Below are 70,745 nucleotides of genomic sequence, written 5' to 3'. Positions count from 1 at the left end.
GGATCTCATACTAAAAAAACCATGGTTACAAGAATTGCGAAATTGGCGTTCGCACAAAAAAAATCCGGAGATGCACATATGAGTAGGATTTATATTCACCACACACAGGAGGACAGAGAAGAAAGAGAGGAGGAGAGAGAAGCCCAGTGCATCATGGGAGATCCCAGCAGTCTGAGCCTATAGCAGCAGATCTAAGGGCCAGCCTAAGCAGTCCTGACTGTAAGCCTGATCAGCAAGGAGGTCTTAAGTCTGCTGTTAAACCTAGAGAGGGGGTCTGGGTCCTGGACTGGAACTGGGAGACGGTTCCACAGGAGGGGAGCCTGATAGCTGAAGGCTCTGGCTCCCATTCTACTGTTAGAACTCCAGGAACCAGCAGGAATCCTGCATCCTGGGAGTGAAGGGTTCTAGCTGGATCATAGGGGACTAGGAGCTCTGTCAGGGATGAAGGAGCCTGACTGTTGAGGACTTTAATGTTTGAAGGAGAATTTTAAATTCTGTTCTGAATTTGACAGGGAGCCATGCAGAGGAGTCAGTCCAGGAGAGACCTGGTCTCTGCTACCAGTTCTAGTCAGGGGGGCAGCAGTGTTCTGGACCAGCTGGAGAGTCTTAAGGGACTTATTAGTCCAGCCTGGTAGGAGGGAGGTGCAGTAATCCAGCCTGGAAGTGACAAAAGCAGGGACTAGTTTTTCTGCATCTTCTTGAGCCAGGATGTGTCTGATCTTAGCGATGTTACGTAGATGGAAGAAGGCGTCCTGGAGATTTGTTGAATGTGGGAGTTAAAGGGTCCTGGTCAAAAAGAACTGCTAGGTTCCTACAGTGGTGCTGGGGGCCAGGGTGGTGCCATCCAGGGTACCTGTCTCATCAGATCAGGTGGTCCTCAGGTGTTTGGGCCCAGCACAAGAACTTCAGTTTATCAGAGTTTAATAAAGGAAATGATGGTCCTCCATGTTTGCTGTCCTTCAGACAGGCCTCCAGTTCAGTCAGCTGGTTTGTTCCATGTGGATCATTGATGAGTTCAGCTGAGTGTCGTCTGCATAGCAGTGAACATTAATGGAGTGTTTCCTGATCATGTGACCTAGAGGAAGCAGGTACAGGGTGAAGAGGACTGGTCCAAGCACAGACCCTTGAGGAACACCAGAACTGACTGTAGTGTTTCAGAGGAACCATCATTAACTCGTACCAACTGAGATGACCTAGTAAATATGACCTGAACCAGTTTATTGCGAGAAAGTTTACAAGCTGTTTAGCAACTGCTTTCTCCAGAACCTTGGAGAGAAAATGAGGATTTAATGTTGGTAGAAGGTATGTGCCATGTATATGAATGTAGGTGTAGTTGGTGGAACTTCTGGATCCAGGCTTGTTTTTTTGAGGAGGGTTTAATTCCTGCTAGTTTAAAGGACTGAGGGACGGAATCAGATACCAGCGCCACATTGATCATATTTAAGAGGGAGGGGCTAACGAGGGGAGAGGGTCTTGGAGCAGCTTGGTTGGGATGGGGTCTAGGAGACAGGAGGAGGTTTCGAGGAGGACATTACAAATTCCAAAGTGATTGATTGGTGGTCTGATAAAAGCGTTCTGTGGAAATACAACTAGATGTTCAGCTTCAGTTTCACATATTCGGAGGAGGTGGAGGGTGTGGTTGTGACAGTGAGGGGGTTCATGGACGGACTGATGAAAACCAATTGAGTCTAAAAGAGATATGCAGTTCAAAGACTGTCGTTATCAACATCCACATGAATACTGAGGTCACCTACAATCATGACTTTATCTGATTTGAGAATTAAACTGGATATAAACTCTGAGAGTTCAGAAGAACAATAAATACAAGTATATATGGATGTGTGTGTGTGTGTGTGTGTGTGTGTGTGTGTGTGTGTGTGTGTGTGTGTATATATACATACAGTACATGTGAATACACACACACACACACTGATAATGTCATAATTATATAAGTATGTGGGCGGAGTCTCTGCTAACAGTTCTCCCCTGATGGAAAAATACGTGACATCAGCAGACAGTGGGAACCAGAAAAGTGTCTTCCTGACAATGTCCCATCATTCGTGAAGCATGTAGACAGAGGCGAAACCCATCTGACTTGGCAGGTTAATGATCTCTTACGCTGTCATCATGGAGACAAGACAAAGTAACATTCATTCTCCACAGCAGCAACATTAAAGAAGACACAAAAATGCAGCTCTTCTGGAACATTTTCATATCCGTCTACCTCAGTTGCCAGTGGCAGAGAAACTGTTCATAGCCCTGCCAGAAGCTGCCTTCCCTTGATGTTACATGTTCTATTTGCTTCTGTCCAATGTTGTTCTTCAAGTTGAACTTTGTGTCTGAGCTTCGGCTTCTTCTGTCTCCTTATTCCATTGAATGTTATGGATCTTAAGCAGTGTCTGTTTGACTGTATTTACTGTATATCACACTGGAAATTCTTGTTTCCAAATGTAATCATATGTGTATAAATAACTGCATTTCATTTCCTGTGTGTTTGATGATGAAGAACATGTGCGCTCTGACAAAAGTCTGACGGACAAAAATGAAGTGAAACCTGCTAAGAAATGCAGAAGTCTTTTTCACTTCAGAGTTTTCCAGCACCTTGCAAAGACATGATTGGGCGGAGGTCATCCTGCACAGTCTGATTTTTGTAAAGAGGATTAATGCGCTGACAAACGCCTCCGCAAGACGCTGTTAACCTGAAGCATCCATCCATCCATCCACTGTTTTCTGCTTATTCCTATTAAGGGTCAGGGGGGTGGAGCCTATCCCAGTGGCCATGGCCAAGAGGCGGGGTTCACCCCGGACAGGTCGCCAGTCCATCGCAGGGCCAACATAGAGAGACAAACAACCATTCACACTCACATTCATACCTACGGTCAATTTAGAGAATCAATCAGCCTCATCCCCAATTGCATGTCTTTGGACGATGGGAAGAAGCCAGAGTTCTGGAGAGAACCCACGCAGGCACAGAGAGAACGTGCAGACTCACACAGAAAGACCCCGTGCCCTAACCGTGACTCGAACCTGAATCTTCTTGCTGTGAGGCCACAGTGCTGACCACTGCACCACCGTGCTGCTCCCTGAAGCATCCAGCTTGAATGAAAATGGTGTGCTTGACTCATTTCTTGAAATGTGCCAGGAATTTTGAGACTTCCAACAAAGACAATAAAAGACAACAGGAGAAATTCTTTTGGAATGTTCTGGTAACATTTCCACCTGCCTCAGCAGAACCAGCCACAACACACTTTTACTTGAATTTATCTTCTGTCCCACTTTTTTGATTTGTACATCATCCATCCATCCATCGGCTCTCCCAGCCACGCCTTTGGTCACCGTGGGCTCCACCCACAACCTTCTTGCTGGGGGGCCACGGTGAGGACCACTGCTCCATAGATGCAATATAGCAACTGCAGGACCAAATCAGATATTTGGGATTCTGTTCCCCTTCCATGTCACCCCAGTGAGCACATTACTCCTCTCCTTTTTTATGGATACAACCAAAGTGAAAAAGTCAGCAGCCACCACCTGGATATAAACAGGAGTGCCAATGTCTACATTGTCCTGAGGAGAACCTGACCAAGCTCTCTGGGTGAACTGAAGCTTGAGCAACCTTTGTGTGACAGAGAAAGGGTGAACAGTTGGTCTCTACATGCATGGTTCACACTGTGACGCATTGTGGAGGAGGTGTGACGGGGTGTGTGTGTGTGTGTATACATGTATGTAAATTAAGCCAATATGTCAAGTCAGGTTTATTTGTGTGGCACCAGACCCCAACCAAAGTTCTGTCCTGACTCTGTCCAAGTAGAGCAGGTCCAGCACCTCCCTCCTTCAATGAACCTCCACCCAACAATTCTCCATCAGCAGCACATCCTGAAACAGCAGTGACTAAAACCTTTCTTTTACCAGGCAGGAAGGTGGAGCTGATCCAGGATCAGTAGGGACGGAGAGAGAGCAGGAGCACAGGACAGAGACAAAGACAGAGAATGGAGGAAGACAGAGACACAAAAGGAAAGAGAGGGACAGAGATGAAGAGAGAGAGAAAGGAGGAGAGACTGATGGACCGACAGGGACGTGAGCAGGTGGAGCTACGGGTGACAGCTGGAGCCTCTTCAGGGGCCTCATGTATCAATACTCACATGGATCTCATACTAAAAAAACCATGGTTACAAGAATTGCGAAATTGGCGTTTGCACAAAAAAAATCCGGAGATGCACATATGAGTAGGATTTATATTCACCACACACAGGAGGACAGAGAAGAAAGAGAGGAGGAGAGAGAAGCCCAGTGCATCATGGGAGATCCCAGCAGTCTGAGCCTATAGCAGCAGATCTAAGGGCCAGCCTAAGCAGTCCTGACTGTAAGCCTGATCAGCAAGGAGGTCTTAAGTCTGCTGTTAAACCTAGAGAGGGGGTCTGGGTCCTGGACTGGAACTGGGAGACGGTTCCACAGGAGGGGAGCCTGATAGCTGAAGGCTCTGGCTCCCATTCTACTGTTAGAACTCCAGGAACCAGCAGGAATCCTGCATCCTGGGAGTGAAGGGTTCTAGCTGGATCATAGGGGACTAGGAGCTCTGTCAGGGATGAAGGAGCCTGACTGTTGAGGACTTTAATGTTTGAAGGAGAATTTTAAATTCTGTTCTGAATTTGACAGGGAGCCATGCAGAGAAGCAGTCCAGGAGAGACCTGGTCTCTGCTACCAGTTCTAGTCAGGGGGGCAGCAGTGTTCTGGACCAGCTGGAGAGTCTTAAGGGACTTATTAGTCCAGCCTGGTAGGAGGGAGGTGCAGTAATCCAGCCTGGAAGTGACAAAAGCAGGGACTAGTTTTTCTGCATCTTCTTGAGCCAGGATGTGTCTGATCTTAGCGATGTTACGTAGATGGAAGAAGGCGTCCTGGAGATTTGTTGAATGTGGGAGTTAAAGGGTCCTGGTCAAAAAGAACTGCTAGGTTCCTACAGTGGTGCTGGGGGCCAGGGTGGTGCCATCCAGGGTACCTGTCTCATCAGATCAGGTGGTCCTCAGGTGTTTGGGCCCAGCACAAGAACTTCAGTTTATCAGAGTTTAATAAAGGAAATGATGGTCCTCCATGTTTGCTGTCCTTCAGACAGGCCTCCAGTTCAGTCAGCTGGTTTGTTCCATGTGGATCATTGATGAGTTCAGCTGAGTGTCGTCTGCATAGCAGTGAACATTAATGGAGTGTTTCCTGATCATGTGACCTAGAGGAAGCAGGTACAGGGTGAAGAGGACTGGTCCAAGCACAGACCCTTGAGGAACACCAGAACTGACTGTAGTGTTTCAGAGGAACCATCATTAACTCGTACCAACTGAGATGACCTAGTAAATATGACCTGAACCAGTTTATTGCGAGAAAGTTTACAAGCTGTTTAGCAACTGCTTTCTCCAGAACCTTGGAGAGAAAATGAGGATTTAATGTTGGTAGAAGGTATGTGCCATGTATATGAATGTAGGTGTAGTTGGTGGAACTTCTGGATCCAGGCTTGTTTTTTTGAGGAGGGTTTAATTCCTGCTAGTTTAAAGGACTGAGGGACGGAATCAGATACCAGCGCCACATTGATCATATTTAAGAGGGAGGGGCTAACGAGGGGAGAGGGTCTTGGAGCAGCTTGGTTGGGATGGGGTCTAGGAGACAGGAGGAGGTTTCGAGGAGGACATTACAAATTCCAAAGTGATTGATTGGTGGTCTGATAAAAGCGTTCTGTGGAAATACAACTAGATGTTCAGCTTCAGTTTCACATATTCGGAGGAGGTGGAGGGTGTGGTTGTGACAGTGAGGGGGTTCATGGACGGACTGATGAAAACCAATTGAGTCTAAAAGAGATATGCAGTTCAAAGACTGTCGTTATCAACATCCACATGAATACTGAGGTCACCTACAATCATGACTTTCTCTGATTTGAGAATTAAACTGGATATAAACTCTGAGAGTTCAGAAGAACAATAAATACAAGTATATATGTATGTGTGTGTGTGTGTGTGTGTGTGTGTGTATATATACATACAGTACATGTGAATACACACACACACACACTGATAATGTCATAATTATATAAGTATGTGGGCGGAGTCTCTGCTAACAGTTCTCCCCTGATGGAAAAATACGTGACATCAGCAGACAGTGGGAACCAGAAAAGTGTCTTCCTGACAATGTCCCATCATTCGTGAAGCATGTAGACAGAGGCGAAACCCATCTGACTTGGCAGGTTAATGATCTCTTACGCTGTCATCATGGAGACAAGACAAAGTAACATTCATTCTCCACAGCAGCAACATTAAAGAAGACACAAAAATGCAGCTCTTCTGGAACATTTTCATATCCGTCTACCTCAGTTGCCAGTGGCAGAGAAACTGTTCATAGCCCTGCCAGAAGCTGCCTTCCCTTGATGTTACATGTTCTATTTGCTTCTGTCCAATGTTGTTCTTCAAGTTGAACTTTGTGTCTGAGCTTCGGCTTCTTCTGTCTCCTTATTCCATTGAATGTTATGGATCTTAAGCAGTGTCTGTTTGACTGTATTTACTGTATATCACACTGGAAATTCTTGTTTCCAAATGTAATCATATGTGTATAAATAACTGCATTTCATTTCCTGTGTGTTTGATGATGAAGAACATGTGCGCTCTGACAAAAGTCTGACGGACAAAAATGAAGTGAAACCTGCTAAGAAATGCAGAAGTCTTTTTCACTTCAGAGTTTTCCAGCACCTTGCAAAGACATGATTGGGCGGAGGTCATCCTGCACAGTCTGATTTTTGTAAAGAGGATTAATGCGCTGACAAACGCCTCCGCAAGACGCTGTTAACCTGAAGCATCCATCCATCCATCCACTGTTTTCTGCTTATTCCTATTAAGGGTCAGGGGGGTGGAGCCTATCCCAGTGGCCATGGCCAAGAGGCGGGGTTCACCCCGGACAGGTCGCCAGTCCATCGCAGGGCCAACATAGAGAGACAAACAACCATTCACACTCACATTCATACCTACGGTCAATTTAGAGAATCAATCAGCCTCATCCCCAATTGCATGTCTTTGGACGATGGGAAGAAGCCAGAGTTCTGGAGAGAACCCACGCAGGCACAGAGAGAACGTGCAGACTCACACAGAAAGACCCCGTGCCCTAACCGTGACTCGAACCTGAATCTTCTTGCTGTGAGGCCACAGTGCTGACCACTGCACCACCGTGCTGCTCCCTGAAGCATCCAGCTTGAATGAAAATGGTGTGCTTGACTCATTTCTTGAAATGTGCCAGGAATTTTGAGACTTCCAACAAAGACAATAAAAGACAACAGGAGAAATTCTTTTGGAATGTTCTGGTAACATTTCCACCTGCCTCAGCAGAACCAGCCACAACACACTTTTACTTGAATTTATCTTCTGTCCCACTTTTTTGATTTGTACATCATCCATCCATCCATCGGCTCTCCCAGCCACGCCTTTGGTCACCGTGGGCTCCACCCACAACCTTCTTGCTGGGGGGCCACGGTGAGGACCACTGCTCCATAGATGCAATATAGCAACTGCAGGACCAAATCAGATATTTGGGATTCTGTTCCCCTTCCATGTCACCCCAGTGAGCACATTACTCCTCTCCTTTTTTATGGATACAACCAAAGTGAAAAAGTAAGCAGCCACCACCTGGATATAAACAGGAGTGCCAATGTCTACATTGTCCTGAGGAGAACCTGACCAAGCTCTCTGGGTGAACTGAAGCTTGAGCAACCTTTGTGTGACAGAGAAAGGGTGAACAGTTGGTCTCTACATGCATGGTTCACACTGTGACGCATTGTGGAGGAGGTGTGATGGGGTGTGTGTGTGTGTGTATACATGTATGTAAATTAAGCCAATATGTCAAGTCAGGTTTATTTGTGTGGCACCAGACCCCAACCAAAGTTCTGTCCTGACTCTGTCCAAGTAGAGCAGGTCCAGCACCTCCCTCCTTCAATGAACCTCCACCCAACAATTCTCCATCAGCAGCACATCCTGAAACAGCAGTGACTAAAACCTTTCTTTTACCAGGCAGGAAGGTGGAGCTGATCCAGGATCAGTAGGGACGGAGAGAGAGCAGGAGCACAGGACAGAGACAAAGACAGAGAATGGAGGAAGACAGAGACACAAAAGGAAAGAGAGGGACAGAGATGAAGAGAGAGAGAAAGGAGGAGAGACTGATGGACCGACAGGGACGTGAGCAGGTGGAGCTACGGGTGACAGCTGGAGCCTCTTCAGGGGCCTCATGTATCAATACTCACATGGATCTCATACTAAAAAAACCATGGTTACAAGAATTGCGAAATTGGCGTTTGCACAAAAAAAATCCGGAGATGCACATATGAGTAGGATTTATATTCACCACACACAGGAGGACAGAGAAGAAAGAGAGGAGGAGAGAGAAGCCCAGTGCATCATGGGAGATCCCAGCAGTCTGAGCCTATAGCAGCAGATCTAAGGGCCAGCCTAAGCAGTCCTGACTGTAAGCCTGATCAGCAAGGAGGTCTTAAGTCTGCTGTTAAACCTAGAGAGGGGGTCTGGGTCCTGGACTGGAACTGGGAGACGGTTCCACAGGAGGGGAGCCTGATAGCTGAAGGCTCTGGCTCCCATTCTACTGTTAGAACTCCAGGAACCAGCAGGAATCCTGCATCCTGGGAGTGAAGGGTTCTAGCTGGATCATAGGGGACTAGGAGCTCTGTCAGGGATGAAGGAGCCTGACTGTTGAGGACTTTAATGTTTGAAGGAGAATTTTAAATTCTGTTCTGAATTTGACAGGGAGCCATGCAGAGAAGCAGTCCAGGAGAGACCTGGTCTCTGCTACCAGTTCTAGTCAGGGGGGCAGCAGTGTTCTGGACCAGCTGGAGAGTCTTAAGGGACTTATTAGTCCAGCCTGGTAGGAGGGAGGTGCAGTAATCCAGCCTGGAAGTGACAAAAGCAGGGACTAGTTTTTCTGCATCTTCTTGAGCCAGGATGTGTCTGATCTTAGCGATGTTACGTAGATGGAAGAAGGCGTCCTGGAGATTTGTTGAATGTGGGAGTTAAAGGGTCCTGGTCAAAAAGAACTGCTAGGTTCCTACAGTGGTGCTGGGGGCCAGGGTGGTGCCATCCAGGGTACCTGTCTCATCAGATCAGGTGGTCCTCAGGTGTTTGGGCCCAGCACAAGAACTTCAGTTTATCAGAGTTTAATAAAGGAAATGATGGTCCTCCATGTTTGCTGTCCTTCAGACAGGCCTCCAGTTCAGTCAGCTGGTTTGTTCCATGTGGATCATTGATGAGTTCAGCTGTGTGTCGTCTGCATAGCAGTGAACATTAATGGAGTGTTTCCTGATCATGTGACCTAGAGGAAGCAGGTACAGGGTGAAGAGGACTGGTCCAAGCACAGACCCTTGAGGAACACCAGAACTGACTGTAGTGTTTCAGAGGAACCATCATTAACTCGTACCAACTGAGATGACCTAGTAAATATGACCTGAACCAGTTTATTGCGAGAAAGTTTACAAGCTGTTTAGCAACTGCTTTCTCCAGAACCTTGGAGAGAAAATGAGGATTTAATGTTGGTAGAAGGTATGTGCCATGTATATGAATGTAGGTGTAGTTGGTGGAACTTCTGGATCCAGGCTTGTTTTTTTGAGGAGGGTTTAATTCCTGCTAGTTTAAAGGACTGAGGGACGGAATCAGATACCAGCGCCACATTGATCATATTTAAGAGGGAGGGGCTAACGAGGGGAGAGGGTCTTGGAGCAGCTTGGTTGGGATGGGGTCTAGGAGACAGGAGGAGGTTTCGAGGAGGACATTACAAATTCCAAAGTGATTGATTGGTGGTCTGATAAAAGCGTTCTGTGGAAATACAACTAGATGTTCAGCTTCAGTTTCACATATTCGGAGGAGGTGGAGGGTGTGGTTGTGACAGTGAGGGGGTTCATGGACGGACTGATGAAAACCAATTGAGTCTAAAAGAGATATGCAGTTCAAAGACTGTCGTTATCAACATCCACATGAATACTGAGGTCACCTACAATCATGACTTTATCTGATTTGAGAATTAAACTGGATATAAACTCTGAGAGTTCAGAAGAACAATAAATACAAGTATATATGGATGTGTGTGTGTGTGTGTGTGTGTGTGTGTGTGTGTGTGTGTGTGTGTATATACATACAGTACATGTGAATACACACACACACACACTGATAATGTCATAATTATATAAGTATGTGGGCGGAGTCTCTGCTAACAGTTCTCCCCTGATGGAAAAATACGTGACATCAGCAGACAGTGGGAACCAGAAAAGTGTCTTCCTGACAATGTCCCATCATTCGTGAAGCATGTAGACAGAGGCGAAACCCATCTGACTTGGCAGGTTAATGATCTCTTACGCTGTCATCATGGAGACAAGACAAAGTAACATTCATTCTCCACAGCAGCAACATTAAAGAAGACACAAAAATGCAGCTCTTCTGGAACATTTTCATATCCGTCTACCTCAGTTGCCAGTGGCAGAGAAACTGTTCATAGCCCTGCCAGAAGCTGCCTTCCCTTGATGTTACATGTTCTATTTGCTTCTGTCCAATGTTGTTCTTCAAGTTGAACTTTGTGTCTGAGCTTCGGCTTCTTCTGTCTCCTTATTCCATTGAATGTTATGGATCTTAAGCAGTGTCTGTTTGATTGTATTTACTGTATATCACACTGGAAATTCTTGTTTCCAAACGTAATCATATGTGTATAAATAACTGCATTTCATTTCCTGTGTGTTTGATGATGAAGAACATGTGCGCTCTGACAAAAGTCTGACGGACAAAAATGAAGTGAAACCTGCTAAGAAATGCAGAAGTCTTTTTCACTTCAGAGTTTTCCAGCACCTTGCAAAGACATGATTGGGCGGAGGTCATCCTGCACAGTCTGATTTTTGTAAAGAGGATTAATGCGCTGACAAACGCCTCCGCAAGACGCTGTTAACCTGAAGCATCCATCCATCCATCCACTGTTTTCTGCTTATTCCTATTAAGGGTCAGGGGGGTGGAGCCTATCCCAGTGGCCATGGCCAAGAGGCGGGGTTCACCCCGGACAGGTCGCCAGTCCATCGCAGGGCCAACATAGAGAGACAAACAACCATTCACACTCACATTCATACCTACGGTCAGTTTAGAGAATCAATCAGCCTCATCCCCAATTGCATGTCTTTGGACGATGGGAAGAAGCCAGAGTTCCGGAGAGAACCCACGCAGGCACAGAGAGAACGTGCAGACTCACACAGAAAGACCCCGTGCCCTAACCGTGACTCGAACCTGAATCTTCTTGCTGTGAGGCCACAGTGCTGACCACTGCACCACCGTGCTGCTCCCTGAAGCATCCAGCTTGAATGAAAATGGTGTGCTTGACTCATTTCTTGAAATGTGCCAGGAATTTTGAGACTTCCAACAAAGACAATAAAAGACAACAGGAGAAATTCTTTTGGAATGTTCTGGTAACATTTCCACCTGCCTCAGCAGAACCAGCCACAACACACTTTTACTTGAATTTATCTTCTGTCCCACTTTTTTGATTTGTACATCATCCATCCATCCATCGGCTCTCCCAGCCACGCCTTTGGTCACCGTGGGCTCCACCCACAACCTTCTTGCTGGGGGGCCACGGTGAGGACCACTGCTCCATAGATGCAATATAGCAACTGCAGGACCAAATCAGATATTTGGGATTCTGTTCCCCTTCCATGTCACCCCAGTGAGCACATTACTCCTCTCCTTTTTTATGGATACAACCACAGTGAAAAAGTCAGCAGCCGTCACCTGCATATAAACAGGAGTGCCAATGTCTACATTGTCCTGGGGAGAACCTGACCAAGCTCTCTGGGTGAACTGAAGCTTGAGCTGCACAGTTCCCTGAAACTGTTTCCCTGCACCTGAAGCAACACCAAGGAAGACACTCCAACATCCAAACATCTCAGTAGCACTGCAGCACCTGGGCAGTTTTAGAGGCGTTCTCATGCTGTCATTGTCGACCACAGTAAGTCTCTGCATGTTGCCTTTGTCTATGCAGCCGAGCGTAAGCAGGGAGCAGAATGCTCTCCCCACAGTTACCTTCACGTTAACAGCGTACATGCCAAATTGACAAGCTTGAATATTAGCTTGAGCATATATTTTATTGCAATAAGAGTTTTGCAGTGGGGAATGTACCCATCTTGTTTTTCTGCTCTGAGAGGCAGAAAGGATGTTGACTACCTGACAAAGCTGCTGATATCCATGAACAGAGAGGTGACTACAAACGCTGGCCCCCAACACCATGATTGATGATCAGAGAGAGTTGAAGACAGAAGCCTCAGGGTTTCCAGTGGTACTCAAAGTAAGTCTGGGCGTGACAGCTTCTTTCAAAGTGTTTTGATTTGATACACATTTTATTCTGACACTCCCACATGAGTTTGTGATGAGTCATCTAACAAGCTCATCAACATTTTTTAAAAATGTGGCAGTATATATTTGTGTTGCTGAGACATTTGCAGAAGCTAAGCTTGGCTATGCTAGTGATCTGATGCTGACAGCTCCAAAAAGCCTCCAAGAAACTCACCATCTCTCACCTGGTAAAGGTCAGTGACCAATGATGTCAAGGATGACGTGACAGGGTTTGCCATTAACATTAAGGTGTTTGATCATTTAACCCTGGTTGTTTTGGTATTACTTCCATGAGTAACTTGTAAATTCACATCATATGTTTGGTCACCAACAGGCTTCTGCGCTGCCGGTCTCATCGATTCTGTCCCTCAGAAAGCCACTGCAAGCCAAGTAGACAGACAGGAAAATAATGGTCTCATCTACCTGTAAGTAGTAGTACTTGACATTTATTGAATTTGTATTTCAACCTTAATCAACCCCAAAGAAAGTCTGAATGGATGAAGTTTGATGTAAAATCTCCTGTGTCGTTTCCAGCAACTTTGCATCCCATGATGAAGGTGCTTCAGGGGACGCTGGTGCTCCTGCTGATGCAGTCTGTCACAGGAAGCACAGGTAAAGTGTCGATCATATTTTCTCTCTTTGCAGCCAAAAGAGTCCCAGCCGTGTAGGGACGCCACGCCTGGGGTGGACACATGTGGTCGGTTGAAATGGTTTAATTGTGTGGTTCATTCATCCTTCAAACTGTCATCTGACCAAAACTGACAGCCTGCAATTATCTTTCTTTAAATGGTTTGAGTTATGTCCTGGTTCCCAATGAACAACTTCATGAAGTCAGGTTGGTTGGTGCTGGGACCCAGGGGGACTCAACAATGAAGGGAATGGCCTGAGCTGGTGTACTGAATGTTTTTCATGTTATTGATTTCCGTAATTTCCGGACTATAAGGCGCACCTGACTGGAAGCCGCACCAGCAACATTTAGGTAAAAAACACAAGCCGCACTGGACTATAAGCCGCAGGTGTTTTAATGTTTCATCACCATATGTAAGGGTTCATGCACAAAGGGGATTGTCAGGAAAGAGACGGCTGTTTGGGGAAGCTTCCGATTTGTTAACATTTCCTACAAACAACAAGTTGCATATATGCATAACTTATAACAACAGTATGGAACATGTACCTACTGTGTAAACTGTACTGTATCACATCACACCACGTTTAAGACACACAAACTTTCACAGCATTCGAAACGTATTTACTGAGGAGAAATAAATGGTGCGCTCTCAGCGCACGTACCATAAACAAAGCTTACAGCGCTCGTCGAGGCAATGCTTAAATTAAGTGTTTTTTAAAAGTGCTAAATTAAAAGTGCCTGTAACAGAGCAGTAGGCCTAAAGGTGCAGTAACATCTGTTTGAAATATAACCAGCCTACCAGAAACCGCCAGCTGCACCGTTGTATAAGCCGCAGGGTTCAAAGCAGGGGGAAAAAGTAGCGGCTTATAGTCCGGAAATTACGGTTATTATATCCACCATCTGTACATTTTCTATGCCGCTTCACGGAAAAGCGGCATGGGGGCCACCCCTTTATTTATCAAATGACAATTATTATGATCCTTTTTTCATTTTCTCCAGTGAGGCTGGTCAACTCTGACAACAGCAAATGTATTGGACGAGTGGAGGTCTTGCACAACAACCAGTGGGGGACGGTGTGTGACGACCTCTGGGGACTGAAGGATGCCGAAGTGGTTTGTCAACAGCTGGGTTGTGGCCAAGCTGTGTCCGCACTACGTGAAGCAGTCTTTGGGGGCGGCAGTGGACCAATCTGGTTAGATAATGTGAGGTGTGCCGGAGACGAGTCATCACTATTTGACTGTCAACATAAAGGCTTGGGGAGGACCAACTGTGATCACGATGAAGATGCCAGCGTCGTCTGTGAAGGTACTTGTCTACATACACGTGAACTTGATCTGATGATATCGGAGATCCTGTTTGACAACTAAATTCAAATGAACCAACAGGTGGTTCTTGGTCCCAGTGGGCTCCAAGTGGTTCGCTTTGTGTTTGTGCTGTGTTCAGCTTCATTTTTTTATATTCAGAGGGCATGTAATCAGTGCACAAACCATGGTGCAAAGAGGCAGGGCAGGACCTAATTATTCTTAGGTGTGGATCAGGCATGACATCACTCAAACCAACCAGAGTGCCTCGTATCGTTGCCTTTAGGGTATGCCAGGATTTTACATGTTGCCATATGAGAGACGCACCCATTTCAGCTCAGGAGGAGTAAGCGCTTCTTATCTGGAGAAAGTGACCTCCTTGTGTGCCGGATGAAGGCGGGCATTCAGGTCATGTTTAGAAACAGGAGCAGCAGGAATCCACTGAAGCCATCTGAGGTGCAGCAGGCCTGGGAGGAAGTGGCGGCCGCTATTCCAACTTTGTCCGGCATCAATAGAACTGCATTGCTATGTTGCACATCTGCTCATCTGATTGATGCGCCCTTTAAATAGCGCTTGAACCATAACAGGATTGACCAAAGACCAACCTCTTCTTGTTCTACGGTGCGAATTTATTCTGGTATTCTAAAATGTCAGTGCAGCATGGTTGCACCACACTACACCTCATTAACATACTTAAGCACCTGTTGGCACAGTCGGAGTGCAAGTTCGTTTGTTAGTTCAAGGGCGAGGGCTCTTGACACTAAGACATCATTTTAGCTGGCTCGAAACTATGATGACGCTGACACTTCACCGGGCGCCAGCTTTTAGATCACTTAAATAGGGCCCATAGACTGAAGAACCCTCAGGTACCGTTCTTTCTTTTTTGTAAAACAGCTTCTGCCACTGGATGCCAATATTTAGCCTCTGGTATGCCACAGCTGGCAGGATGAAGGAGTCCGGCGGGTTGGAGGGAGCTGCTGTTGTAAGCTACTCAGTACTCAGTTGATAGCCAGTGGATGTAGCTGATGTAAAAACAATGGATGAATCTCATGGAACTGGCCTTAATCAGGCTGCACTCATTGTTCCTGGTCTACTTGTGATGCTGCAGCAGCAGCTGCTCTCCTATTCCTTCTTGCTCCCCCTCCTCCCAGAACTGATCTCATGCCACCAGCGACTGTTCCCTGTCTCTGCAGATCTGGTCTAATTTCATTGTTCTCCTCGGTCTAAAAACAAATGAAAAATGTCACTGGGTAAGACCTCTAGTTTGCAAACTGACTTACTGCGGTCTGCCATCATTACTTCAATACAGACAAGAAAAGTGTCTGGTCCTTTTCCTGACCACCATTCATAGGAAACTCAATATTCATTCAAACTTACCTTGTTGTATTCATAGTCCATTTCACTTGTGTCTCCCCCTCACCACCCAATGACAGCAGCCGTCTGTGTGCTGTGTTGTGTGGTGTAACACCCTCCTCCAAAGGCGTTCAGTGCAGGCCTTTGGTACATCACATAGCTTGTGCCTTGCATTTTTTGCCTCCAGTATTTTGCATCCTGAGGTAAAAACCCCCATGCTGCATATTGTTGTGTGCTGAAGAGCCAATTGGTCAAAAATAATGATAACTGATAATTATAAATATAATTAATAATATATATTAATAATTCGGGGCACCACCCTGGAAACTATAAGACAACCAAACTTGTAACAGTTACCAGTCTCTAACAGAGTTGATCCACCAACAGTCAATATCCTGTAACATCAACTACCTGGGGACAGCTCTGATGTTGGAGGAGGAGGTCCGAGCACTGCTGTTGCTGAGACACGTGACCACAAGTTGGTACACAAAAGATACTACGACTTCTCTCATGTAATAAAAATATATTTATTAACACAGTGCATCAATCAATCAGCAACACGTTGGTGTAACGGTTATCGAACCAAAAGATACAAGTGATAATATGTGTGTGTGTGTGTGTGTGTGTGTGTGTGTGCAGCTAGGCTAGTTAGCTGAGGCTAGCTAGGCTCAGCTAACTAGCCGCTAGTTAGCACCGTGGAGGTAGAACTTACGGAATGTTCATAACTAAGCAGAGCATTTCGTGATTCAACGAGACTGAGAGAGAGAGAGAGACAGACAGAGAGAGAGAGAGACAGACAGACAGAGAGAGAGAGACAGACAGACAGAGAGAGAGGACAAAGGTAAACCCAAAAATGTGTGTTAACACATAACCGGTAACGCCTTCTTGAGAGGTCACGGTTATTAATAACTAAAATCAATAAATAACGTATAATTCTATGTAATTTCTGCTAATTACAGGACTTCGTCACATCAACAGAGCGTTCATAGACATTATAGAACACACTAAGCTATTTCTCTGCCCAGAAAATGCCTAGTTAAGGGAATCCTTACTTGACCCGGTGGAGCGGTAAGGGATTCAGTTTCCGTGTTCCGGAGCGCGGTTCGGCTCGACTCGGAAGGCAGCAGAGTGGCGGCGGGGCAGCCTGCAGGGTCTGCTGGAGTTACTGGTGGAAAGGATGAAGAAGCTGGGATGGGCTTTCTTTCTCCTGGGACCAGTTCACGCGGGTTGCGTGGCTCGACGGTGGCTTCTCTGGACGAGTGAACAGGAGGGAGAGAGTTGTCCTTGTGGGGGCTCTGTCGTTGCTGCACTGTACTCGAGGTCCGAGGTGGAGAACCGGAGGGTGGGATCTTCTGAAGACGTTGCAAACCACCCAAGGGAAGACAACCACTGAGAGAAGAAACACCGAGAGGCGAAAATCACAGAGAGAGAGAGAGAGTCTTCTTCACGCTGAAGTTTCTATGTGGAGGCCGATGATGTCACTTCCTGTGGGATGATACTGGGTCTCAGCCAATAGCATTTTGACAGGTTCTTGGATGTGGTCAGTGGCCAGGTTCTCAGAGGGGGGCCAGTGGCCAGAGTCATCACACCTCCTTTGTGACCCTTTGTCCAAGAACATGTGGTCACTTGAATTCAGGCTTTGAAAAGAGGTGTTAGGCCTCACAGGCCGAAAGCCTCTTCAGCTGGACTGATTGTCACATCTCTGAATTAATCTCTTGGTCTGGTTGAGTTGGCACAACAATATTCATCAGGGCAAATGTGCTGAGTCAGTGTTTGCTATCGTGCTCATTTGAGAGACAATCCTCAGTGTGCACCCTTAGCCCACCTGTTTGCAGGCGTTTGTGAGTGATGTCAATTCGTAGGTTTTACAAGTGAATGTTTTGCGAATCGGGTGCTTGTTGGTGGACCAAAACAGAGACTGCTGCTGACAGGTCAACGAAGACGGCTGCTAATGGTGAGAATGTAGCAGTGGGTTCAGTAATGACAAACCCCTTTAGAGATATCAGAGGATCAGGAAAAACAGAGAGATAGAAACCAAATTACAAGAGAGTCCAACACTCAAATGTTAAAGGTCAGACAATGTGTCACCACCAGGCTTGGACACAGGCGCAGGGTTCAGGTCTGTCAATGAAGTCTTTATTGAAGGTTTCCAGGTGACTCCAAGTTCTAGGAACAGAAAACAGGCTCCGAACCTGTCTTACAAGATCACCCCTCTCCTGTCGGGGAAGAGGCGTGGCTATGAGAAATATATGAAAGAACACTCCTCTGAAATGGAGGAATAAACGCAATAGGCTACGAAAAGTCAGCAAACAAAGGCTATAAAAATGTTAATTAAAAACTAGACTAAGGTTGACAAATTAACAAAATCTCTTCCTTGGTGGTAGGAAAACACAGAACACTGATTGAGGCTGTGGTCAAAGGACTGGGGTGAACCCACGGAGACGGAACACTGGCACAAGACAGAGGGAGACACTGACAACATAGAAACACAGGGTAACAGGGATCAGATGCCATAAGACCAAGCCACAAGAGGAAGGGCAAGTCAGCTGAAACAAGAGGACAGTTTCTTTTCAAAATAAAACAGAAAACGACAAGACAAAACATGGAGACGGGAGAAAAACCAGACTTGACCTCACAGGTGACACAAGGAGCTGTGACGAGATCATTTTAGTTATTCTACTCACCTGTAAGTTCTCAAGTCATGAAAAACACTGACTTCTTTTAATCCTAGATTTACTGTCTGGCTCACTGGAACCTTGAAGATTCATACAGTGCCTTTTTCCATAATTTCCAAAAATGTGGCAGTAAAACTGGTATTTACGGACTTTATTTTCCATTTTATCAGGCGTTGACAGCACTTCGGCACCAAATCCTCCAGTGAGGCTGGTCAGCCCTGACAACAGCAGATGTTCTGGACGAGTGGAGGTCTTTGTAGGCGACCGGTGGGGAACGGTGTGTGACGATCGCTGGTCAAAGAGGAATGCCAAAGTGGTTTGTCGACAGCTGGGTTGTGGCATAGCTGTGTCCGCACAAGGTGACGCATACTTTGGGCAGGGCAGTGGACCAATCTGGATGGATAATGTGAAGTGTCAAGGAGACGAGTCGTCACTATTTGACTGTCAACATAAAGGCTTTGGGAGGGCCAACTGTGGTCACAATGAAGATGCCAGCGTCGTCTGTGAAGGTACTGGTTTAAATACACATTTCAGATTTCACCAACCGTACAATGAGAGTAGAAGTACATTTTCTCACCATAACATTGACAGTTGTAAATAAACCCAGCCTGCAGCACCAGTCAGTAAAATGTGATACTTGGGTCTGCTTAGGAGGGGAAGATATACAGGTTTGATTGACCAAGGATGGGACACCTTCCACAGTCGGTCCACCTCACCTGCAGCCCCCTTGACAAGCTTGATCCGATGATATTGGAGATCCTGTTTGACAACTAAATTCAAATGAACCAACAGATGGTTCTTGGTCCCAGTATTCCAGTCACTACCACTCAGCAACACAAATGGTGTAATTTGTGAGGGCTAGAAGAAATTTGGATTTTAAAAGTAGAAAAAGAACTCCCCCAACCAACAGTTGTCCTGAGGTAACAGCTTCAGTAGCGTTCCAAAGTCGCTCGTGTACTGCTGACTTTTACTCCTGAAATTGACTTTGCAGATCAGGAAATATCTGCTTTGTGCCTCTGGAAGTGAACGTCAACCATCTCAAAGCTGCACCCAAGCTTTTAGGTCTCCTAACATAATTTAACCAACAGGGACAGAAAGAGCTGAAGTGGAGCATCAAAGCCTTGAGACCAACCAAAGGAATCCTAGTTTTGTTTTCATTCAGCTGCACGTGACTGTTGGTAGCATATGGGTAATATAAGAGGGTGTGTTTAAAACGCCCTTGTTGACGTGGAGGTGCCTGACACCTGCAAGTCCTCAGAATGGTGACTCAGGAGCAGTGATTAAATCTGGTCAGTGGAACAACAAGGTGTCTGTGGGGTTGAATGTCACTGTGAGGAGCGTCACTGGTGATGCAGAGTAGGAGCACCTTTATGATGGTAATTCAGTCCCCTCACAGGTTTGGAACGGATTCATCAGCACTGTGTATTTTCACATCTACAGAAATGCTAGGTGGTATTTCAGGACCAGGAACAGCATTTATAACCATGCTTTCTTTTCATTCTTCTATTTTTAGGGCCTTAGTGACTTGGTGTTGGACCGGCCTGATAAACTCCCTGCAGCGACCCTCCTGATCCAGTCTAGTGTTTCCAATATCAAATGTGGTTGGTTTTTGGTGTCATGACTGTCAAGGTACTTTGTGGGGTATCCTCAAGCTGGCTCTGTGAGGCTCACTTGTAATGGAACTCCTTCATCCTTTCCTGTTTTCACTGGGACAAATTTCTCTGTTCTGTTTTGGTGAAAGTTAAACAAATGGTGTAACTTGATCTCAAGGGTCGTGCTGTTGACATTAGTAGTTAATCAGAGGAGCCAACTAGGCAACATCTAATTTGGGTTCTTCAAATTGGGGGAAGTGTGACAGTCCTGTTCTGACTGCTGATTGTCAGTGAGTTCATTTTAAGAAATTCATCTGTAGTCATGTGGTTTGTTTCAAATTGTCAGCTTTCTTATGTTGTTCTCTGTCCTGGTTAATTCCTGTTTTATTTTGAAATCACAGGTGTCTGTTTTCCCTCCTTTTTTCTGGGGACTGTACCATGAAACAGAGTCAGCATATCCAGGTCATTTTCTCACTGTGGTTTGGCAAATAACATCAGTCAGGGATCAGCGGTAAAACTCAGTACATCAAGCCAGCATCTCGTCTCCTGTTTTTGTGTGTGTGTGTTCACAAGAAAGGGGCGGAGCCAGCACTAGGTGACCGTCCTTCAACATGGAAAGGTGGAGAGCGGTGTGTTTCACTCCAGAGGAACATATTATAATCCCTCAGGCAACATTTCTCCATGTACACATTTTCTGCAGCCAAAACAGGAAGGAGCTGATTAAAATGACCAACTGTGAGAATGATGAACCTGTAACTCTTAATTTCTCTCATTTAATAAATCAGGTGGATGGCATTTTCATTTCAGCGTCAGTGTCATTCTTTCAGCTGCAGCTGGGTTTGGATTCGTCAATGCGCCAGTCATGCAGAAACATGGCGGGAGACCCGGTCGGACTTGGATCCATCCCACTGGCTGTAGAGACATGTTCCACAAGCTGCCAAATAAAAATAGGGGAAAATTCAGTTTGTTCAGAGAGACGTCTGTGACTGAGCTCAGCTGTTCAGGACACGGAAACTCTGAAGATGTGGGTTGAAGGCAACTGGATTGTTTCAGCTTGCTTGAAGAGGTTGGTTCTCCAGGTCTAAGTCACAGGTGAGAAGTTGAAGCTTTAAAGACTGTGAGGGCGTGACCCTCAGCATGTTACTACACTTTAGGAAGCAACCTGGGTGTAACGAAGAGCCCTTCGTTAAGATAGTAATGTATGAAGGTTGCACGGGGGTTGTTTTAACAGTACTTCACAATTAGCACAGCACTTTAATAATGGCACACGCACTTTAAGATCGGCACTTTATTGAGTGTTGCACAGTAAATTACAGAGCGGATTTGCACACGGCTCCCTATCCAGCTTGCGGCATCTTTATTTATTGATTATGTATATTTATTTATCTATATAACCGTGCCTTGGTGGCGGTGGTCCTCAGGCGGGGGTGTCTGCGCCGGTATCGCTCCACCTGTCGGCAGAGAGATGTAACGATGAGGACTGGAGGCGTCGAGCAGTGGAAGGAGGTTTCGGGGTGTCAAAGCTCCACAGGGTAGAGTGCAATAGGGTGCCAGTGTTGGATTGTGCCACTCACCTTTCTGTTGTGTCCGCGTTCAAAAGAGTCCGGGCGGGTACCGTCACCGGATAAATGTTCCGGGAGAGACCACGGTCGGAATGGAGAGGGGGGGGTGTTGCTGCTGGAACTATCTGGGCAAATCTAGTATATTGGGGAGTTTGGCCAATTTTTAAGGACCTATAACCATAAATCATGGGTGAATTTTAGACTGGTAATTTCTGTTTTTTTTGATGTGGTGTTGGGAGCTAAGAGATTCTGGGGATAGAGGGAGATCCCTGCTCTTGGTCGGGGCCAGGGGGGGAAATTCTTCAAGCGGGTATATAAGGCGCCAGTTTCCATCTGCCCGGGGAATGGTTGAACCTCTGTCACATCTGGTCGTACACCTGTTTGCCTGGGAATAAAAAGGTCTTCTTGGAAGGAATTGCTGTACCGGACTCTTTCTGTTCATTCCATGCCACCTCCACCGCAAGGAGGGTCAACTGTTCACACTGGGACTTTTCTGGCCTTTTCTTTTTTTAAAGCTTTGTTTTGATTTGTATTCTTATAGAAGACACATCAACAATATGCAACAGAAGGGAGACACCCATTTTAAAGAAGGAAAAACACTCAGTCACTTCTCCACCCATTCAGATGTTATACTGATGGATTTACACTTCCCATGATGGCTCAGTGAGCATCTCTTCTAGCCATCTATTAATCTATCCATCTATTTGTCCCAGTGCTGCTGATATTTATCAGTCCTTAGATTTAACCAGAAGGTCATCCTTTCCATAGTTTGGATACTGGTCACGATATCAATCCAGTCCCACTCTGTTGGAGGTGTGGCTTGCAACCATCTTGGAGTTCCAGTCTTCTTGCTGCTTGCTAATAATATTTAGAGAAGATCATATTTGTCTCGCCCCAGCATTTGAGGTGCAATGTTTCCCAGGTAAATTGTGGAAACAGAACTGTGAATTTCATGGTCAAATTTTGTTGTATTCCATGCATCATCTAAGCCAGTAGGGCTGAATAACTGAGCAGCTCCAGAATAAATGAAAATGGTCTGCTGGCTGCTCACCACAGCTCCTCCAACACAGCCCCTTGGCCTTCTCCCCTGTCTGCAAATGCTCCCATAGGTGGTCTTTCCTCACTAGGATCAGGGCCCTGCCGTGTTTGTACTGACAGTCAGTGTGTGGTTGTGTGCGTGTGTGTGTGTGTGTGTGTGTGTGGTCATGTGGGTTGGGAAGGCTGGGTTCTTAACATTTATTGTATTGCTTCATTGCTTTATATCGTATTTAATGTTGCCTGTTTTTCTTTCATTTCTGTGAAGCACTTTGTGTTGCAATTTCTGTATGAAAAGTGCTGTATAAATATAAATATAAGTAAAGTAAACATTTCAACTTAGGAGTTATGAAATATCTCACCAGAGTCCACCAACAAAAACCTCTCCAGAGACCAGAACTCCTGGAAGTTGACCGCACAGAGCAAATATTCCACCACCCTTCTTCTGTGACGACCATTCCAGATTCTTTCTCTTTCTCTTTCTCTTTGAATGGAACCTTATCTGTTGACCGTTTGTCATTCGATCCAATCCTGGAGTGCAGTTTAGTTTCTTACTGTCCTTATTTTTGCCCATGTCAAGAAATATGTCAGTCAGGCTGGCCTCACTTTCCATGAGTAGTTTGATCTGAAAATAAGACCCGGTTTGAAGATTTCTAAAACAAAAATCCTCTTGTTCCTAACACATATATGACAGACATTTTTGAAAATGATCAAATTCTCCGTTTGATGTAACTGACCAGTATGAGGTGATTCCCCTTCCTTAGCAATGATTGGACCTCCCGTCGGGCCGTGCAGGCTTGAAATCAGGCTCAAAGGCCATCCATCTCAGTAATTTGGACTGACTTTTGAGCAATGGAGACGACCGTTCCTTAAACCATACAAAGGCACAATGTAGACCATTGGTTCAGGCTTAGGGTTAGACAGATGCAAGAAAGATCAAATTGGCCCCAAAAAGTGTAGAAACATTTCTGTCCATTTAAAATGAGATTATTGTCAAAGAATCTGAAAATATGAAAACCTGACATTTTAAGCTTATGAGGACGGGGCGGGAGGAGGTGTTTCCTAGCACCACAGTGGATTCTGAGGACCCCCATTATTTACTGGGACATTTTCCATACACACACACAATCAGGCCAAAACCCTTAATTATGAGGACCACACTGGTTTAAGTGGTCAATACTAACACACACACACACACACACACACACACACACAATCAGGCCAAAACTCTTACCTATGAGGACAGCACACTGCTCAAACTGTACACTACACACATACATTAGTGTTGTTTGGCAATGCATCAGTGAAAAAGTACCCCACTGGCCCATTACCTGGTATTATCAGAGAGTAATATTACTAAACTGTAAGACTAGTACTCTCTCCACAATACTCTGCTATCTAAATGCAATAAACACTGAAAATTTATTTTATATATCAAATTTGCACTGAATGCTATTTTTAACTAAATTTTGTTCCTTTTATGTACCCTCATGTCCTGAAATGACAATAAATGGTGTTTGAATCAGTTAATAAGTCATGAATAATGTATTCATGTGTTTTCACATCTTTCAATTCAAATCAACTGTTGATTTACGATTTAAATCGACATCAAAAATCTGAAGTGCAGAGTAGTGTATCCCACCATAAAGTGCACAGCAACACCTGAGTAAGGGAATGACTTCATCACAAGTACTGTCCTGAGAGAACTGCAAAATATTGATTTCAAATTTAAACAACAGAAATTGAGCGGAACAGGAAGTCCACTGCACAAGAATCAAGGGGTAAAAACAACCCTCAACCACAGACCCAACACATTCACTGTAACAGCAAAGAGGTCTCTATCAGACCATATTTCTTCAAACATCAGGCCCCTGGTCCTCACAAAATCTCTGATGTTTTGAATGGTCCTGCTCATCAGAACAGGGTGCTCAGGAAGCCTGCACTGCCACACTCCAACTTTGTGTCAAGGTGTCCCTTTGAAATGGGAGTTTTGAAGTGTTTCATGACAGAACTCATTTCATCCTTGGTCCAGGGCCTTTCCACACATCTTCTTGATTTGAACTCTGTCAATCAAAAAAAAAATCTCAATTAAGATAGTGAGGACAGTAGCTGTTATAAATTCAGTTTAATATTTTTTAAATGACCTTTGAGCTGCTGAAATTAAGGTTCATTATGTTCAACACCAGGCTTGTCCAAAGTCCCGGCCAGGGGCCAATCATGGCATGAGGTCAGCTTCTATACGGCTATATAGTTTTGGCCCACCACCACTGTCAAACAGAACTAAGAACGCATGCAGACCCAGAACACAGTTTCTCTTTCCACTTCATGGTGACAGCAGCACTCTGGAACTTCCCCTGACTGTGTGCCCCATAAAGGCCACTTTGTTCCATGGCAACTCTTGATGAAAAGAGGACGACTGATTTTGAGGGCTGATGCTTCCAGGGAAGGTGGAAATTACAATATCTGTTCACGTCAATTGCTTAACACAGCAAATATTTTGCCTTTCATGGTTACAGTACAAGTACATCAGCTCTTGGACATTTGCACATTTTAAAATCTGGCCCTCTTTGAAAAAAGCTTGGACACCCTTATGATATACAAAGGTCACACACAGTAGTATTTCTCTTAGTGATGTACACATGAGATGATGACACCATGTACTACATTGAACTGTGCTTGTAGTATTCTGTCAATATTTATCTATTCACTTCCATGTGCTGATGTACTGATACCACACTCTGGGTCACACACAGTAGTATTTCTCTTAGTGATGTACACATGAGATGATGACACCATGTACTACATTGAACTGTGCTTGTAGTATTCTGTCAAGATTTATCTATTCACTTCCATGTGCTGATGTACTGATACCACACTCTGGGTCACACACAGTAGTATTTCTCTTAGTGATGTACACATGAGATGATGACACCATGTACTACATTGAACTGTGCTTGTAGTATTCTGTCAAGATTTATCTATTCACTTCCATGTGCTGATGTACTGATACCACACTCTGGGTCACACACAGTAGTATTTCTCTTAGTGATGTACACATGAGATGATGACACCATGTACTACATTGAACTGTGCTTGTAGTATTCTGTCAAGATTTATCTATTCACTTCCATGTGCTGATGTACTGATACCACACTCTGGGTCACACACAGTAGTATTTCTCTTAGTGATGTACACATGAGATGATGACACCATGTACTACATTGAACTGTGCTTGTAGTATTCTGTCAAGATTTATCTATTCACTTCCATGTGCTGATGTACTGATACCACACTCTGGGTCACACACGGTAGTATTTCTCTTAGTGATGTACACATGAGATGATGACACCATGTACTACATTGAACTGTGCTTGTAGTATTCTGTCAAGATTTATCTATTCACTTCCATGTGCTGATGTACTGATACCACACTCTGGGTCACACACAGTAGTATTTCTCTTAGTGATGTACACATGAGATGATGACACCATGTACTACATTGAACTGTGCTTGTAGTATTCTGTCAAGATTTATCTATTCACTTCCATGTGCTGATGTACTGATACCACACTCTGGGTCACACACAGTAGTATTTCTCTTAGTGATGTACACATGAGATGATGACACCATGTACTACATTGAACTGTGCTTGTAGTATTCTGTCAAGATTTATCTATTCACTTCCATGTGCTGATGTACTGATACCACACTCTGGGTCACACACAGTAGTATTTCTCTTAGTGATGTACACATGAGATGATGACACCATGTACTACATTGAACTGTGCTTGTAGTATTCTGTCAAGATTCATCTATTCACTTCCATGTGCTGATGTACTGATACCACACTCTGGGTCACACACAGTAGTATTTCTCTTAGTGATGTACACATGAGATGATGACACCATGTACTACATTGAACTGTGCTTGTAGTATTCTGTCAATATTTATCTATTCACTTCCACGTGCTGATGTACTGATACCACACTCTGGGTCACACACAGTTTTGTTTGCCCTGGAGAAGCAAGAAATTATTTTGTTGAATAGCTAGTACAATATCCTATCCATCTATGGAGAAGTTCACTTTCTACACCAAACAATACTACTTACTGAATAGCAGCTTGAACTTCTGGGTTGAACCTTCATTTTTTTTCTCAGTGGGGTAAGTTGGTCAGAGATCTTACTGGCTTAAGTTATTTTTCACTTTCCCTTACCAGGGGTCTGCAGCCTTTTTAGGCAAGGCAAGGCAAGGCAAGGCAATTTTATTTGTAGAGCCCGTTTTCACAAACAGTTTGTCTCAAAGGGCTTCACATGGCATCATAACAACATCCTCTGCCCTCAGAGCCTCACATCGACTGAGGAAAAACTACATAGAAAACCTTTAACAGGGAAAAATCTGAGAAACCTCAGGGTGAGCAACAGAGGAGGATCCCTCACCCAGGACGGACAGACGTGCAGTAGATGTTGGTACAGAGAAGAAAACAGTTTACAATACAAAATGTGGGAAACACGGAAATGTTAATAACAGCTGAAGAAGGAAGCTTCTGGTAGGGGAGGCAGGGAGAGCAAGCCAGCTTGATGGGGGACTGGATGGTAGACTGGTTCATGGAAGGGGAGGCAGGGAGAGCAAGCCAGCTTGATGGGGGACTGGATGGTGGACTGGTTCATGGGAGGGGAGGCAGGGAGAGCAAGCCAGCTTGATGGGGGACTGGATGGTAGACTGGTTCATGGAAGGGGAGGCAGGGAGAGCAAGCCAGCTTGATGGGGGACTGGATGGTAGACTGGTTCATGGAAGGGGAGGCAGGGAGAGCAAGCCAGCTTGATGGGGGACTGGATGGTAGACTGGTTCATGGAAGGGGAGGCAGGGAGAGCAAGCCAGCTTGATGGGGGACTGGATGGTAGACTGGTTCATGGGAGGGGAGGCAGGGAGAGCAAGCCAGCTTGATGGGGGACTGGATGGCAGACTGGTTCATGGAAGGGGAGCGCAGGCCAGTATAACAGTGGGGAATAAGAGGGGAGGGGGGCGATGCAGGCGGCGGTTGGGGCTCTGGTGGATCTGTGGAAACACAGAGAGACTGCAAGACACCAAGGCCAAACTACAAAGTGCAACAAGTAATGGTAATGACAGTTCCAAAAATGTCCAGGGAGGAGAGGAGGAGAGAGGGGGAGAGGAGAGGAGAGGAGAGGAGGGCTCCATGTAACCTGATGTGTCCCCCAGCAGTCTAAGCCTGTAGCAGCATAGCTATCAATGGTTCAGAGCTACCTGAACCTGTCCTAACTGAAGGCTCTGTCATAGAGGAAGGTCTTAAGCCTGGACTTAAACGTAGTTAAAGTGTCTGCCTCTCTGACCCATGGAGAGATGCTGGTTCCACAGTAGAGGAACCGGTACCTGAAGGCTCTACCTCCCAGTCTGTTTTTATTGATACTGGGAATCACTAAAAGACCTGCATTCTGGGAGCGGAGTGCTCTGGTGGGACAGTAGGGACTAATGAGCTCTTTCAAATAGGATGGAGCTTTATCATTGAGAGCCTTATAAGTCAGCAGAAGGATTTTGAAGTGGATTCTAGATCCTACAGGAAGGAGAGAAGCTAAAGTGGGAGAGATGTGTTCTCTCTTCTAAACTCCCGTCAAAACCCTCGCTGCAGCGTTCTGGACCAGCTGGAGACTCTTTAGGGAGTATTTAGGACATCCTGACAAGAGAGAGTTGCAGTAGTCCAGCCAAGAAGTGATAAATGCATGCACCAGTTTTTCAGCACCACTCTGGGAAAGGATGTTCCTAATCTTAGCGATACTTCGCAGATGGAAGAAGGCGGTCCTGGTCACATGCTTTATGTGGGAGCTGAAGGAAAGGTCCTGGTCAAAAATGACCCCAAGGTTCCTTGCAGTTGTACTCGAAGTTAGGGTGATGCCATCTAGAGGAGTGATCCGATTCAAGAGTGTGTCCCTGTGGTGTTTAGGTCCAAACATGATGACCTCAGTTTTATCTGAATTGAGCAGTAAGAAGTTAGAAGACATCCAGGATTTAATGTCTTTCAGGCAGTCTTGCAGATTAGTAAACTGGCTTGTGTCGTTTGGCTCCATCGACAAGTAAAGTTGTGTGTCGTCCTCATAACAGTGGAAGTTGATCGAGTGCTTCCGGATTATGTCACCTAATGGGAGCATGTAAAGAGTGAAGAGAATCGGTCCTAAAACTGAACCCTGTGGTACACCATATGTAACTCTGCTATACTCTGAATGGTCATTATTAACATTAACAAACTGAAACCTGTCAGATAAGTAGGACTTAAACCATTTTAGGGCAGTTCCTTTAATCCCAATGTCATGGTCTAGTCTCTGTAGCAGGATGCTGTGGTCGATGGTGTCAAATGCAGCACTGAGGTCCAAAAGGACAGAGACGAGACCTCTGTCTGAAGCTGTAAGAAGATCATTAGAGACTCTGACCAGTGCTGGTTCAGTGCTATGGTGTTCCCTGAATCCAGACTGGAAGGCTTCAAAGAGCTCGTTGCTGTGCAGATGTTCATGTAACTGCTCCAGGGCAACCTTCTCAAGGATCTTGGAGATGTAGGGGAGGTTGGATATTGGCCTATAGTTGGCTAACACATCTGGGTCAAGAGAAGGTTTTTAAGTAAAGGGTTGATGACAGCCACCTTAAAGGCCTGTGGCTCATAACCTGTGACTAAGGAAAGATTAATTTGGTTCAATATAGAAGTGTTGACTAGAGGGAAGGCATCCTTAAGGAGGCTTGTCGGGATGGGATCCAGCAGACAAGTGGCTGACTTGGAGGAACTGACTGCAGAAGTTAATTCTGACAGGTCGATGGGGGAGAAACTGTCCAAGTGAGCACCAAGTCTGGGAGGTGCTTCTATGGGGACTGTAGTCTGTCCTCCATTACTGGCAATCTTCGTTCTAATATTCACAATCTTTTCAGTAAAGAAAGATAGGAAGTCGTTACTGCTGAGAGTTGGGGGATGCATGGCTCAACAGCACTATGGTTCTTGGTGAGCCTGCCCACGGTGCTGAAGAGGAACCTGGGGTGGTTCTTATTCTTTTCTATCAGGGACAAGTAGTAAGCGCTTCTAGCATCACGGAGTTCTTTTTATATATTAATAAACTCTTCTTCCAGGCTTGGTGGACTTCCTCGTGCTGGCTGGAATGTGTCTTCCTTTCCAGTTGTCTGGTCTTCTGTTTCAAGGCACGCAACAGCTTTTGTCTCTTCAGACGTTTGATTTTCTCTGTCAAACTGGTTTTGGCACCTGAACAGACATGTGAGGACGGCTGTTACAACACGCTTGGTACAAGTCAAGAAGAAACAGCAGGACACCGAACACCAGAGCAAGAGGATCAAGCAGAACCGGGCAGAACAGAACTGCTCTCAAGAAGTCGCTTTCAACGCCGGCGTGCGGGAGCAATGCACGGAACATCCCAGCCGTGCTTTCATCACACCCGTGTCCAGTATCTTTACCTCCAGCTTTAACCAGCGGCAGGAAGTGAGTCAACATGTCTCTGGTGGCGAAGAAGTTCGTCTTGAGCGTGACCTCGGCCTGGACGGCGAATGGAGCCGTGTCCGCCACTGTGGGGGGAGGGGGGATTATTATAACATGTATATTCTATAATATATTATCAACTGATATTTACTGATGTTATTAGCATTAGTTATGATATTCAGACGTCCTACACACTGAAAGAACACAACATTGTGAATTTGAAAAAATATTCAAGAATCTGACTGAATGGAAGTAAATCGATTCAGATCTCAGTATTTAGCCTGAAGGAGCCACTCGTCAGTTCAGGACGTTAAACGCTGCGACTGATCCTCAATCCAGCATTCAAATATGAGATTAACAACAAAATCAGAACAAAACAAACACATTTATTGTAACTAGGAATCATTATGCTGGTTAATCATTCGTCATCTGTCTGAGGTAAAGTGTGAGTCATGCAGGTGAATCTATCCGCCTCCTTCCACCTTTGAAGGCGATCCCGGCGTTGTTGACCAGGACGTCCATGCCGCCATACTTCTCCTTGAAGAAGGCAGCGGCGGTGGCGATGCTGCTTAGGTCGTTGATGTCCAGCTGGTGGAACAGGGGTTTCAGTCCCTCCGAGGCCAGGGACTCCATCGCCTCCTGGCCGCGGCCGCTGCAACACAACCAGACGACACGTTCCTCTCCATTCACAGAACTCGAGCCAAGCACCAGAATCCCTCGTCGGGACAATAAATGATCCCTAACAGCGGCGAGCGTCCCCGTGCTCCCGCAGAGGCACCTGACTGTTACCTACACGTCTCTGGCTGTCAGGTAAACGTCTCCTTGGAACTGTTTGCAGAGCGCCCGGACGATGGCCAGGCCAATGCCCTTGTTACTGCCCGTTACCACGGCAACCTTGGAAGACATGGCTGTCCCCTGACGGACAAACAGAGATGTTTGAATACTGAGTGAACAGAAGAGGCTGTGACGTCACAAGTTACAAGACACAAACGGCTCCCCAGGCTGTTCTGTTCCTGAAATTTGCTGAGTCATGATGACAGGTTCTGAAGTAACAGCCTCAAACCCAAATCTAACTGTGCAGTTACTAACATGTATCAAGTGGAATCATGTCCAGGACCCGGTGTAAGGTGCTCTGAACACTGTTACACAAAGAAGCAGGACAAACGTTACTGCAGGTGTCACCTGGAAGCTGTTGTTCTTTCATTTTGTGCTCAACCTGACGCCCAAAATACATCAAAGGGCTCAATTTAGCTGTTTTGGCAGAACCATTTGCTCCCAACTGTAGGAAAAGTGCCAAGTCATAGCAGCAGCACTGGGATGACCTTTGACCTCCATGCAGCTTTTCATTTGTAATTTGATAGAGCACGGACACAGTTGCTGGCTGCTGCGAACAGCCGTGAAATTAGAGACAGAATCAGCAGTTAGTTCCCGTGTCATGAGGCATTTTGACATTTTAGCTCAAACGGCCACGAGGCCATGCGGGAATCGTCATCATACGGGAACTGAATCAGCTTTGACAAACGTGCCGGCTCGTTAACTTGCTAGCTAGCTAGCGCTCTTTAGCGGTGCTAACTATCAGCTGTGGGTGAGTCGATCTTACTGATGTGGTCTGGCGTCCCGGTGAGGAGCGACGGTCCCGAGCTGGTGACGCTACAGAGGAAAATTGGAGAAAACGAGCGAGTCGAATTGCGAGCTGTGCGCAGCTTGAGTGCGCGGAACCGGAAAAACAAGCTAACCACGTGGTGTTGGAGGCACCGCAGCGGCCGTGCAGCATGAAGACGCGGTATAACTGACGATTATTGAGGTGAAGTGTTGACTTGTTAACTTCATATGAACAATTAAACTCCCTCATTAGACATCTAATAATTTGCTTTTTACCTGCGTTTGTTCTGACGTTTTGGAGAAAATGTCGGTGACGATCTCGCTGAAGTTTATTAGATTCACTGGTACGCAGAAATGTTGGAGGATTCCACTTCAATCGAGCTTAAAACGTCGGTCACTGTGTTTGTAAGAGTTGTAAAGTTAATATACGTTTTTCTTGAGGTTGAAGTGTTTGATTTTATTGTAGTACATTATAAAAAAGCTGTTCTTAATATTTCACCCTTAATTTTTGTGAATGTGAAACGCTTCTGCTGTGGACTATGATTTTGTCAGGGCAAAATTTACGTCTAGATCAAACTAGTGGCGAGTGTTTGGTTTGAGTGGTCCAGTGACGATGGACAAAGTCATGAAAGTGCATGAACCCTGGTTCTGTTTGTCTGTGTGATGAGGTAGAAGTACTAGTAATAGTACATAACATTGTAAAACATTACTGCGTATTTGTCTGTGCAGCTGGAAGCCCCGCCTCTCTCCTTTGTTGGTGCTCTGCATCTTCCTGGTGTGTGAGCGTCACAGAGGAGAGGCTTCTGATTGGTCCGCCTACATAGACGTCCTGCCCACCACCTACACCTGCCCGGCTTACTTCACTGATGATGTCATAGCTCTCCTGCCTGCCAGTGTGCAGAGGCGGGCTCTCGAGCAGAGGGAGGCGTTGCGAGAGATTCACTCGTCCAATCGGGACTTTTTTAAGTGAGCTTACCAGAGACTGTTGCCTGGAAATAGCACAAGCTAACATGGCTAGCACGCTAACACCAATATTCTGTACGACCAGAAAAGAAAGTGACGGTTTATATCAACAACTAGTTTATCATCGTGTGTCGTCATATTTATACTACTATTTATACGTTATATTTATACTTCATATTTCAGCAAAGACACATAAACCTGCTGTCTCAACCTAACTTTTCCTAAATCAAAAATATAACAGGAACTAAAAATACCTGACACAAAAGAGCCATTTCTGCAACTTTTTGCAGTACTTTTCAAAATCGAGGTTGCACAGTTGTGCGGTTGACAGCAGTTTATATTCATACTTAGGACATTCAAATGTACTGTTGATTATACAGTGACTCGCTGATCCTGTAGGTCCCTGCAGCCGATCCTGGATCAGCCGGTGGAGGACGTGTTGAGCTACGAGGCTCTGAGGTACGTTCAGGCGCTGACTCGGGACACAGAAGGGGTTTCATCCTGGTGTCATTCCCAGGACAGCAGGACCTTTCTCGTGTTTCTCTTTTTACCCCCAACAAGAACCTTGTGTTGGTTCTGGGCGGTTCCGGTCCGTCTCTGTGTCAGTGTGCTGACATCTGCCGCTGACGTCATCGTCTCCTGACGTGGCGCTCTGTGCAGCTGTTGTAAACGCTGGTAAAGTTCCTCCCTGGCTTTGTGTTTGTCTTGACTTCTACTTCCCGGGGCCTTCGCTGGGTCGGTGGTCGTGGTGCTGGTGTCTCTGAGCTTCTGTGTTCAGCCAAACATGAAACTGTTTTATTTTGTTGAATCACTGCAGTGACAGAGCACTTTCATTGTTTTACCCGTGAAAAAGCAGCCGACTCTGAGGGGTGATGACGCTGTTCCCCCTGTCCCTCCCCTAGGTGGGCGTGGTGTAGCGTCAACACTCGCTCGGTCTTCATGTCTCACCTGTCCAACAACTTCCTGTGTGGACAGGATGTTTATGCTTTAGCTCCCTTCCTGGATTTGCTCAACCACCGTCCTGATGTGCAGGTAAACGTCGCCCTCTTATCAACACAGAAACTGGCGTTGCCGAGGTCACAGCAAACTTTCTTACATCATTTCCTTTCAGGTGAAAGCAAGTTTCAATGACGCCACCAAATGTTACGAAATCAGGAGCGTCTCCGGGACTCGGCGCTTCCAGCAGACGTTCATCAACTACGGTTCCCATGACAACCAGCGCTTGCTTTTGGAGTATGGCTTTGTTGCCCCCGGCAACCCTCACAGCGTGGTCTATGTGGACACAGGTGAGCTGAAGCTGAGCACTGGTGTAGTTCTGAATGTTTCAACTCAACATTTATGTGAAAACATCACATCTTTATGACGGCTGGGATGAACTCGTGCTGGTAAGAAACGAAACGACCATCAAGCTTCGCCGTCTCCGTCTCTCTGCCGCAGATTTGCTGTGTGAGGTTCTGAGAGGCGATGAGAGTTTGGAGCAGAAGAGAAAGTTTCTCAGAGAGAACAACTTCCACCAGTAGGATTCACCAGCTTGTCATGTCTGAAGACAAAATATAGAAGTACTATTACTCTTTTTGCTCCTGTTGGTAACATGAACGACTGGCACGTCACTGCTGTGGCTTGAGTGTGGTTACGGTGCGATAAAGTCGACGCTCCAATAAAACATCACAGGAGTTCGTAGGTCAGAATGGAACCCTGAACACTCCTCAACAGTTTTTACGGCACAAATTGCCACTCACCTTCACCAGTTAGCGACCTGTGTAACTTCAAGCTTGTTAGCATTTGGGTTTTTTGCAAATCCTTTGGCTGACGAGGGAAAACGCATCACAGCACATTCAGTCTGATAAAAACATCTCATCCGTCTTCCCACACTTTTATTTCACATTGTCATGTAACCCTAAATCAACCTCAGGCTTTAAACAGATGAAAGTACAATGAAAACAGCGCTGCCTGTCTCTCCCTGGCGGTAGTAATCTGACGGTGAGCAGCGACGGTCCTGGCTGGAGGCTGATGACGGCGCTCCGACTGTTGTCTCTGCCACAGACGCTGTAGTAAGACGTAGTAACACACACACTCACACGCAGTCGCACGCTATCTTAAAAGAACCCATCAATCAGTTTGTGTGTCTCGTTAAGTTACAGTCTGGGATGTGTGTGTCTGTTCTTTTAGTCCCCAGTGGAGGGCAGTGTTGCTCGGCCAGATGGGGAGTGAGGAGAGAGAGCGCTGGAGTGTTCAGACAGCAGAGTGTGTGTGTCAACGACTGCTACAAGATACACACCAAGCTCTGGACGAGGTTCGAAAATATACACACACACACACACAACAGCAACTACCAGACCATTTTCAAATGAGTGTGTGTGTGTGTGTGTGTAGATTTCTCGAAGTCTCCTGGGGTGTGACCTGTCAATCAAGGAGCAGCTAGATGTGGTGATGTCACTGCGACAGGAGGAGAGGTGCATCCTGGGAAGTAGTCTGGAGACATTGCAGGACTCCCTGAGACAATCAAATGTCGCCATGGCAACCCGATGATGCTGCAAACAGACATGTGATAGGTGCTCTGGCCATTAGGCTCTAGAGTGAACCAGTTCATCGGCTGGCCTCATCTCTGTCCCGCCTGCTGATGAGGACGTGTGGACATCAGGTACCCAGGAGATCAGGGGTTTGATTCCAGGTGTGCAGTTGGAGCACGTTTGGAAAAGCACCGGCCATGTTAACAGCTGCAGCGTCCTTCAGGCAACACTGAGCTGCTGTAGCGGCTCAAATCAATCTCGTTGGGCCTCGTCGTCAACATGGCGTGCTGGGTGGGAAACATCCGGCTGTGTGTTTAAGAGGGAAACTCATTCATCAGAAAGGAGTGATGATTCTGGAAGAGAGGAGTTCTGATCCATCCGTCATGGCGTGTGATTCATGCTACTCTGAAACGCATAATACTGTTTTGTAGCTTTCACTCTGACGTGTGCATGTCACAGTGGCGTCTGAGCACCAGACTCCTCGGTTCCTCCCCTCCAATTACATCACAAGCCAGCTGAGTAAGACTTCGCCAGAAGAAGAAGAAAGAAAGAATCTTCCTTTTAATTACATGAGTTTTACAGTCGTGCAAAGAAAGATGTGTGGACTCACAAAGGGGGGAAAAAAGAAACAAACTAAACCTGAAGGCTGCAGACCTCAGAGGACTTTGTTGGAGCCGACGCCCCAGAAGGAGCTCAAATCAAATGCGTGACCCGCATCAAACCTGTTTAGGAGCTAAATGTGACATTTGAGAAAACAACACAGTCAAAAAAATGTCCGCATTTGAGCAAGAGACAGTTGAAGAGGTTCCTTAGTAATGAAAGTGCTCTTTAAAGTTTTGAGTTTTAAAGGATCAGGTCCAGGTCTCACCGCCTCAGACATCCAGCAGCAGCAGCATCTCAGCTGAACTACGGCCTTTTTCTTTTTGCGACGCTGCACGCTCTCCATGGCGACCGTAGCTTCATAGAGAGGGACCGCCTCCTCAGGCTGGGGTCTGGAGACGGAGGATCACTTTTGATTATGACAGAACAGGACTTCCTGTAAAAGCCACAATCATGTTTTTGAAGTCAACCTCTTTTCTGGTCAAGTGAAACAGAGCTGGGATAGGATGGGTGGACTTGTGGTTGAGTTTGGGTGACGGGGTTGATCTGTGGCGTGCGGACGCTCCTCGTTCTGTGGATCAGGAGCTACGGGCTGGTTACAAACCACACTCAGATACCAGCTGGAACCACATGGAGCCCGAGGTGGATGTTGCTGGCCTCCTTGTGTGTTCCTCTGGATAGAAGCCACACAGATTTTTGACCCTCAAAACAACGCTGAACAGATCCCCTTTGTACTCCTGAGTTAACCTTGAGCCACACCCCGGTCAGATCAAACCAATTACCCAAGTAGTGTTTTCTTGTTTGAAAATTCAAAGAAGACAATAATATGGAGTGAAATGGAAAAGAAATTTGGCAAAAAGTCTAAAGACACCAACTCCAGTGCTGCTTTTCCCGCATCGACCAGGCACATTCCAGGGAACCAAGAAGGGGAATGCGCGTTTAGAACGCTCTTCTCCTTTCTGTCCCTGCTTGTCTCGGGATGTGTCGATGACAGGAATCTAAATCCTGAGGTATTCCTTTGTCTCCCTGATCTTCCTGCTCTATTGAATTCAACAGCATCTTAAAACTTAGACCTTCTTAACCTTTTGGCAAAATATGAGGTGAATATGAGTTGTTCTCAATGATAAATTCTCAAATAAGTGTTTCCCTTAAGAAAAATCTGGAAGTGACTTCAACTTGAAGCTTAAATGTGTTGCGTTAGCATGAATGTTCACTAAATCTGCCATCAAAACGAAGTCAAAACCAGGGAATTCTTTTGATTTGTGGATTTGAGGACAGAGAAGCGAGTCTGCCGAGGTTGGACGTACTTGAGTATCCCAGCTGACATCTTCTCCACGATGTCCTTCAGAATGTCTGACACACGACTGTTAAAGACGTCATACAACAGATGCAATGATGTCACACCTTCCTCGTTTCATCTGATCGAACCACACTTTGGTGTCTTTTCCTCCATCCGGCTCTTTGTTTATTTGCAGGGGTGAAACCTCAGAGGAGGTGGTCTTCTGAGTCCTTTACAAACTGACTCTGGTACAGTTTGTGGCTCAAAGGTGATCTGAGGTGGCTGTGCACCAGCTGACTGGGTCCTGTGAGAGAAACAAACTGGAGCAACTCGCGCAGTTGATTGCTGCGAGTAGAAACATGAACTTGTCCAACACAGCAGACGCGGCACTACCTGATCTCACCGCACCTGCAGTGGCTGATAGAAAGTGAACCAAGGTTGAACTGATAGGGACCAGAAGCCACGAGCCGTTGCTAAGGGGACGGCCTCAGGTTGCAGTCTGCTGGTGAAGGATACGGAGGTACCGCCCCTGCTGGGCCAACGAAGCTGTCCAGACGTCAGCGTTGAGGAACGAGACCGTGGCTGCTTTTAAATACATTGAACTGCAATCTGGAGGATCCAGCTGGGGAAGCCAGTTGAGGAGCGTCAGTGACAAACTCAGGTAGGACACCAGAGGACACGTTACTGTTTAGTTCATGTTGGGATAAAAATGCTGGAACAGTTGGACAGGACCCTGCTATGAAGCTGCTATCAGGCTGGACATGCACAACTCACCTGCAGGTCCTGGTGGGATGTGACCCAGTGCCCCCCCACTCCCAAAACACTGATGATGTCATGCTTGTGTGGGAGGAGCTTCATGTCCTCTGGCTCTTGTTCTTGAAGACGCACTTAACATGACAAGAAACACAGAGCAAACATTGTAAATAAGAATTCCTGTTGCTGGGAAAGGAACGGCACTCGTGCGCAGCTAAAAGAGCAAACATGATGTGTGGAGGCAGCAAGGCTTCACGTCGATCCTCCATTCGATCATTTCATGGCCACAGTGTACAACTCTCGCGAAAAATATTCACTAACTGAAGTGAGGGAGCAGGCTAATCTGGATGGTCCCTCCAGGGCTCTGAACACGGTCCCGCTTGCACCAGCATTAACAAGGTCGTAGAGGAGGTGTGTTTACCTCCAGAGTCGATGACGATGTCCACTCCCAGTCCTCCGGTCTCCTCCGGGACCGCCGACAGCAGGTCTGACGAGTCTTCGTAGACCACAATGACTCGGGCTTTGTAACAAAGACACTGTCAGTCATTCTGCTGCGTCATGTCAGTGCTTTGTTCAAAATTCTAGTCTGAAGCTGGCAGCAGTTGCACTTCAGATTGCATCCACAAGGTGTCGGCGTGTGTCAGGTCAAAACTTGATTATTTGAAGGAGTCAGACTGGGTGTTCGGAGGTTACATGAGCAAACTTCTGCTTCTCACTCAGAAGAAGCTTCTCATTGACATAGCAGGTCCGATTTGTGTGTACTGGTACGGCTTCAGTGAGATGCTGACCCCAGTCCAGCTGGGTTGTGTAGGACGGAGAAGGAAGGAATATGAGAGAAAGATAGAACAGGTCTCACCAACAAGAGGATCCTGAACACCTGAGGAAAACATGGCAGGAAGAAAGAGAAAAGAAAGGGAAGTGCACATGAAAAGGTTGAAGTGACGCAAAGCTACCAGCAAAAGTCTGTTCTTAAAATAAACCCTGTGATTCAGCAGATTCAGGTTTCAGCTGCTTATTCTTGGCCTGCCACAAATTAAATCAAATATACCAGCAAGAAAACCGCAGTCATGCGTCAGACTGACAGCAGATGATTGAAATGTTCAAAGTCGCGAGTGGCATGGGCGCATCTGTACTACTAGTAAATGTATGGCGTGACTGTTGGAGCTTTACTGTGTCCACAGAAAAGGTTCACAGTCCAAAAATGATGACAGAAAACTATCAAGACGGCAGTCACAGATGTTTTATTGAAAGTAAAATAAATGTGTCGTATTGAGTTTGTGATCCTTGATTTGTGAAAATCCTATTTTGCCTTTCAAATACTCACGAATAACAGACATTTAGTGACTCCAGAACGCAGGAAGAGCCAACCACGTACACTTAATTCAAAGCCGTCTGAACCCACGCAGGCACAGGGAGAACAACAAACTCCACACAGAAAGATCCCGCGCCTGAGCCAGGACTCGAAACCTGAACCTTTTTGTTGTGAGGCCACAGTGCTGACCACTGCACCACCGTGGAGCCCACGCATGGATTGATAGTAAGTTAAAAAAAATTGCAAAATCTTACATGAAACCAAGTTAATATAACATTGATCTCAAATAACGGCCCCCAGGTGTTTAAACAAGCCTGGCGTTTATTTCAGACAGGCGTCTATTTTACAAAATGAGGTCGGACCCTCGGCCATCAAATGAGACCTGGCGGCACTTTGACACCAGGCTGTTAATTGATGATTTACGGTATTTATTTTACTGACTACTTCATTGACAGGTGGTAAAACTTTCTGGTGTTTCCTGAACTTAACTGAGTGCTGCTCAGTAAAGTTGCCATGACTTGAGATTCTCTTCCTGCTGGGTCCATTTCAACATTCTTATCCTTCCTATCACTGGAGATAAAGTATCAGTCAGAGCTGTACTTGATTAGTACTGCATGTAGTACACATCAGTCACTGCCATTACACAGTGGAATGGTAGTTGAAGTACTGTTTACCATCAAGCTGAAAACTGTTGTGGTCGTGTTGACGTTGACGTGTTATCACTTTGTAGATCTGCTATTTTGGCCTCATGAGACTGTCGTGGAAGTGGAAGGATACGGGCCTCAAGTTGTCACGCCCCTTTTCTTACTAATAAAGTGTTCTTGTGTAAAGTGTTCTCTGGACAATCTTGATATTTGCACTACTGTTCTTTAAAGTACTACGGTATATTGTTATACCTTGTATACCTATTGCTAAAAAAATAATAATAATGGCCCAGTGCTGGCCAGTGCCAAAATAAAAGCCTGTTACCAATCGACACCTGGTCTCTTTTCAACACCCGGGGTCCACATCGACTTTGGAAAAATAAACGCCTACCAACTACTAACTGGTCATTTACGGTACGACACTAAACAGTGGTTGAGGGAGAGCAAAGCTGGAAATAAGACATTACTGCAAGGGCAATAAATCTAAAACAAAAAAAGTTTTTTTTGTTTTTAAAGTTTTCTGTCATTTTCTGTCTCAAATACTTGACAAGTTCCAACCTGGTCCAAAACCTGCTCACCTCTCTGGGGTCAAGTGTGTCTGCACCGTCTGACCAAACTGCATCAGTGGCGCTCCCTCCATGACAGTCGAATGTGTGAGTCTTATTTCCTCAAATCAACTCTGGGCAGTGTTGATTGGAAGAAGAAGAAAAGTGGAAAAAAAGTGCTGTTAAGTAACATTAGAACCAGGCTCTGACCAAAGTCTGGTGCTTTTCAAGTTTCAGTCAGTGAGTAATGCTCTATTCATTTATGTCACTCTATCTCACATTGATACAGGGATTGATATTTGGAGAAAGTTCAATCATTCAGCTGCAGGTACAGTGACTTACAACACTGCAACAACAACAAAAAACACCCTCCACAAACACTCTTGTCCAACTTTTGTGCCCAAATTTTCTCCTCCTGAGGCACCAAATCAAGTCAAGTCATTTTTATTTGTTAGAACCAAATCACAACAAAGTTCTCTCATGACTCTTTACTAGTAGAACAGGTCCAGCACCAAACTGCTTCAATGAATCTACACCCAACAATTCTCCACCAGCAGCACATCCTGCAACAGTGGTGATGAACACCTTCCTTTTAACAGGCAGGAAGGTCGAGCAGATCCAGGATCAGTGGGGACGGCCTCCTGCTTTGACCGGTTGTATTTAAAGCTCCATCAGATTGGAACAACCTTTCCTCCTCACTTGGGTCTCTCTCTTCCTTTCTCATCTTCAAATCATCAAGCATTTTCAAACATCTGCTCTCGTTTCTGATGCACCTCCCCTTTTCTCTCCAGGATTCACTCTCTACTTGTTCTTGTTTGTTCTCTGTACTGTAAATATGTGGATATTTGTGTATGAATATGCATTGTGTACTTTAATGGTGCATGGAAGCAGTATTTCTTTAGATGGGTGTTTAAATGTATGAGTATGTGAACACAGGCCCACTCCTTTTCTGCAGTGAGATCTCTGATCATACTTTGTAGAATACTGGATGGTGGGGGGGGGGGGGGGGGGGGGGGACATTGTTGGCCTGTACCTGGGTGTATGATGTGTGTGTCCTTGTGTTGAAAATATAATCTACTTTTATTATTGTTGTATTGTTGGTCATTATTTGTCAGGACCCCCTCCAAAATGAGATGGTGCATCTCAAGGGGCTGCCCTTGAAATCAAGAATCAAGAATGAAGGTGTCTGGTGGTCTTGGTGGACCCTCTGCTTCTCCAGCTGAGTCAACAGATTCCTGTGTATCCTGAGTCATTGTGTATCCTGGCTGCATTCAGCGCTTTCACCGCTGCAGCCTAGCTTGATTGCCAGTCAGGACAGGTGTTATTAAAAATGGTAGAGGGGACAGTTTTGGCAGGACAAGTTGCTCCACATTCAGGAGATGGTGGGAAGTTTAAAGGCTGATGACAAACTCCTTCACTACCTGTGTGGTTCAAAGTCCCTGGTTTGATTGCAGCTTTGACCTGAGCAGGTGTTCATCCACATCTCAGTAACAAGGGACACTTTATCACAGCAGTGGACAAACATCAGCATTCATCACCCAGCAGCTCCTCTGATCAACAGAACAAGCTGAAGTATTCTGAGAAGGAGGGCATGGATCCCTCTACCTCTCACATGCTAAGCTAACACTCCACCATTGGAGCTACGTCCCTGCTAATGAGCACAGCAGATAATGCAGGTTGACCTTCATGCAGGGTTTAATGAGCGTCACCACTTGAAGCTTCTCTGGTTCAACAAACCCTTGGGACCAAGACAGGAATTGGAACCTGTGCAGGTCCAGACCCATACTGAAGTTGGTGGAGACAATTGTTTAAACCAGGGACTGAATGAAAAGACTTGCCCAGACTCCAGCTCGCTCTTCTGAACCGACCCCTCATCTCTGTTGGGAGTAAATATCAGAGGTGGAGGGTGCAGGTTCTGCTTTGACCTCCTGACCTCCTGGGTAAAGCAGTGGAGATGTTGAGCTTGAAGGAGTTGACGGCCTTCTTCATCTTCTCATTGGTTTGCGAAACTCAGCATCATGAAGTGTTGCTGAAATTCAACATGTCAGCTGAGGCCAGAGATTCCTGCGTTCCCTGAGTCCTTGAGTGTCATCTCTGTTGTTTGAAAGCACAAAGCTGTTCCTGATGGTCCAGTGTGTCAGATTCTGGGCTCTCACAGCTGTAACTGGGGTTTGAGCTCCGTTAAGGGACTGGATTTGTGGAGAGAACCAAGCATCAGAATTGACAGTTTCAGCAGGAAAGGTGACCATTGCTCCACAACCTCAGTCCCAGGATTCATTCCTGCTTCACCCAGCATGGCCCTATGATCAACAGAAATGAACTGCCAGTGGAGGTCCTCAGTAATCCAGGTCATGGTTTCTCTAGATTGCTGTGTTGTAGTCAGGACACTTGCAAATATCAGCCTCTTTCCTCCATGATCTCTCTTTCTTTCTGTTCTCTCCATTTCTCCTCTTTGTTTCTACTCCTTGCTGACTGTTGTTCCTCATTTGTGGCAGAGTTCAGTCAGTGGACCGGACATTTTGCCACTACACTGTCCATCATCAGGGCATTTAACATCCAGGACTGGCTCCCAGATCATGGCCATGACCTCATCCCCTGCACCAGTGGACAGTTCATCAAGGATGGCAAACATGTGGGTCTCAATTCCCCTCCATCTTTGTAGGTTGGTTACATTTCCTCCTGGTCTTTAATCCATCTTTAGTTGACATTTTTCTGTTGAGCCCAGTTTGTTGACTGCCAGGCTGTCTTACTTTTCAATGGCACAACAGCAGACAGCAAGAGGGTTGCTATGGTGCAGCTGGTAAAGTCCCTATCTATGGTCTGCAGAAATATGCTGGGAGTTCTTTTTTATTATGAACCAGAATTCAAAGACTGACCAAGGAAACCAAAGCACAGAATTTAGAGATCAAAGAAAGAAATCAAAGACAGAACCTGAAGATCAGGAAATGGCACAGATCAATGAGATCCATGGACTCATCAGTGAAGGTTTTCTTTGGTTCACGGTCACTTGTTGTCGTACTGGTGTGATGATGTCAGACCCTTCTCATTCAGTTCAAACAGACTCCAAAGTGTAGCTGTGATGCAGAGGGCAGCAGCCTTGTGCTTGGTTCCGTCATGGTTCTCTGCATTGTTAGCAAACTCACCAAAGACCTCCCTGAAAGCAGGATCATTTTCCCACAGTGCTTTTTTAACCAAGTACCAATTTGTCCCTCTTTAAAAACAACAAACAAAGATGAGGTCAGACTGAGATGGACGAGATGATATGGATGTGATTTATGGCTTTCAAACACCAAATATTCAATTTTTCTTCAGGGCTTTTGAGAGGTTCTGGGTCATGAATGAAAATTTAAGCTGGACAGAAACGACATGCGGGGTCACTGTGTGTGTTTACACGTGTGTGTATTTCTGGTTTTATTGTGTTGGAGACCATTTCCATCATCAACACTGATCAGGAGTCCTCGTCCTCATGGGGACCAAAGACCGGCCCTGATGCAGCGCAATGCAGTTTGTGAGTTCTTGCATGAATTTCAGAGTCAAGGTCTGGATTGAGTTTAGTTTCAAATAAAGATTAAGATTCAGTTGGTTAAGATTAAGATTAAGATTAAGGTTAGGCTGCACATAGAATGAAGTTGATCGAATGTTCTCATAAGAATAGCTGGGCACACCTGAGTGTGTTTACATGCAGACTTCCTCTTGTGACAACTGATGTCATTGGAAACCATCTTGAGGACATTTGGAGAAAGTTCAATCATTCAGCTGCAGGTACAGTGACTTACAACACTGCAACAACAACAAAAAAACACCCTCCACAAACACTCTTGTTCAACATTTGTGCCCAAATTTTCTCCTCATGAGGCATCAAATCACTACAAAAACAGCCATTAAGTTGATCTGGTTGGCACTGGTATTTTTTCTTGCTGCAGCTCAGGAGTGATTCAGGAGAAGAGTTTCAGAACAGCCAAGGTTGGGGACTGGAATTTTGAACTTTCACCATGAACCAAACAACCTTGGGAGGTAAAACCTCCAATCCTAGCCACTCAGATGCAGCAGCAGAAGAAGCTGTCATCCACCCTGACAGTCAGAGCATCAAGTCAAGAAAACATCACCATCTTGTATGTGGAGTCTGGATTCTTTTCTGGAATGAGACGGCAATGACAGTCCTGCCAAGTGACATCACTGACATGACTGGATGACTTCAGTCACGTGACTGGATGACTTCAGTCACATGACTGGATGACCTGAATGAATAAGAAATCAAATATAAAAATGCTTTATTTTAAGATCTAGAATATCTTGTGAATATCTGGAGCTTCATTCCAGCAGCAGACCTCCTCAGGTGATGACTTCATATTTGACATGTTTACCATTCAATGAGACTCATTGTCAGTCCATTGAAATCTACTGGTGTTCCTGGTGAGTTGATTTAACAACATGAGCTGACAGAATCTACGTTCAGGTAGGAACCACCACATCCAGGGGTCTGGACCTTTGAGCAGGCAGAGCCATCAAAGTAGCAGACTAAGCTAGCAGACATTAGCATTGAGAAGAAACTGATACCTGAGCCTACTTTTGGGTCTGGACCTTTGAGCAGGCAGAGCCATCAAAGTAGCAGACTAAGCTAGCAGACATTAGCATTGAGAGGAAACTGATACCTGAGCCTACTTTTGGGTCTGGTCAAGTGATGACACAATAATATGACATCATTGTCAGACTGACGCCTGCTCAACACTGACCAAACACTGCCCTCTTGCATTGTGGGAAATTTCTGCTTGGCTTGTGTCCATCAATACACACAAAGAAATTTATTTCATGCTGCCGTGACCCGGATTCCAACCTGGGTTGCTGCGGCCACAACACAGAGTACTGACCACTCTAGGATCAGGGCCTCCTCAACAGCAGCTTGAGCTTCTATGTCTTTGTCTCATTGAGTGTTGCGGCGAACAGCTGTTGAACAGCTGAGGCGTGACTGCGGCGGCCCCTGATGCAGGAGACAGGCCAGGCACCGTTCAGAAGGTGGTGGATATTATTCTTGGTGTTTTTAGGGCATGTTTCGGCCTGTCAAATCCTGATCGGGGCCAGTTTGGTTGTGTTGTCTGCAGCGCCTGGCGCGCTCAGCGGGAGCGAGTCCGATCATTATAAAGGTGGGTCAAACAATTTAGGTTGAGACAAAGGACGGCACGGGCAGAGCAGACGCAGGTCTTCATTCCACCCGCAGAGCTGTAGAGCATGGATCATGTCAAGGACTAAATGAGGGGAAAGAGAGCAGGGCAGAGACAAAGACAGAGAATGCTCTCCTAAAACAAGGACTGTTCAGTCAATGGTAGAGCAGAGTGGCGCAGAGGAAGCGTGCTGGGCCCATAACCCAGAGGTCGATGGATTGAAACCATCCTCTGCTAGAAGAAGAAAAATAAAATGAACCAGTGTCTTTAGAAATGTGTGTCTGTTAAAAAGAGGTTCATAAGGATTCTGTCTTCCTCCACAATCACCAACCATTGTGAGAGTTAACAACAGTCCACTTTCTGACTGAAGCAAAAGTAGACTTCAAAAGGTTTTTCTGATTCAACATAGCAGCTAAATTTCCATTTCCATTTCCTGAACAGGACAGGTTAAAAAAAGGGAATGTCATGACTTCCTCTGTATGTTAGAATATGAACGACTAAAAATGTTCATCCACAGTTTAAAGTTAGAATTAAACTGAAAATACAAAAATCTTCCTTCTTCAATCCTGTCACTCAGTGTTTTAAACTGTTTCAAACAAATTCTACTGTTCAACAGTTCAAGTGTTTCTAATGAGATGGTTTCCAAATCAAATCGGTTGTCACAAGGGAAAATCTGCATGGGAACACACACACACACACACACACACACACACACACACACACACACACACACACACACACAGAGTCCTACTGACTAACCCATGTTTTTCTTCACTTAAACCACCACTGGAGTATTGAAAGAGATTGCATGAGACACCATCAACTTACATTAAAAACCCCTGACTGCCTTTTATCCCCTCCTGGCTGCAGGAAATTAGACAGACCAGCCCCCATAGCGGGGCTGCACGGTGGTGCAGTGGTCAGCACTGTGCCCTCACAGCAAGAAGGTCCCGGCTCGGGCGTGGGATCTTTCTGTGTGGAGTTTGCATGTTCTCCCTGTTCCTGCGTTGGTTCTCTCCAGTTACTCCAGCTTCCTCCCACTGTCCAAAGACATGGACATTAGGGGACGAGGCTGATTGATACTCTAAATTGACCGTAGGTGTGAGTGTGAATGGTTGTTCGTCTCTTTATGTTGGCCCTGCGATGGACTGGCGACCTGTCCAGGGTGAACCCCGCCTCTCGCCCGTAGATGCTGGGATAGGCTCCAGTTTATTTGACAGCTGATTGGAACAGCAACATTGAACCAAGTACAGGATTGGAGGGAGACTGATGGTCACTGTTTGGGTTTTTGAAGAACAAGGAGGGTGTGGCTTCAAGGTGGATTCTCAGAGACTATTTCCCCAACCTCTACATTGGCATCTACATTGTCATCCAGTCACGTGACTGAAGTCATCCAGTCACGTGACTGAAGTCATCCAGTCATGTCAGTGATGTCACTCTGCAGGACTGTCATTGCCGTCTCATTCTAGAAAAGAATCCAGACTACACATTTATGGGGCAGTTTTGGTCTTTAAACACTTGACAGTTCCAGGAGATTTAGTCTGGCTCAAGATCTTCAGATCAACCCAGGACAGAAGGCTGTGACTCCATGGGATTGTATAGTTGGAGCATTCAGAGATCTGGTGGATCTCAGTAGGAGCTGTATTTATCCACTGAATGATCCTGGTCAATGTGATCCTGCTCCTCCATCTCTAAGGCTGACAGAGCAGGAGGACCTGACTGAGAAGAAAGCTGCACTTGAGCAGCTTCAGTCTCTGAGTGACAACACACAGGCAGAAAACCAGAATTTGAGGGAACAAGTTTCTACTCTTGAACGTGAGAATAAAAGAGCAATCCAGGAGCTACAGAACCTCACTGCTATGGTGGCCAACCTCAAAACGGTCCAGGACAAGAACCAGACTCAGATAGAAGACCTGAACGCAACAATCCACAGTCTTCAGCGTGAGGGGAGGAAGGTTGATGGGGAGAACAATGAGCTCAGAAAAGAGCTGACCCAGGTTCAGCCTCTGAGGGAGAGAGAACAGGTGGAGATGAAATGTCTTGAGGAAGACCTGACTGAGAAGAAAAGTGCACTTGATCAGCTTCAGTCTCTGTGTGACAAGAGATGGACAAAAAACCAGAATTTGTGGGGACAGGTTTCTAGTCTTGGACAAGAGAAGATTATTGCATATCAGCTGGTAGAGAACATGTCTGCCATGGTGGGCAACCTTGAATCTGTGAGGGAGGAGAACCAGGTTCAGATCAGAGACCTGAACACACAAGTCCACAATCTTCAGCTTGAGGTGAAGATGGTTTACAAGGAGAAGTGTGACCTCAAGTGTGAGCTCAACTCCATCCAGGCAGAGAAGAACAAAATGAGAGAAGAACTCACTGAGAAGAAGACGACTCTTGAACAGCTGAGGTCCCAGAGTGAGGAGAGAGAGGCAGAAAATGGATGTTTGAGGAGACGAGTTTCTACTGCATCTCAGGAGACAGAGACCTTCACTGCTGAGTTGGCCCACCTTGAATCAAGGAAGGACCAGGACCCCACAAAGAGTGACAGTCTGAACGGTGAAGTTCAGAGTCTTCTATGTGCAGTGAGAACACAAAAGAAGAAAAGGAGCAGTGCTCAGTGGGAAATCCTGGGAAATCTTCATGATTTAAAAAGCTGTTTGAAAGAGGAAAATCATGACCTTCAAGTGAAGGTCCAGCAAACTTCTGAAGAGCAAACAGACTCTCCCCTACGTCCAGCCAGAGAAGAGCAAACAGACTCTCCCCTACGTCCAGCCAGAGAAGAGCAAGCAGACTCTCCCCTACGTCCAGCTAGAGAAGAGCAAGCAGACTCTCCCCTACGTCCTGCCAGAGAAGAGCAAGCAGACTCTCCCCTACGTCCAGCCAGAGAAGAGCAAACAGACTCTCCCCTACGTCCAGCCAGAGAAGAGCAAGCAGACTCTCCCCTACGTCCAGCCAGAGAAGAGCAAGCAGACTCTCCCCTACGTCCAGCCAGAGAAGAGCGAGCAGACTCTCCCCTACGTCCAGCTAGAGAAGAGCAAGCAGACTCTCCCCTACGTCCTGCCAGAGAAGAGCAAGCAGACTCTCCCCTACGTCCTGCCAGAGAAGAGCAAGCAGACTCTCCCCTACGTCCAGCCAGAGAAGAGCAAGCAGACTCTCCCCTACGTCCAGCCAGAGAAGAGCAAGCAGACTCTCCCCTGCGTCCAGCCAGAGAAGAGCAAACAGACTCCCCCCTACGTCCAGCCAGAGAAGAGCAAACAGACTCTCCCCTACGTCCAGCCAGAGAAGAGCAAATAGACTCTCCCCTACGTCCAGCCAGAGAAGAGCAAGCAGACTCTCCCCTACGTCCAGCCAGAGAAGAGCAAACAGACTCTCCCCTACGTCCAGCCAGAGAAGAGCAAACAGACTCTCCCCTACGTCCAGCCAGAGAAGAGCAAACAGACTCTCCCCTACGTCCAGCCAGAGAAGAGCAAACAGACTCTCCCCTACGTCCAGCCAGAGAAGAGCAAGCAGACGCTCTCATATGTTCTTCTGCAGAGGAGCGATGGGATTCTGCTGCATGTCCTGCAACTGAAAAGCAGAATGATGGGGGCACCCTGGAGACTGGACCTGCTGCGGGTCAAACCAGAAGTCTACTGAGCCGTGTGACATCTGGTGTAGAAGATGCTCTGTTTATGTTCATCGTTTTTTCTTTGTGTGCTTTTCCTCAACTTTGTTTTCTTTGTTTGTTATATATGATGATACCTTGATCACCACAGCAGTTGATCCCAGCTTGATTAGCTGAGTGCTTTGCAGTCTAAAGCACTTTAGTGATACCTGTGGGGTCCCTTATCCTCACTGACCACAGGGATTCAGCCTCACTGAAGGAGAGTGAACCTTCCAGGTTGCAGCTCCGAGACTCTGGAACGCTCTCCCACTGGACATGAGGACGCTGAGGACGCCTTCAGAAAGAAGCTAAAGACCCATTTGTTTAGTAATATTATTGTTCATGATGGAATCGTCCCTCTGTACCTGCCCACACAGGTCAAGAGGTCAAATGATTCCCTCTTTAAAACAGCTCTTCCATCACATGGATGTGCATCCCAACAGTCAGAGCTCACCGATGCTCCTATTCCCTCCAGTGTGAGGCACTAGGAGTGACTGATGAGGGTCAGGGGGGTCAGGCTAGTCCAGATAGTGGGTCTGTATGAGGTTGTTAGGGAGGGATAAGGTAGTGGCAGAGTTCAGGCTGTAGTTGTGCTCCAACAGTTGAGACAGGGCAGGACAAAAAATGACACCCTGATGGCGTTAGGAGTGATTCTTACAAGAACCAATCCATAAAAGTGGGTGGTGACCTGCTCATGTGACGCTTGTGTTGATGATTACTGGGTCTCCTCCATGCTCATTTATCATGAATGAATCCCTCTGAGTAAAACACCTGATGACTCCTGAGTTGTTTCACAAAATGTGTGTGTGTGTGTGCGTATGTGTGTGTGTGTGTGTGTGTGTGTCTGTGTGTGTGTGTGTGTGGGCAATAACTACAAGTTGTCTATGTATAGATCAAACAATTATTCATCAATTGGATACATTGACAGTGGAAGTTCAGGTTTCCTGTAATTCAGTTTGCAGACAACACAGAAAACTGCCCCTGACCCCTCCCCTCATTCTGGAGGCTTTAACATGAAAATGAAAATGCTGACAGACACAAATGCAAATCAGGGTATCTGACCAGAGGTGACATATTTTTTAATGCTTTTCTTGTTATATTTGTTATATATGTTCTGTATGGTTATATTTGTTATGGTTGTTATGGAGTTTATGGTTATTATCTCTGTTTCTTGTGTCTTTGTCTTTGTTGTCCTGCCATTCGTCCGTCCTGGATTTTAGACCTTGGTTGCAGGAAGCGTGTGACCTCAACTCCTTTTTCTGTGTTGCTGAACGTTCCTGTTCAGGAAATGGAAATGGAAATTTAGCTGCTATGTTGAATCAGAAAAACCTTTTGAAGTCTACTTTTGCTTCAGTCAGAAAGTGGACTGTTGTTAACTCTCACAATGGTTGGTGATTGTGGAGGAAGAAAAAACCCTTATGAACCTCTTTTTAACAGACACACATTTCTAAAGATGCAGGTTAATTTTATTTTGTTCTTTTAGCAGAGGATGGTTTTGATCCATTGACCTCTGGGTTCTGGGCCCAGCACGCTTCCTCTGCGCCACTCTGCTCTACCATTGACCGAACAGTCCTTGTTTTAGGAGAGCATTCTCTGTGTTTGTCTCTGCCCTGCTCTCCTGCTCTCTTTCCCCCCAACCGGTCAAAGCAGAAGGCCGTCCCCACTGATCCTGGATCTGCTCGAAGTTCCTGCCTGTTAAAAGGAAGGTTTTCATCACCACTGTTGCAGGATGTGCTGCTGGTGGAGAATTGTTGGTGTAGATTCATTGAAGCAGTTTGGTGCTGGACCTGCTCTACTCGTAAAGAGTCATGAGAGAACTTTTGTTGTGACTTGACACACACACACACACACACACACACACACACACACACACACATTCATTTCTTCCTGCCATGAACGCAGACTGTGTTTAATGTTAACAAAAATTCTACTTTGTCAGTGAATTAATTCAGTCTGCATCTAAGTTTATGTCAGGATGGCAGAGCGGTCTAAGGCGCTGCGTTCAGGTTGCAGTCTCTCCTGGAGGCGTGGGTTCAAATCCCACTTCTGACAAAGGACATTTTCTCCACATTCCTATGCATCCACAGTGGTACATTCCAAACCCAGTTGAAGCTGCTCTCCACTGATGGGAGTGAGTGGTTGAACTGGCAGCAGAGGAGGCAAAGGAGCTTCCCTGTGACGTCCGAACATCGCCTGGTTTCCTCCAACATGGAGCAGCCACCAAACTCTAACTTCAATGTTGGATCAAAGTCTGCTGAAGGAATGTGTTTGGTTCAAAAACCCATTTGTGTTCATCCTTCAATTCACATTTTGTCCATTAACTTCATCATCAGAGTCTCCATCTCATCACATGACTAAAGTCTGGGTTCTGTGTTGGTGGTAAACATCCTTCCACTCACCCAGGCTCCCCACTGGTCTGCACACAGAAATGCATATTTTACTGGTTTAACCAGTTCCTCAAGTAGTTTAGGAAAAAAGACACTTTGTTAGCTCCTGTAAAGGTCCCACTTTGGGTCGTAACACTTTTTTCCTGACTGCTTGACGTCTCAGTCAGAACAGCTGAGATGAGAACTGAATGTCTGGATTTCTTCCTGACATCATCAGGGTCTGAGGAGTTCATTAAAAAAAGGATTCAGTCAGATGGGAGTTAGAACTTGGAGACCAAAGAAGGAACCTCCAAATTCAGGACCCTGAGATCAAAGTGAGCGCTCTGATCTCAGAGGTCTGGGATATTTCACATCCTGATGGCCCTCCAAAATAAGAGCCCTGTGTCACTGTCTAAAAATCATCATTTGTTTGTGAAAAAATCAGGGTATGTTTGTCAGACTTTGTCAGACCTTTCCCCAAATCATCATTTGTTTGTGGAAATTAGATCCAGAAAACCACTGCAGTCCCTCATACATGATTAGTGCCATAGTTTGTCTCACACCTTTCATCTTTGATGGTTCCATGGTGGAATGGTAAGCACTCTGGACTCTGAATCCAGTGATCCCAGTTCAAACCTCAGTGGGGCCTCCAGCAGGTCTCTGACAGGTGTTGATAGAGGAGTTGTGGCTGCTGACTACAGTGGAAGACACCATCAACAATGATGTTTAGCTCTCAGCTCCTTCAGTCACATGACTGGGCCATCCTGTCATGTCAGTGATGTCACTTGGCAGGACTGCCATTGCATTCTTAATTCTATAACATCTGAGATTAAAATCTATGGAATTACAACCAACAAGCACCCAAACACCTGATCAGATGCTCCTTCATCAGGCTGAGAAGAATCAATCTAAACTGGGATGAAGAAAATTAACTGAGAGGAGAAACCTCCTGATTGGATGACATGGACCCACCTGATCCATGTCAGACTTGTTGGAGCAGAAAGAGGTGGATCAGAGGAATCAGTGGATCAAGACTCAGGTGGCAGATGAAGAATCTCTTTATTCACAATGGAGTCAGAGAAATCTTCCAACGTGAGAGAACCTGACAGACCATTTTATACCAAAGACAGGCTGTGTGTGTGTGTGTGTGTGTGTGTGTGTGTGTGTGTGTGTGTGTGTGTGTGTGTTTGTGTGTGTGTGTGTGTGTGTCCCTACTGACTGGAAACTGAATAATGACCAGACTAACTTTTATCATTGACCAAGTCTGGTTGACTCACTAAATTCATAACTGAAGCGATTATTTAATTAATAAACAGAACATGTGTCTAAAGTCATGATCAAATTCATGTAAAATCTGAGCAACCAGGGTTTGAAAATGTTCCAATGAGCCAAACCAATGGCTGGGAGGTGGGAATCCAACCAGGGACCTTTAGATCCACACCAGTCTTCCCTGACCTCATAGAAACTGGAACATTTCAACAAATAAATTCAAATTCAACTCAGCAGCAACTCTAGAACCGTTGCTAACTTGCTAATTCCTGTTAGCTCCAGATCAGACAATGCAGGCTCACCTTCACGCTTGGTTGTACGACCGCCACCAGTTGAAGCTTCTCTGGTTCAACAAACTCTGGGGACTCAAGACACAAGTCAGCACCGGTGCAGGTCCAGATCCAGATGTTTGCTGAGGGGAACAATGGCTTACGGGAGCTCCAGGGAGCTGGTTTGAACTGGTCCCTCATCTCTGTGAGTAGAAACCATCTGAGGTGGAAGGTCTGCTTTGACCTCCTGACCTCCCAGTAAAGCCAGTATAGATGTTGAGCTTGGAGGAGTTGATGGCCTCCTTCATCTTCTTGTTGGAGGTGTTTGCTAAACTCAGCACCACCACAGATCAGAGGAAAGTCCACTTGTCAGCTGGACACTGGAGTTTCTCGTGACCTGCAGGATCTTAGTTGTGGTGGCAGCAGGCCTGTTCCAAGAGCTTTGCTCACATTCCTGATCAGGCTTCATCATGGTTCTGGACCACTGAGTGATAGAAGCTGATCCTGGGGGTGGACTGTCTTTAGGGGGCTGAGGTGTCTGGTGGTCTTGGTGGACCCTCTGTATCTCAAGCTGAGACCACAGAGTCCTGTGTTCTTGAGTCATTGTCTATAGTCTCTGTTGTTGGACAGCTCGGTGTGGTCCCTGATGGTCTAGTGGCTAGGATTTGGCGCTTTCACCGCCGCGGCCCAGGTTCGATTCCCGGTCAGGGAATGAGTTATTTAGAGGTTGAGGGAGAGGTGATCAGGTGGTCCACATGATGGTGGAGGTGATGAACTGTGAATCCATCATGGCTCCACTCTCACCCCCATTGTAGTGTTCTTGGTTCACTCTGCCATGGCCCCATGTTGAAGGGTGACTGTCTCATTCAGGTTCAACCCTTTGTTAGACCCTATTAAGTCACTGACTCCTGCAAGGACAAACTGTAATCCTCCTTAGTAGCTTTGGTTCCTTGCAGCACAGAAAGTCCATTCACTGATGTAGGAACTGGAAAACTTAGAGCTCCAGTCCTCGGTTCCTTGCACCAAAGAAAGGAGGGAAATGCAATCAATGTTGAATTCATTTACATTTCTTATATTTGATCAAAGCTAGAACTTAATAAGCTGCCATCGACCTTGATGACCAACTCCTTCACTGTGTAGTTCAAAGTCCCTGGTTTGATTTGTGTCAGGACTTCAGAAGCTCCAATCCTCTCTTAGTTCTAGTGAGAGTGGAAGAGATTATAAATGAGAGAAGCAGGGCCCTCCCTCAGAACTGAACCAGCTCAGTTGGGAGAGCCTTAGACTGAAGATCTAAAGGTCCCTGGTCCGATCCCAGGTTTCAGCAGAGGAACAGCATTGACTTTACTTTCCAGTGGAGGAACTGCAGACATGAAGGAAACTAACATCTTGTCCTGTGCATTCTTGTGACATTCAGGACATTTTTGGAGCCTCTTGTTGGATTTTGCCACAGAGAATCAGAGCCAATCAAAAGCATGGAGGACTTTAACATGGAGGACTGAACAAGTCAAGAAAGCATCAGTTTGACCTTCACAGGTGTTTCTTTTCCTGTCTCAATGCTGTAGAAAGAGCCTGAGTAGCTCAGATGGTAGAGCATCAGACTTTTAATGTGAGGGTCCAGGGTTCAAGTCCCTGTTCAGGTGCTGTGGAGGTTCCAGTGTTTGACAACATGGTACTGGATGAAGTTCAGTGTTGAACAAACTGTCATCATCAAAAGTAGAAGTGTTCTTGTCTTGCCACTGTGAGACAGTTGCTAGAAAAGTGACCAACAATAATTTCATGTGGCATGCAATTAACAAAAGACCTACATTGATGGTCGAGGGGGGGGCTGGAGCCTATCCCAGCATCTACGGGCCAGAGGCGGGGTTCACCCTGGACAGGTCGCCAAAACCATTCACACTCACATGTACAGTCAATTTAGAGTGTCCAATCAGCCTCATCCCAAATTACATGTCTTTGGACGGTGGGAAGAAGCCGGAGTACCCAGAGAGAACCCACGCATGCACGGGGAGAACATGCAGATTCTGCACCCGAGCCTGGACTCAAATCCAGAACCTTCTTGCTGTGAGGCCACAGTGCTCACCACTGCACCATCATGCTGCCGTGGTCTCATATACTTTTCTAAATTGTGTTTCTTTCATGTCCTCCTGAGATCAAACACAGAATTCTAGCTACTGTCAAAGCCCTGATGACATCATCAGGAATTCTGACTTTGATCTGGAGACTCTTGCTTTAATCTGAATTTGATCCGACTAATGTTTTAGTTTAGGTTGCATGAAACCGACCACCTCATTTCTCCTGATGGACTGGTGACCTGTCCAGGGTGAACCCTGCCTCTTGAACAATGTCACCTGGGATCGCCCCCCCCCCCCCCATGACCCTTAAAGGATAAGAACAGAAAGTGGATGGAGGGATGGACTCAACACTGAAATCAGCTGATCTGATCCACATTCTAATGTTTCCTGTCCCTCTTTAGGAGTCAATGAGAATAGTAGTGTATATAATAATGTATATCCAACCTTGTAGTATCTTTCCAAAGCTTTTAGTATTTCTTCTTCTTTCTACTTGTAGTTTTAATGTCTGGATCTTTTCTTTTGATGTCCTGCTGTCTGCTCTTTGCTTTTGGAGCTTCCTTCAACAACTACCAGGCCTCCTGGGTACTGTAGGAAACATGGTCAAGTTCTTCTGACTTCTCCAGGAACGTCCTGCTCACATTGGTCTGTCTTCATTTTGACTCCTCCCACTGCCACAATGACCAGCCTTTATACTCTTGGTGACTGGGGCCCTGGTTGCTGCAGGCCTCAACACCAGCCTGTGGTTGTGAGCAGGGCAGAACAGAACTGACAGTATCTCCCATGCAGGACCTGGGTCAGCGCCTGGTGCCAGCTGGGGCACCGCTTTAACCTGGACCCCTAGAAGATCTTCTCCAGGAACTGGCCTTTTTGGTTCCATCAAGGCCTGAGAGGATGGTGAAGAGTGATCCTCCACCAGGCAGCACAGTCAGCAGCAGCCATTTTGTTCCACTAGAATCAAGTATGATAGTGACAGACTGGTGAGTACTTGCTAACTGACACTTCCTGTTTTTACTGCTATTCTTCCATGAATGTGCTCATGTTGGCTGGTCCCCAACCACAGTTTCAAAGCCATGATGACATCTTTCATCAACAATCAGACTTATTTTTTCTCTATTTGGACAAAAAAGGTTCCAACTGACACGGCCGGCCAACGTCCTGGAGTTCATTCAGCCTGGAGAACCAGGTGCTGGTTCCTTCTTTTACCAGGCAGGAACGGGCAGCAGATCCAAGATCAGTAGGTGAAGATGTCTGCTTTGACTGGTAGGAGGAAAGAGAGCAGGAGAGCTGGTCAGAGACTCTCCGACCAGGGTCAGTAGTAAGTGTTGCTAAAAACCTCAAAATAATGCGACAGTAATGTAGTAAAAATTGCTACGAACCTCAAAATATTGCGACAGTGATGTCGGAAGAATTGCTAATGAACTCAAGATGATGCTAACACTAACGTAGTGATAGTTGCTATAAACTCAGTGATGCTTACAGTAATGTAGTAAGTGTTGTGTTTTGAACAACCTCAAAGTGATGCTGACAGTCATGTGGTCAGAGAGAACCTCAAAATAATGCTACAGTGATGTCGTAAGAATTGCTAATCATCTAAAAATGATGCGACAGTGATGTCGTAAGAATTGCTAATGAACTCAAAATGATGCGAACAGTAATGGAGTGAAAGTTGCCAATGAACTCAAAGTGATGCTGACTAATGTAGTAAGAGTTGCTACGAACCTCAAAATAATGCGACACTGATTTTTGGAAGAATTGCAAATGATCTCAAAATGATGCGACAGTGATGTAGTCAGAATTGCTAATGAACTCAAAATGATGCGACAGTGACGTAGTAAGAATTGTAATGAACTCAAAATGATGCTAACGGCGATGTAGTGAAAGTTTCGAATAACCTCAAAGTGATGCTGACAGTCATGTAGGAAGAGTTGCTACGAACCTTAAAATAATGCAACACTAATGTAGTAAGACTTACTACGAACTTCAAAATGATGTGAAAGTGATGGAGCAAGAATTGCTTATGATTTGAAATGATGGGACAGTGATGTAATAATTATTGCAAATGAACTCAAAATGATGCTAACAGTAATGTAGTGAAAGTTTCGAATAACCTCAAAGTGATGCTGACAGTCATGTAGTCAGAGTTGCAACGAACCTCAAAATGATGCGACAGTGATTGAGTAAGAATTGCTAATGAACTCAAAATGATGCGACAGTGATGTAGTGACAGTTGCTAATAAACTCAAAGTGATGCTGACAGTAATGTTGTAAGAGTTGCTACGAACCTTAAAATAATGCAACAATAATGTAGTAAGAGTCGCTACGAACCTCAAAATAATGTTACAGTGATGTCAGAAGAATTGCTAATGATCTCAAAATGATGCGACAGTAATGCAGTAAAAGTTGCTACGAACCTCAAAATAACGTGACAGTAATGTCAGAAGAATTGCTAATGAACTCAAGATGATGCTAACAGTAATGGAGTGAAACTTTCGAATAACCTCAAAGTTATGCTTACAGTCATGTAGTAAGTGTTGCTTCGAACCTCGAAATAATGCGACAGTAATGTAGTAAAAGTTGCAAGGAACCTCAAAATATTGCGACAGTGATGTCGGAAGAATTGCTAATGAACTCAAAATGATGCTAACAGTAATGTAGTGATAGTTGCTAATCAAGTCAGTGATGCTGACAGTCATGTAGTAAGTGTTGCTACAAACCTCAATATAATGCGACAGTAATGTAGTAAAAGTCGCTACGAACCTCAAAATAATGCGACAGTGATGTCAGAAGAATTGCTAAAGATCTCAAAATGATGCGACTGTGATTTTGTAAGAATTGCTCATGAACTCAAAATGATGCTAACAGTAATGGAGTGAACGTTTCGAATAACCTCGAAGTGATGCTGACAGTCTTGTACTAAGAGTTGCTACGAACCTCAAAATAATGTGACAGTGATGTCGGAAGAATTGCTAATTAACTCAAGATTATGCTAACAGTAATGTAGTGACAGTTGCTAAGAAACTCAGTGATGCTTTCAGTAATGTAGTAAGAGTTTCGAACAACCTCAAAGTGATGCTGACAGTCATTTAGTAAGAGTTGCTAATGAACTCAATTTAATGCTACAGTGATGTCGTAAGAATTGCTAAAAAACTCAAAATGATGCGAACAGTAATGTAGTGATAGTTGCTAATAAACTCAAAGTGATGCTCACAGTAATGTAGTAAGAGTTGCTACGAACTTTAACATAATGCAAAAATAATGTAGTAAGAGTTGCTACGAACCTCAAAATATTGCGACAGTGATGTCGGAAGAATTGCTAATGATCTCAAAATGATGCGACAGTGATGTAGTAAGAATTGCTAATGAACTCAACATGATGCTAACAGTAATGTACTGATAATTGCTATTCAACTCAGTGATGCTAACAGTAATGGAGTGAACGTTTCGAATAACCTCAAAGTGATGCTGAAAGTCATGTCGTAAGAGTTGCTACGAACCTCAAAATAATGCGACAGTGATGTCGGAAGAATTGCTAATGATCTCAAAATGATGTGACAGTGATGTAGTAAGAATTGCTAATGAACTCAAAATGATGCTAACAGTAATGGAGTGAAAGTTTCGAAAAACCTCAAAGTGATGCTGACAGTCATGTGGTTTGAGTTGCGAGTAAATTAAAAATGATCCTGACAGTGATGTCGTACGAATTGCTTTTGACCTCAAAACGATGCTAACAGTAACGTAATGATAGTTACTAATAAACTCAGTGATGCTTACAGTAATGTAGTAAGTGTTTTGAACAACCTCAAAGTGATGCTGACAGTCATGTAGTAAGAGTTCCTACTAACCTCAAAATAATGCGACAGTGATGTCGTAAGAATTGCTAAAAAACTCAAAATGATGCTAACAGTAATGTAGTGATAGTTGCTAATAAACTCAAAGTGATGCTGACAGTAATGTAGTAAGAGTTGCTACGAACCTTTAAATAATGCAACAATAATGTAGTAAGAGTTGCTATGAACCTCAAAATAATGCGACAGTAATGTAGTAAAAGTTGCTACGAACCTAAAAATATTGAGACAGTGATGTCAGAAGAATTGCTAAAGATCTCAAAATGATGCGACAGTGATTTAGGAAGAATTGCTAATAAACTCAAAATGATGCTAACAGTAATGTAGTGAGAGTTGCTACGAACCTTTAAATAATGCAAAAATAATGTAGTAAGAGTTGCTACGAACATCAAAATAATGCGAAAGTGATGTCGGAAGAATTGCTAATGATCTCAAAATGATGCGACACTGATGTAGTAAGAATTGCTAATGAACTCAAAATGATGCTAACAACAAAGGAGTGAAAGTTTCGAATAACCTCAAAGTGATGCTGAAAGTCATGTAGTTAGAGTTGCGACAAACCTCAATTTAATGCTGCAGTGATGTGTGAGAGTTGATAGTAATTTCAAAATCACGCTAAAGTGATGTAATAAGAGTTGCTACATACCTAAGAAATGATGCTAAAGTGATGTGGTGAGAGTTGCTACTTACCTAATAAATGATGCTACAGTGATGTGGTGAGAGTTGCTACGAACCTCAAAATGATGCTACAGTAATGTCGTGAGAGTTGCGACGATCCTCAAAATGATGCTAAAGTGATGTAATGAGAGTTGCGACAAACCTAAGAAGTGATGCTACAGTGATGTCGTGAGAGTTGCTACTTACCTCAGAAATGATGCTACAGTGATGTGGTGAGAGTTGCTACGAACCTAAAAATGATGCGACAGTGATGTAATGAGAGTTGCTAGGAATCTCAAAATGATGCTCCAGTAATGTCGTGAGAGTTGCGACTATCCTCAAAATTATGCTAGAGTGATGTAATGAGAGTTGCTACAAATGTCCAAATGATGCTAGAGTGATGTAATGAGAGTTGCTACAAACCTAAGAAATGATGCTACAGTGATGTGGTGATAGTTGATAGTAATTTCAAAATCACGCTGAAGTGATGTAATGAGGGTTGCTATTTAACTAAGAAATGATGCTACAGTAATGTCGTGAGAGTTGCGACTATCCTCAAAATGATGCGACAATGATGTAGTGATAGTTGCTACGATCCTCAAAATGATTCTACAGTGATGTTATGACAGTTGCTACTAACCTAAGAAATTATGCTGACAGTGTTGTGGTGACAGTTGATAGTAATTTCAAAATCATGCTAAAGCGATGTCATGAGAGTTGCTTCTAACCAAACAAATGATGCTACAGTGATGTGGTGAGAGTTGCTACAAACCTCAAAATGATGCTGCAGTGATGTCATGGGAGTTGCTACTAACCTAAGAAATGATGCTACAGTTATATAATGAGAGTTGCTACAAATGTCAAAATGATGCAACAGTGATGTAGTGAGAGTTGATAGTAATTTCAAAATCACGCTAAAGTGATGTCGTGAGAGTTGCTACGATCCTCAAAATGATGCTACATTCATGTGGTGAGAGTTGATAGTAATTTCAAAATCACGCTAAAGTGATGTCTTGAGAGTTGCTACGATCCTCAAAATGATGCTAAAGTGATGTAATGAGAGTTGCTACTTACCTAAGAAATGATGTTACAGTGATGTGGTGAGAGTTGCTAGGAACTTCAAAATGATGCTAAAGTGATGTAATGAGAGTTGCTCCGAATCTCAAAATGATTCTAGAGTGATGTATTGAGAGTTGCTACTTACCTCAGAAATGATGCTGCAGTGATGTGGTGAGAGTTGCCACGAATCCTAAAATGATGCTACAGTAATGTCGTGAGAGTTGCGACTATCCTCAAAATGATGCGACAGTGATGTAATGGGAGTTCCTACGAATCTCAAAATGATGCTGCAGTAATGTTGCGAGAGTTGCGACTATCCTCAAAATGATGCGACAGTGATGTAGTGAGAGTTGCTACGATCCTCAAAATGAGGTGGCAATGATGTAGTGAGAGTTGAAACAAATCTCAAAATGATGCTGACAGTGATGTAGTGAGAGTTGATACTAATCTCAAAATGATGCTAAAGTGATGTAATGAGAGTTGCTACAAATCTAAGAAGTAATGCGACAGTGATGTGGTGAGAGTTGATAGTAATTTCAAAATAACGCTAAAGCGGTGTAATGAGAGTTGCTACTTCCCTAAGAAATGATGCTACAGTGATGTAATGAGAGTTGCTACTAATCTCAAAATGATGCTAGAGTGATGTAATGAGATTTGCTACAAACCTAAGAAATGATGCTACAGTGATGTGGTGAGAGTTGATAGTAATTTCAAAATCATGCTAAAGTGATGTAATGAGAGTTGCTACTTACCTAAGAAATGATGCTACAGTGATGTCATGGGAGTTGCTACTGACCTAAGAAATGATGCTACAGTGATGAATTGAGAGTTGCTACAAATGTCAAAATGATGCGACTGATGTAGTGAGAGTTGCTACGATCCTCAAAATGATGCTACATTCATGTGGTGAGAGTTGATAGTAATTTCAAAATCATGCTAAAGTGATGTAATGAAAGTTGCTACAAACCTAAGAAATGATGCTACAGTGATGTGGTGAGAGTTGATAGTAATTTCAAAATCATGCTAAAGTGATGTAATGAAAGTTGCTACATACCTAAGAAATGATGCTACAGTGATGTGGTGAGAGTTGCTACGAACCTCAAAATGATTCAACAGTGATGTAATGAGAGTTGCTACTAACCGAAGAAATGATGCTACAGTGATGTAGTGAGAGTTGCTACGAATCTCAAAATGATGCTACAGTAATGTCGTGAGAGTTGCTACGATCCTCAAAATGATGCTACAGTGATGCGATAATTGCGATGAAGCTCAAAATGAAACTACAGTGATGTATTAAGAGTTGCTTAAAACCTCAAAATGATGCAGGGTGACTTTGTGGAAAGTCTTGCACTCCCAACACAATCATTCTCACGAATGCAGTGACAGGTCAGAGCCAAGGGAGCCTCCATGTCCACAGATGTCCACATGGCAGCTGGACTTCCTTTTTCACTCCTTCCCGTTCCTCCTGGTACTTTTTGGCCACCGTTTGTTTGATGGTCTGAAAATGACACCCAGAGTAAATCAATACATTGAAATTAGAGATGAAATAAACTGGAGATATCAACTACTGCTTTAGATCATTTCCACACAAACCTTTCTGGTTGGCAAACATATGAGGCTCAAGGACCTGAACCAGTTCCCTGAACCCTTCCCTCTCAACAGTGCTGAGGGGCTGGCAGTCCTTCAGGATGAAATTCAGCAGAGCCTCATCCAGCATCTGCTTCCTGGAAGCTGGATGGTTAAAGATGAAGGAGAGAAGAAATGAATAGGAATTAATTCTCCATGAAGCAACTGTGAGTCAGTTGGAGAGTGGCTGTATACCTGAGTTCATCCTGGTGGATCTGGGACTTCATTCTCATGCCTGGCCCCATCATGCCTCAGCACTGAAGAGGTGCTTTTGTTGAGATGAGACGCTTCTGTCCAACAAATGCCACATTCAACCTGCAGAAAAGAACATGAGTACTCAGCTAAAAGTTCCTTTCTTCATGGTGACTGGTGTTTCTTAGTCTTAGACCACCAGGTTTCCAATGAGGTGTATCGGATACGTTGTTGTGTGCCGCTGAAATCCGTCCAATTCCGGCGTTGTTTCCTCATGAAATATGTTTGCCTTAAAGCTCATTAAAGTGTTGAACCACAATATCGTTCACCATAACTTAGTCAACTTCAAGATAACCTACTTCTACATTCCAGTCCCGGCTGCTCCTGTTCTGCTGCAGTCCAGAAAACAACAACCCGATACAATTGGCGCTCCTTCCCACAGCTCCGGCCCGGATCCGCATGGTTCCGCTGACTGACTGTGAGACGCGCTCCCTCCAGAGTGGCACAGCCCGATGGGGGTCCTTATCTGGCACGGGGGCGTAAAACAGGTGCGACTGGAAAGCCTGGTTTATTCTGCGTCGAGGGAACGCGTTGCTCTGCAATACACCGCCAAGCCGCTAGGGGGTGTGGCTTTGTCTTTGTATTGTTTACGGGGCTCTTGTCGGATTCCTTGGTTTTCTTCCGGTCACAGACAACAATTGTTGGCCATTTGTCAGTCTTTGTAGTGCCGCGAAGAGGCGTTGTAGAGGTGGTCGTACTTGAGCACCTCCTCGATAATCCTTTCTTCAGCTTGGTCCATTTTTTCTTGGAGCCTTCACCACAGAAACTTTGAAAATGGCGGTGTTGTGCTGCGACTGAACCAGAAATGACGTTCTGAGCGGACCAATCACAGTCCTCGACGTTGACGTCACCACGCGTCGACGCGATGCGTAAGCAGGATTTTTTGGAGGCGCGTGTCAGGCTACAGCGTCTTTAGGGGTCTGCGTCGACGGCGGAGGTACGAATACTACGCGACGCAGAAGCATAAATCAGGCTGAAATTAGGCTTGAAAGTCGAAAAGGTAGTTAGCATGTCAGGGATGAGACACCCTGATAGTCCAACAGGTAGTTAGCATGTCAGGGATGAGACACGCTTATCGTCCAACAGGAAGTTAGCATGTCAGGGATGAGACACGCTTATCGTCCAACAGGAAGTTAGCATGTCAGGGATGAGACACGCTTCTCGTCCAACAGGAAGTTAGCATGTCAGGGATGAGACACGCTTATCGTCCAACAGGAAGTTAGCATGTCAGGGATGAGACACCCTGATCGTCCAACAGGAAGTTAGCATGTCAGGGATGAGACACCCTGATAGTCCAACAGGAAGTTAGCATGTCAGGGATGAGACACCCTTATCGTCCAACAGGAAGTTAGCATCTCCATGGTTCCCTTGACCAGAAACCAGTGGGATCGTTCCATTCTGACATCTTGATTGACATTTGTCCTTCTCTTAGCTAAATAGCTGGCAATCATTTGAAGAAAAACTTGATTTACTTTTTGTATTTTGATCTTCAGCTCATTTGCATACTTTTGTTAAAATTCTCCCCTTTTTGTCTTTTTTTTCTGCTGTTTTTAGCACAAAGTCCACCTGGTGCCTAAAGACCAGTTCAGCATGGACTACGTTGAACCTTCAGTCCGCTGCATCAGCACCCATGGACGGTTCCCCCCTGACAGGAGGATTCTGGTGAGGAACATTAGTGGGACAGCGCTCTTGTTAGAAGGGTTCTGATCCACCTTCCCTCCCCCTGTAGCTCCTCCTGTGTCCCCTCAGGCTCTTGTTAGAAGGGTTCTGATCCACCTTCCCTCCCCCTGTAGCTCCTCCTGTGACCCCTCAGCGCTCTTGTTAGAACGGTTCTGATCCACCTTCCCTCCCCCTGTAGCTCCTCCTGTGTCCCCTCAGGCTCTTGTTAGAACGGTTCTGATCCACCTTCCCTCCCCCTGTAGCTCCTCCTGTGTCCCCTCAGCGCTCTTGTTAGAAGGGTTCTGATCCACCTTCCCTCCCCCTGTAGCTCCTCCTGTGTCCCCTCAGCGCTCTTGTTAGAACGGTTCTGATCCACCTTCCCTCCCCCTGTAGCTCCTCCTGTGTCCCCTCAGCGCTCTTGTTAGAACGGTTCTGATCCACCTTCCCTCCCCCTGTAGCTCCTCCTGTGTCCCCTCAGCGCTCTTGTTAGAACGGTTCTGATCCACCTTCCGTCCCCCTGTAGCTCCTCCTGTGTCCCCTCGATTCGTGATTGGAAACATCGGCGGTTCAGGAAAGAAAACATGTACCATTGAACATCGCTCTCATCCTTCTACTCAGAACGCTGCGGTGGACTCCACCGTGTCCAGGCTTTGGGCAGATACGTCTTCATCCTCCACCACCACCAGCCGCTCCACCCCACCCACCCTGTGCAGGTCTACATTACCAGGGTCGGATCTGGCAGGGTGGAGGATCTTTGATTCATCTTAGCTTTCCTGCTCCGGCTGTTTGAGAAACATTCAAATGGAGATGGTTGTTTGTGTCTTTCAGGCCACGCCAACGCCTCCTTCTGTCCCCACGCTTACGGCTGCCGAAACGTGCCGGTGTCTGAAAACCAGATCATTGTGGATGTGCCGGACCACCAGGTCCTCCTCACCTGCAGGTTCCTGCAGGCAGAGCCCTGTGGTGGTAGGTTTCCTGCTCCTCTGCTGGACTGATACCCTCTCCCTTTCCCCACACGTATCTGCTGTTTCTACTCTGTGCCTCCTTCTCCTCTGTCAGGCCTGGACTTCTTCCTTCTGTCTCTCCAGGATTACGTCCTGGTGGTGCCTGAGAGCAGCTCCAGCTCCAGCTCCCTGAACCAAGAACCACTGGAGAAATCTGACCACTTCATCAGCAACTGTGGCCTCAACAGCTTTCATGTCAAGTCGGTGTCTCTCAGCCTGAGTTGGTCCATGTTCTGTATCCCTGAATGTTCTAGAGGAACTAAACTGGGCCTGACTGGGACGCTTCTGTCTGCTCAGATTTGGGTTGTGAATGCATTCAGATGTCATTTACAAGCATTGGAACTAAAGACCTGAGCCTCAAGAATATTTAGTTCTTGATTTACTTTCTCTTGCAGGGTTTCATTTTGTGCTAATTTTCTTGTTAAGATCTTGTTTTTTTTGTTGTCCTTCCATTTAGCAAGTTTGGCTAAGAACCGTTTCCCCACTAAACTAATTTTCCTAAAATGTCTCGCTAACATTTCCTTTTTCTCTGTCGTCCCTCCTGTCCTTCGTCTCCATTCTGTCTCAGCTCAGCTGTGTCTCTTGGGCTCTCTTCAACAACGGCGCCCTGCCTTGTGCCTGCCATGAGGTTGGAGCTGAGAGTGACACCTGCGAGTCATTTGGTGGTCGGTGCCGCTGCAGGCCCCACGTGATTGGCCGAGACTGCTCCATGTGGGCCGCGGGTTGCTGGGGATTCCCCACTGCAGACGTGAGTGTCAGATTGGATGAATGATTAGTAATAAGGGCTTTTAATGATGAGTGAGAGGACGGACTAAAGCAACCTGTCCAATCATCAGAGGAAAGTTTGTTGTTCTAGTTTCAACTCTTACTACATGACTCTCAGCATCATTTTTAGGTTATTCGCAACTTTCACTACATCACTGTCGCATCATTTTGAGATCGTTAGAAATTCTTCCGACATCACTGTCGCATTATTTTAAGGTTCGTAGCAACTCTTACTACATGACTGTCAGCATCACTTTGAGGTCATTTGAAACTTTCACTCAATTATTTTTAGCATCATTTCGAGTTCATTAGCAATTCTTACGACATCATTGTCACATTTTTTTGGGATCATTAGAAATTCTTCCGACATAACTGTCGCATTATTTTAAGGTTCGTAGCAACTCTTACTACATTACTGTCAGCATCATTTTGAGTTCATAAGTAATTCTTACTACATCACTGTTGCATCATTTTGAGATCATTAGCAATTCTTACTACATCACTGTCGCATCATTTTGAGATCATTAGCAATTCTTCCGACATCAGTTTCGCATTATTTTGAGGTTTGTAGCAACTCTAACTAAATGACTGTCAGCATCACTTTGAGGTTATTCAAAACTTTCACTACATTACTGTCAGCATCATTTTGAGTTCATAAGTAATTCTTACTACATCACTGTCGCATCATTTTGAGATCATTAGCAATTCTTACTACAACACTGTTGCATCATTTTGAGATCATTAGCAATTCTTCCGACATCACTGTAGCATTATTTTGAGGTTATCAGCAGCTCTTACTACATGACTGTCAGCATCATTTTTAGGTTACTCGCAACTTTCAAGACATTACTGTTAGCATCGTTTCGAGTTCATTAGCAATTCTTACTCCATCACTGTCGCATCATTTTGAGGTTCGTTGCAACTCTGAGTACATGACTGTCAGCATCACTTTGAGGTAATTCGAAACTTTCACTACATTACTGTTAGCATCATTTTGAGTTCATTTGCAATTCTTACTACATCACTGTCCCATCATTTCATATCACAAGCAATTCTTACTACATCACTGTCGCATCATTTTGAGATCATTAGCAATTCTTCTGACATCACTGTAGCATTATTTTGAGGTTTGTAGCAACTCTTCCGACATGACTGTCAGTACATTTTGAGTTTATTGGCAACTTTCACTACATTACTGTTAGCATTATTTTGAGTTCATTAGCAATTCTTACTCCATCACTGTCGCATCATTTTGAGGTTCGTTGCAACTCTTACAACATGACTGTCAGCATCACTTTGAGGTTATTCGAAAAACTTACTACATTACTGTAAGCATCACTGACTTGATTAGCAACTATCACTACATGACTGTTAGCATCATTTTGAGTTCATTAGCAATTCTTCCGACATCACTGTCGCAATATTTTGAGGTTCGTAGCAACTTTTACTACATTACTGTCGCATTATTTTGAGGTTCGTAGCAACTCTTACTACATGACTGTCAGCATCACTTTGAGGTTGTTCGAAACACTTACTACATTACTGTAAGCATCACTGACTTGATTAGCAACTACAACTCCATTACTGTTAGCATCATTTTGAGTCCATGAGCAATTCTTACTACATCACTGTCGCATCATTTTTAGATCTTGAGCAATTCTTCTGACATCACTGTCGTATTATTTTGAGGTTCGTAGCAACTCTTCCTAATGATTGTCACCATCACTTTGAGGTTATTCGAAACACCTACTACATTACTGTAAGCATCACTGAGTTGATTAGCAACAATCACTACATTACTGTTAGCATCATTTTTAGTTGATTAGCAATTCTTCCGACATCACTGTCGAAATATTTTGAGGTTCGTAGCGACTTTTACTACATTACTGTCGCATTATATTGAGGTCCGTAGCAAATCTTACTACATGACTGTCAGCATCACTTTGAGGTTATTCGAAACACTTACCACATTACTGTAAGCATCACTGAGTTGATTAGCAACTATCACTCCATTACTGTTAGCATCATTTTGAGTTCATTAGCAATTCTTACTAAATCACTGTCGCATCATTTTGAGATCATTAGCAATTCTTCTGACATCACTGTCGCATTATTTTGAGGTTCGTAGCAACTCTTCCTACATGACTGTCAGCATCACTTTGAGGTTATTCAAAACTTTCACTCCATTACTGTTAGCATCATTTTGATTTCATTAGCAATTCTTACTACATCACTGTCGCATCATTTTGAGATCATTAGCAATTCTTCTTACGTAACTGTCACATTATTTTGAGGTTCGTAGCAACTTTTACTACATTACTGTCGCATTATTTTGAGGTTCGTAGCAACTCTTAGTACATCACTGTCAGCATCACTTTGAGGTTATTCGAAACGTTCACTCCATTCCTGTTAGCATCATTTTGAGTTCATAAGTAATTCTTACTACATCACTGTCGCATCATTTTGAGATCATTAGCAATTCTTACTACAACACTGTTGCATCATTTTGAGATCATTAGCAATTCTTCCGACATCACTGTAGCATTATTTTGAGGTTATCAGCAGCTCTTACTACATGACTGTCAGCATCATTTTTAGGTTACTCGCAACTTTCAAGACATTACTGTTAGCATCGTTTCGAGTTCATTAGCAATTCTTACTCCATCACTGTCGCATCATTTTGAGGTTCGTTGCAACTCTGAGTACATGACTGTCAGCATCACTTTGAGGTAATTCGAAACTTTCACTACATTACTGTTAGCATCATTTTGAGTTCATTTGCAATTCTTACTACATCACTGTCCCATCATTTCATATCACAAGCAATTCTTACTACATCACTGTCGCATCATTTTGAGATCATTAGCAATTCTTCTGACATCACTGTAGCATTATTTTGAGGTTTGTAGCAACTCTTCCGACATGACTGTCAGTACATTTTGAGTTTATTGGCAACTTTCACTACATTACTGTTAGCATTATTTTGAGTTCATTAGCAATTCTTACTCCATCACTGTCGCATCATTTTGAGGTTCGTTGCAACTCTTACAACATGACTGTCAGCATCACTTTGAGGTTGTTCGAAACTTTCACTTCATTACTGTTAGCATCATTTTGAGTTCATTAGCAATTCTTACTCAATCACTGTCGCATCATTTTGAGGTTCGTTGCAACTCTGACTACATGACTGTCAGCATCACTTTGAGGTTATTCGAAAAACTTACTACATTACTGTAAGCATCACTGACTTGATTAGCAACTATCACTACATGACTGTTAGCATCATTTTGAGTTCATTAGCAATTCTTCCGACATCACTGTCGCAATATTTTGAGGTTCGTAGCAACTTTTACTACATTACTGTCGCATTATTTTGAGGTTCGTAGCAACTCTTACTACATGACTGTCAGCATCACTTTGAGGTTGTTCGAAACACTTACTACATTACTGTAAGCATCACTGACTTGATTAGCAACTACAACTCCATTACTGTTAGCATCATTTTGAGTTCATGAGCAATTCTTACTACATCACTGTCGCATCATTTTTAGATCTTGAGCAATTCTTCTGACATCACTGTCGTATTATTTTGAGGTTCGTAGCAACTCTTCCTAATGATTGTCACCATCACTTTGAGGTTATTCGAAACACCTACTACATTACTGTAAGCATCACTGAGTTGATTAGCAACAATCACTACATTACTGTTAGCATCATTTTTAGTTGATTAGCAATTCTTCCGACATCACTGTCGAAATATTTTGAGGTTCGTAGCGACTTTTACTACATTACTGTCGCATTATATTGAGGTCCGTAGCAAATCTTACTACATGACTGTCAGCATCACTTTGAGGTTATTCGAAACACTTACCACATTACTGTAAGCATCACTGAGTTGATTAGCAACTATCACTCCATTACTGTTAGCATCATTTTGAGTTCATTAGCAATTCTTACTAAATCACTGTCGCATCATTTTGAGATCATAAGCAATTCTTCTGACATCACTGTCGCATTATTTTGAGGTTCGTAGCAACTCTTCCTACATGACTGTCAGCATCACTTTGAGGTTATTCAAAACTTTCACTCCATTACTGTTAGCATCATTTTGAGTTCATTAGCAATTCTTACTAAATCACTGTCGCATCATTTTGAGATCATTAGCAATTCTTCTGACATCACTGTCGCATTATATTGAGGTTCGTAGCAACTCTGAGTACATGACTGTCAGCATCACTTTGAGGTTATTCGAAACGTTCACTCCATTACTGTTAGCATCATTTTGAGTTCATTGGCAATTCTTACTAAATCACTGTCGCATCATTTTGAGATCATTAGCAATTCTTCTGACATCACTGTAACATTATTTTGAGGTTCGTAGCGACTCTTTCTACATTATTGTTGCATTATTTTAAGGTTCGTAGCAACTCTTACTACATTACTGTCAGCATCACTTTGAGTTTATTAGCAACTGTCACTACATTACTGTTAGCATCATTTTGAGTTCATGAGCAATTCTCACGACATCACTGTAGCATTGAATTGAGTTCATTCGCAACTCTTACTAAATGACTGTCAGCATCACTTTGAGGTTGTTCGAAACTCTTACTACATTACTGTAAGCATCACTGAGTTTCTTAGCAACTATCACTACATTACTGTTAGCATCATCTTGAGTTCATTAGCAATTCTTCCGATATCACTGTCGCAATATTTTGAGGTTCGTAGCAACTTTTACTACATTACTGTCGCATCATTTTGAGATCTTTAGAAATTCTTCCAACATCACTGTCGCAATATTTTAAAGTTCGCAGCAACTCTTACTACATGACTGTCAGCATCACTTTGAGTTATTTCGAAACACTTACTACATTACTGCAAGCATCAC

The 70,745-nt window shown here is 44.8% G+C and overlaps 4 protein-coding genes across 5 annotated transcripts; 2 read left to right on the top strand and 2 right to left on the bottom strand.

Annotated features, from left to right (window-relative positions):
• The first annotated feature begins 12,465 nt into the window (after window positions 1–12,465).
• Window positions 12,466–20,717, top strand: LOC147270771 (scavenger receptor cysteine-rich domain-containing group B protein-like). Its single transcript, XM_086200359.1, has 6 exons — window positions 12,466–12,574; window positions 12,715–12,805; window positions 12,915–12,992; window positions 14,008–14,313; window positions 18,508–18,846; window positions 19,851–20,717. Exons 2-6 carry the CDS (start codon window positions 12,790–12,792, stop codon window positions 19,856–19,858), a joined length of 747 nt encoding a protein of 248 aa, XP_086056485.1. The 5' UTR covers window positions 12,466–12,574; window positions 12,715–12,789; the 3' UTR covers window positions 19,859–20,717.
• A 3,000-nt stretch (window positions 20,718–23,717) lies between these two features.
• Window positions 23,718–31,743, bottom strand: LOC147270770 (carbonyl reductase [NADPH] 1-like). Of its 2 annotated transcripts, none has more exons than XM_086200233.1 (5): window positions 31,611–31,743; window positions 30,804–30,925; window positions 30,493–30,662; window positions 29,989–30,096; window positions 23,718–24,589 (listed from the first exon to the last, which is right to left on the bottom strand). In XM_086200233.1, the coding sequence occupies exons 2-5, from the start codon at window positions 30,914–30,916 to the stop codon at window positions 24,441–24,443; spliced, it is 540 nt and encodes a 179-aa protein (XP_086056359.1). In that variant the 5' UTR covers window positions 30,917–30,925; window positions 31,611–31,743; the 3' UTR covers window positions 23,718–24,440. The 2 variants fall into 2 exon arrangements, with proteins under 2 accessions (XP_086056359.1, XP_086056273.1); XM_086200147.1 differs by lacking the exon at window positions 23,718–24,589 and adding an exon at window positions 27,319–27,582.
• A 223-nt stretch (window positions 31,744–31,966) lies between these two features.
• On the top strand, window positions 31,967–38,834 carry LOC147270769 (SET domain-containing protein 4-like). Its single transcript, XM_086205422.1, has 9 exons — window positions 31,967–32,001; window positions 32,342–32,578; window positions 32,975–33,034; window positions 33,478–33,607; window positions 33,687–33,861; window positions 34,013–34,091; window positions 34,546–34,626; window positions 34,745–34,868; window positions 34,949–38,834. Exons 1-9 carry the CDS (start codon window positions 31,967–31,969, stop codon window positions 35,102–35,104), a joined length of 1,077 nt encoding a protein of 358 aa, XP_086061548.1. The 3' UTR covers window positions 35,105–38,834.
• Window positions 35,741–40,082, bottom strand: LOC147270768 (ferry endosomal RAB5 effector complex subunit 4-like). Its single transcript, XM_086205414.1, has 7 exons — window positions 40,076–40,082; window positions 38,139–38,237; window positions 37,739–37,851; window positions 37,481–37,586; window positions 36,993–37,038; window positions 35,954–36,077; window positions 35,741–35,818 (listed from the first exon to the last, which is right to left on the bottom strand). The coding sequence occupies exons 1-7, from the start codon at window positions 40,080–40,082 to the stop codon at window positions 35,741–35,743; spliced, it is 573 nt and encodes a 190-aa protein (XP_086061540.1).
• Window positions 40,083–70,745: the final 30,663 nt, after the last annotated feature.

The sequence above is a fragment of the Aulostomus chinensis genome, chromosome 1 (assembly GCF_037954235.1).
Source record: "Aulostomus chinensis isolate RoL2024-O1b breed Wild chromosome 1, RoL_Achi_v1.0, whole genome shotgun sequence".
NCBI lineage: Eukaryota > Metazoa > Chordata > Actinopteri > Syngnathiformes > Aulostomidae > Aulostomus > Aulostomus chinensis.
The sequence above is the reverse complement of the archived record's forward strand: the minus strand, read 5'-3'. Positions and strand labels throughout refer to the sequence as shown.

What these genes read in the sequence shown, in the direction of transcription:
- LOC147270770 (XM_086200147.1), bottom strand. Translation starts at nt 30,916, where the DNA reads ATGTCTTCCAAGGTTGCCGTGGTAACGGGCAGTAACAAGGGCATTGGC. An exon ending in CGCCGGGATCGCCTTCAAAG is followed by an intron (nt 30,097 to 30,492) that starts GTGGAAGGAGGC and finishes CTCCCCCCACAG; the next exon opens with TGGCGGACACGGCTCCATTC. An exon ending in GCCGCTGGTTAAAGCTGGAG is followed by an intron (nt 27,583 to 29,988) that starts GTAAAGATACTG and finishes GTGTTTCCACAG; the next exon opens with ATCCACCAGAGCCCCAACCG.
- LOC147270768 (XM_086205414.1), bottom strand. An exon ending in CATCGTCATCGACTCTGGAG is followed by an intron (nt 37,852 to 38,138) that starts GTAAACACACCT and finishes TGTCATGTTAAG; the next exon opens with TGCGTCTTCAAGAACAAGAG. An exon ending in GCTGCTGGATGTCTGAGGCG is followed by an intron (nt 35,819 to 35,953) that starts GTGAGACCTGGA and finishes TGTCACATTTAG; the next exon opens with CTCCTAAACAGGTTTGATGC.
- LOC147270769 (XM_086205422.1), top strand. Translation starts at nt 31,967, where the DNA reads ATGTTGGAGGATTCCACTTCAATCGAGCTTAAAAC. An exon ending in TCCAATCGGGACTTTTTTAA is followed by an intron (nt 32,579 to 32,974) that starts GTGAGCTTACCA and finishes CTGATCCTGTAG; the next exon opens with GTCCCTGCAGCCGATCCTGG. An exon ending in TTGAGCTACGAGGCTCTGAG is followed by an intron (nt 33,035 to 33,477) that starts GTACGTTCAGGC and finishes TCCCTCCCCTAG; the next exon opens with GTGGGCGTGGTGTAGCGTCA.
- LOC147270771 (XM_086200359.1), top strand. An exon ending in GTCTGTCACAGGAAGCACAG is followed by an intron (nt 12,993 to 14,007) that starts GTAAAGTGTCGA and finishes CATTTTCTCCAG; the next exon opens with TGAGGCTGGTCAACTCTGAC. An exon ending in TGCCAGCGTCGTCTGTGAAG is followed by an intron (nt 14,314 to 18,507) that starts GTACTTGTCTAC and finishes CCATTTTATCAG; the next exon opens with GCGTTGACAGCACTTCGGCA.